The sequence below is a fragment of the Lathyrus oleraceus genome, chromosome 3, assembly GCF_024323335.1.
Source record: "Lathyrus oleraceus cultivar Zhongwan6 chromosome 3, CAAS_Psat_ZW6_1.0, whole genome shotgun sequence".
Lineage (NCBI taxonomy): Eukaryota > Viridiplantae > Streptophyta > Magnoliopsida > Fabales > Fabaceae > Lathyrus > Lathyrus oleraceus.
The window spans coordinates 207,724,621-207,796,709 of record NC_066581.1 but is presented as its reverse complement, the minus strand read 5'-3'; the positions used below and the strand labels follow the sequence as shown (position 1 = coordinate 207,796,709).

At 36.3% G+C, this 72,089-nt stretch overlaps 2 protein-coding genes across 2 annotated transcripts; both read left to right on the top strand.

Annotated features, from left to right (window-relative positions):
• Nucleotides 1-18,684: 18,684 nt before the first annotated feature.
• On the top strand, nt 18,685-22,237 carry LOC127126341 (ABC transporter G family member 15). The gene is made up of 9 exons (XM_051055252.1): nt 18,685-18,961; nt 19,259-19,338; nt 19,464-19,925; nt 20,004-20,117; nt 20,238-20,369; nt 20,451-20,744; nt 20,826-21,098; nt 21,276-21,383; nt 21,684-22,237. The coding sequence occupies exons 1-9, from the start codon at nt 18,805-18,807 to the stop codon at nt 22,041-22,043; spliced, it is 1,980 nt and encodes a 659-aa protein (XP_050911209.1). The 5' UTR covers nt 18,685-18,804; the 3' UTR covers nt 22,044-22,237.
• Nucleotides 22,238-60,792: 38,555 nt separating this feature from the next.
• Nucleotides 60,793-63,362, top strand: LOC127129074 (zinc finger BED domain-containing protein DAYSLEEPER). Its single transcript, XM_051058388.1, has 4 exons — nt 60,793-61,070; nt 61,468-61,523; nt 61,615-62,575; nt 62,659-63,362. Exons 2-4 carry the CDS (start codon nt 61,470-61,472, stop codon nt 62,712-62,714), a joined length of 1,071 nt encoding a protein of 356 aa, XP_050914345.1. The 5' UTR covers nt 60,793-61,070; nt 61,468-61,469; the 3' UTR covers nt 62,715-63,362.
• Nucleotides 63,363-72,089: the final 8,727 nt, after the last annotated feature.

Here is a 72,089-nt window from a genome sequence, read left to right as displayed (position 1 = left end):
TGAAGTACTGGAGGTGATGAAAGCATATCAGAAGCCATAGCCATGCTTGGGAGACAGTTCAACAAGTTCGTAAAGAAGATTGATAAAAAAGGTAGACCAAATGTCAAGAACATATCGTCTGACATCAGGAAAAGATCAACTTCTGAAGAAAAGTTCAACCAAGGCAAGGGAATCCAGTGTCATGGATGTGAAGGTTTTGGACACGTTAGAGCTGAATGTCCTACTTACCTAAAGATGCAAAAGAAGGGGCTATCTGTCACATGGCCTGAAGGAGATTCTGAGAGTGAATCTGAAGGAGAATCTGCTAAACATGTCACTGCACTAACTAGTGTTTGTGCCACTGATGATGACTCAAGTGGAGATGAACTGACCTTTGATGAACTTGCTGCATCATATAAAGAGCTATGTGTCGAAAGTGCAGAAGTGCGTGTATAATTAGAAAAGCAGAAGAAACTCATCAAGGAGCTGGAGGATGAGAAACAGAAGCATCTGACAGTCATAGATGGTCTAAATGGTGAGATAACCTTGCTGACCTCCAAGCTAGATCAAATGACAAAATCCATCAGAATGCTAAATAAAGGAACAGACACTTTGGAGGAGATCCTAAAGGTGGGACAGAAGTCAGGAACCATGTCTGGTTTAGGCTTTGTGAAGAAATCCTCAGCTGAACTCAAACGCTCAAAGGCTGAAGTTCAGAAATTCAAGCAGAAGTCACACCCAATATCTCAACATCAGGGAACCAGGATGAGTAACCATCAGAAGAAGAAATTTCAGAGATGGAGATGTCACTACTGTGGTAGGTTTGGTCATATAAAAGCCTTCTGCTACATGCTGCATGGTTATCCTAACCAAACCCCTTATGTCAGACCTAAGCATAAGGCATACAAGCATAATGCCCCCATCAAGAAACGACAATGGTTTGCTAGGTTAGCTCACACGGCTCTAAGGGCATCTACCAGAGAAGATTGGTACTTTGATAGTGGCTGCTCAAGATATATGACTGGTATGGAGAATTTATTGGTGGATATACAACCTCACACTACCAGTTATGTGACCTTTGGTGATGGTGCTAAAGGAAAAATCAAAGGTGTGGGTAAGCTGGACAGCTCTGGAGTTCCAGAACTGAATAATGTGCTGTTAGTAAAAGGACTAACTGCTAATCTCATCAGCATAAGCTAGATGTCTGATCAAGGGTTCTATGTTCAGTTCACTAAGGAGCTATATGTTGTGACGAATGGAGATAATCAGGAAGTTATGAGAGGATCCAGATCCAAAGATAACTGTTATCTGTGGGAACCTAGAGTCTCAAACTACTCCATAATTTGCTCCTCAGCCAGGGAAGAACATGAGGTGAAGCTGTGGCATAGGCGTCTTGGTCATCTCCATTTAAGGGGAATGAAAAAGATCATATCCAAGGAAGCAGTTAGAGGAATCCCAAAGCTGCTTATTGATGAAGGAAGAGTCTGTGGAGAATGTCAGGTTGGCAAGCAAACCAAGATGTCACATCCTAAGCTGGGACATCCTACAACATCCAAAACTCTAGAGCTTTTGCACATGGACTTAATGGGACCTATGCAGGTTGAAAGTCTGGGTGGAAAGAGGTATGCCTATGTGGTTGTTGATGACCATTCTAGATACACTTGGATAAACTTCATCAGAGAAAAGTCAGATGCATTTGATGTCTTCAAAGAACTGTGCATCAGACTTCAAAGGGAAAAGGACAGTTGTGTTGTCCGAATTAGGAGTGACCATGGGATGGAGTTTAAGAATTCCAAGTTTGATGAGTTTTGCTCATCTGAAGGGATAAGTCATGAGTTTTCATCTCCTATAACTCCTCAGCAAAATGGGATAGTTGAAAGGAAAAACAGAACTATTCAAGAATCTGCCAGGGCAATGATTCATGCAAAGAAGCTTCCTATGCACTTTTGGGCCGAAGCTATGAATACAGCTTGCTATGTTCACAATAGAGTTACCTTGAGAAAAGGAACCTCTTCCACTCTGTATGAAATATGGAAAGGCAGAAAACCCACTGTGAAGTACTTTCATATCTTTGGAAGCAAGTGTTACATTCTTACAGATCGTGAACAGATAAGGAAAATGGATCCCAAAAGTGATGAGGGTATATTCCTAGGATACTCAACTAACAACAGAGCCTACAGAGTGTTCAACTACAGGACCAATGTCCTGATGGAATCCATAAATGTTATTATGGATGATAAAGGAAGGAATCAATGTCATAGAGGATGTTGGAACATTCCTTGATACGTCAACAGACATTCCAGTCAAGTCCGAAGAGGTACATGAGACTCCTCCTGAATGTGAGGTAGATGCATCCAACAAAGTGCCTTCTATCAGAATTAAGAAGGACCACCCCAAGGATCTTATCATAGGGGATCCCAATAGTGGTGTGACTACCAGATCAAGGGAGAATAACTCAAATTCCTGTTTTGTATCCAAGGTTGAACCAAAAAATGTGAAAGAAGCCCTGACTGATGAATATTGGATCAATGCCATGCAAGATGAACTGGAGCAGTTTAAATGGAATGAAGTATGGGAGTTAGTTCCACGACCTGAAGGGACTAACATCATTGGTACCAAGTGGATTTACAAGAACAAGTCTGATGAGAAAGGAGTAATCACTAGGAATAAAGCAAGACTAGTGGCACAAGGATATACTCAAGTTGAAGGGGTTGATTTTGATGAGACGTTTGCACCTGTTGCTAGACTTGAGTCAATCAGATTGCTGTTAGGTGTGGCCTGCATTCTGAAGTTCAAATTGTTCCAAATGGATGTGAAGAGTGCCTTTTTAAATGGCTACTTGAATGAGGAAGTCTATGTGGAACAACCTAAAGGGTTCTGTGATCCTAACCTGCCTAAACATGTGTACAAGTTGAGGAAAGCTTTGTATGGGTTGAAGCAAGCTCCTAGAGCTTGGTATGAAAGGTTGACTGAATTTCTGACCTCTCATGGGTACAGGAAAGGAGAGATAGATAAGACCATGTTTGTGAAGGATGAAGATGGCAAAATCATGATTGCCCAAATTTATGTGGATGATATTGTCTTTGGTGGAATGTCAGAGCAAATGGTGAAACATTTTGTTCACCAAATGCAATCTGAGTTTGAAATGAGTCTGGTTGGGGAATTGACTTATTTTCATGGAATGCAAGTTAACCAAATGGAGGATTCTATGTTTCTCTCCCAAAGCAAATATGCCAAAAACATAGTGAAGAAGTTTGGTATGGATAATGCTAGACACAAAAGAACTTCTGCACCTACTCACTTAAAATTAACCAAAGATGAAGGAGGTCCCAGTGTTGATCAATGCTTGTATAGAAGCATGATAGGTAGTCTACTATATCTAACTGCAAGTAGACCTGATATTTCCTATGCAGTTGGAGTGTGTGCTAGATACCAAGCAGAACCCAAAGTGAGCCACTTAAATCAAGTCAAGAGGATTCTCAAGTATGTCAATGGGACTTGTGACTATGGTATGCTATACTCTCATGGCTCTGAGCCTGTCTTATCTGGGTATTGTGATGCTGATTGGGCTGGGAGTGCTGATGACAGAAAAAGCACATCAGGAGGATGTTTCTTCTTGGGAAACAATCTCATATCATGGTTCAGCAAGAAACAGAACTGTGTATCACTGTCCACTGAAGAGGCTGAGTACATAGCAGCTGGAAGCAGTTGTTCCCAACTGGTGTGGATGAAACAGATGCTTACTGAGTACAATGTCTCTCAAAATGTCATGACGTTGTTCTGTGACAATCTCAGTGCCATCAATATTTCCAAGAATCCCATCCAACACAGCAGGACCAAACATATTGACATTAGACATCACTTCATCAGAGATCTGGTGGAAGACAAAGTGATTACCTTGGAACATGTAGCCACGGAACTACAACTTGCTGACATATTCACAAAGGCTCTGGATGCTACTCAGTTTGAAAACTTAAGGGGCAAATTGGGAATATGCCTTTCTGAGGACTTATAGCAACCAATGATGTTTGGGATGTATTGTTTAATATCTCAACCTATTAAACAATTGGAAGTGTGTTATGACTGGACAACAGATCACAACTATGTTACTTGCTGCAAGTGTGGTAACAAGATGTTAAGGGGATATCCTAACATGAGACAACCTATGTGCCTGCTGGACTTCAAGATAGTGTTCATGCAGGAGTGGTTCAAGATGTCAGACTCAAAGTCATGGCATCTGATATGGGTGTACCTGCTGTAAAGCAAGAGTGTGTGACTACTTGATCAAAGCTGTGAAGCAAGATCAAGTGGGTGGTGTCTTGATCAAAGCTGTAAAGCAAGATCAAGAGGGGGTATTCTTGATTGAAACTGTGAAGTAAAATCAAGATTGTGTTTCTGACAAGATTGATGTATTAGTAACAATGTTGCTTTGGCAACATTTTTGACAAAAAGGGGGAGTAACACCTGTGATGCCCCAGGACAACAGATTAATTAGACAGATATTGAAGATCCTCTAATCCAGAGGTTGTGCTGCTGGTAGAAGTTTTTATTTAACTTCTGTATGTGTGCTGATATGTGAAGTTTTTATTTAACATCTATGTGTGTTGAGTGTGCTGCTGCTCTGAGTGTATTAGCTAGGTTAATTTCCCTGCTAGATGTGTGTTTTCCGTTGCTGTGAACTCTGTTGTGATGCCAAGTTGTTTTAGCCAAAAATTTGCCAAAGGGGGAGTTTGTAGATGTTTGATTGGCTGCATTTTATGTTAAAACACCAGCATAACACTAATGTCTTGACTGATTCATGACATGCTTTGGAGATGTTTCATTGGCTGCATTTTGTGTTAGAACATCTAACTGTACTCTGATGTCTTGACTGATGTCATGACATATTTGAGTAGTATGCTGCAGGTTTAGCTAATACAGGATTTACTGAATGTCAAACTAGATGTAATGACATTCATCCCTAACAGCAGATACTGAGGTGTAGAACAATTGGTTGTCTGCTATAACTCAGTATGTATCTCAGTCTGTTCTTCAGGAGGATAACAAACCTGGCATAAGGCCTACTGTCTGAATGTCAAACTTGATGTTATGACATTCATCATTGACAGCATATACTGAATAATAGGCAGGTTGGTTTGCTGCTACAGTTCAGTATGTATCTCAGTCTGTTCTTCAGGAGGATAACAGACCTGGCATAAGGCCCATTCTGTAAATGTCAAATTGGATGTTTTGACATTTGTTACTGTAAGCTGATACTGAAGTATAGACTGGTTGGTCTTTTATAGTACAGCATTTTGTACAGTCTGTTTTCAGAAAAATAACAGAATTAGCATATGGTCTATGTTCTGGACGTCAAACTGAATGTTGTGACATTCATTCCTGACAGCATATGCTAAATTGTAGGATGGTTAGTTTTTTTGTTTCAGTATTTTTCTCAGGCTATTTTTCAGGAATCCAACAACTGAGCTAAAATCCAGGAAACTAACAACTAAGCTACAATTAATGAACCTAACAAATAGCCTATTTGTTAGTACCCTAATATGTGGAAATTAGGTTAACTTGCTTAACCTTAATTTTAGGAAATACAAGTACAAGGCCCAAGTGCTGCAATATAAAAGGATGGCAATCCTTCATTCAGAACTAGGGGATTTGAGGCGTGAAGATTTTATTGTTCCATCATACTTCACTGCTGTATTTTTGTGTGTCTTGTATTAGGTGTATCTTGTGAGCCAAGCAATTATCACCTAGATGATTGCATTGGACTAGGGTGTTCATTGAGTTGTAAGTGTTGTGTCACTCTAAGCTTTTTAAGCGTGAGTGCTGTGTATCTTGATTAAAGTTGTTAAGCACAATCAAGAGTTGTTTGAAGTGTGACTTCACTATAAACTTTAATATAATTAAAGGTTGTAATCACTGAGGTGATTGAGGGGGAGTGAGTAGGAACTCTGATCTTAGTGTAAGATTGAAATTGCATTGGGTAGGTATTAAGTGATAGGATTAAACAGTTGGTTTAAGGTTTGAATTAATACTACTAATAGTGGATTTCCTCCCTGACTTGGTAGCCCCTAGACGTAGGTGTGTGTGACACCGAACTGGGTAAACAGTTCCTTGTGTTGTTTACTGCACTTTATTTTTAAGTTCTGCATAATTCTTGTCTGCGCGGAATTGGATGTCATAGCATCCCGTGTGACATCAAAAGTCTGTTAACTAGAATTTCATGTTTGCCGGCAAGAGATGGTGGTTTCGTCGTCGGCGGAAGGGCGCGCCGGCGAAGGAAGAAGAAGATGTTGTATGGCGACGAAAGGACTCTGTTTTGAGGAGGAAGACGAAGAAAGTCACTTTTTCTCTTTTTGTTTTGTTTTTTCTTACTGAGTGGAGAGAGGCTCAGAGGTGTGGGAAGCGCTTCTTTTCAAGAAGAAGAAGAGTGTTTTTTTTGTTTCCTCTTTTTGTTTCTTTCTTTTCTCTTTTTTGTAAGCCATTGGTGAGAGAAGAGAGAGGGGTCATTTTTTGTGGGTGGGTTATGTGTGTAACTTGGCGTGTAGAGTGAGGGAAGATTCAAAAATGAGGGTAGTGAATGGAGAGAGGTGATGATGTGTCCGTGATGTGAGGTGAGTGAGACGTTGGAGAGTGTATGTAGGTGGCGTGTAGAGTGAGAGAGAAAAGACATAGTGGGCAGTCTGAATACCAGCTGTAAAAAAAGGAGTCCAATGCTAATTTCATTTTTTTTTAAAACAACTACCATTATTTAAAATTTCCTATTAAAAATTTCTAATAAGTATTTTGAATAAATTTTAATTACTTTAGTTGAATAATTAACCTAAAAAATGATTGATTATAAATAAAAGTCGGATATAAATTTGCTCAAAAAATTAAATCGGGCACACTAAAATGATCAGTACAAAATATACTTATTGAAAAAATACAGCGTTTCTTTAAATTTTGAAATAAATTTTCACCTGTTAAAAGGCTCAGGCGGGTCAAAACGCAACTGAAACAGCTGCTGAAAAATACAACGAGCACACCAGGTTAAACTACATGAACCGTAGATTAATGATACTGGCGTCTGCAATTTTAATTTTGAAACTTCTTACCCGCTGATTTGTGCATGTTCTTGAGAAATGATTCAACCGATTTGTCTGTATTTTTAATAAATTTATTCTGACTGATATTTTAGTTATTATTCATGATGGAATGCATGTCATGCTGTGCATATGATGCAAATTAAAGATGAAATCGATTTTTCAAAAATTTAAATATGCCCAGAGAAAATTGGGGTATGACAGCGGTAAATTCATGACCATCAAGCTATGGATAAGCTTAACGTCAATAAAACCAGAGTCGTCACCGCACTTTTATTGTTTCCAAAGGAAAAGGGAAAAGTACGAACAAAACCCAAAGATAATAAGTTTTCAAATCAAAACTAATAAAATGTCAGAGATTACAGGTAAGGGGGTTGGTTACACAGAGGGAAGGTGTTAGCACCCAAAGTGTCCTAGGTACTCCTAGGGAGCCCTTTTTTGTGTGCATGCGTGTTTTTGTACAAAATGATGTTTGCAATAAATAGAGTGGAGGGATGAGGAAATAATTCATTAATTATTTTTGTGTTTGACAAGACCTTCGGACTTGTGCCTACATACCAACATAAAAATGAGGGATCAAAACCTCGTAGTTCGTGGTATCAATTTCAAAATGAGTGGATTGGTTTTAATCAAAATTTAAGTTAAAAGAGGCATAAATGGCCCCAAAGTTTGAATGAGTGTTAATTCTTTTTGTCTTTTGAAATTTTAAGTCAATATGATTAGATTTATTTACAAGTTTGATTTAAGAAAAAGCTTTGAAAATTCATTGACATAAGGCCAAAACTTCTAATCATTTAAATAGAGTATAAGTTTAAAATCACAAGTAAAAAAGATCTTTGAAAAGGGAGAGAGATTTTGAAATTAAGAAGTGGGAGGAGATGAAGATACTAATCCTAAGCATAAATTTAAAAGTTAAAAGTTGAAAAGATCTGACCAATGGGATGCAATCCAACAGACAAGAATGTCATATAGTAAACCCACTTTCCCTTTGGACTTTGAATCAAGCAATTACCAACAAGTAATTAGCAATATCAAGCATCATGAAGATCAAGACATCAAATAAAGATGGCCACATCCAAGCAAGCAAATCCCATAACTAGCAGTCTTTTTTGTCTCAGATGAAATACTTTTTGATCAACTCAGAAGAAAGCCCCAGACACAGGATCAAAGTAACAGTTGCATCAAGACCATGTAGCAGATAAGTTCAAATAAATCACAATACTTGCATCAGATGAAGGTTCAATTCACAATAACTTGGTCTCAAAATGTTGGCATTGGCCAAGTCCTTTTGCATATGGAATGTTGCCTAATCCTAAGTCCAAGAGTTCAGATCAGGCTCAACAGTTCACTCAAACATTTTTTTAGGGTTTTTGTTGTTTATTAGGTATTTTAAGGTCTAAGACCACAAGCACAATTAAAATACACAAACAAATATGTACAATCACAATATATGGCTCAAATGAGCAAAGTGGAAATGGCATAAACATAGACAAGTTTAATGAAATGTAAATGACAATGAATGATAAATGACTAGAAATTAAATTGCATAAAATAAATGACTTGAAAGTAAAACAAGATTAATAAGAGTTAGTCAAATGTTAGTCAAAGTTAATTGGATGTTAGTAGTATTTTGCTTTTCAATTGATTAAGTCATTCTTTGGAGAACACTCAACCATCTATTCACAAGCATGGATCCTTGAACCAAGACATCTTCCATAGGAAGTAAAAAAGGCCAGGTTTCCACACAATACCATGAAAGATAGGAGACTTACAATCTCACTTACTAGAATGCTATGGCTTTAGGGTCAAATTTAGCTCTATGTTAAGCAATCATAATTGGACTTATGTAGAAGTCACAACTATCTGAGGTCAGGCAATGAAAATTTAGGTATTAATGCACGTTAGATATTTGGTATAGTGAACCAAACACCTAAAACATACCACACACTAAAAGAAAAGATAAAAAAGGATTGACATATCCCATCCATACTTGTATTGATTCATCTGACACAAGGTCATTGATGAACCAATTAGCCTTAGGATATTGAGATTTTATTGGTCAATGAAAGGAATGGGAAAGAATAGGGATGAAGATGAAAGGGGAGGGGAAATGAGAGAAACACAAATTGGTCATGGGAGGAATTTTATCAAATTAAAATCATTCATTCATTTTGGGAGATGAAATATATATTTCATCAATCCCCTAAATCCAATGATTTTAATCCAACAAAAGTAAAATCAACCTTGACCAAGGCCCAAACAAATAGTCAAACATCACAAGACCACAAAAATGGCTCAACATAATTTTTACACAATTAATCAATTAAAAATAAAATTAAAAATGCATTAAAATACAATTTAAATTGGTCAAAACCTAAAATCTTTTCAAAACCCTAAATAAATAGCCAAGAGATTTATCCTAGGTCAAACAAGGTCAAAGGATCTTAGACAAAAAATTTCATGATTTTTAAAAAGTCAGAAGTATTTTTAAACAATTAAAAATATACATAAAAACATTTAATTCATGAAAAATATCAAAATTAATCCAAAAAAAAAATTTAATTCAGAAAATGTAAGAGATAAATATTTGAAGATTTTTTGTGAAAGTCCCATATTTTTTGGATTAAAAATGAAATTATTATGAATTAAACAAAATAAAGGAATTAAATGAAAAATCAGAAAATAAAAAGAAATTCAAAAAAACAAAGGCCATCAGATCTCCCTCATTAATTGAGGTGGTAAATCCGATGGTCAAACACGCGCTTCCATCCAACACCTTAGTCAACGCGTGTACACGCGTGGTATGCAAAAGCAAGGGCTAAGATTAAAACGTTGGACCAAGATCAGATGGTTGGAACCTTGCCAACATACCACCGGAGCCCTAGCTTCGGTCATCTTCTCCGGTGAGGACCACCAGACTGGTCCAACCTAAACTTCATGAAATATGGAAAACAAGGACACTAATTTGAAGAGAAAATGCTCAGGATCACGAATCTGACCTCAATTTTCTCCAATTCCAAGTATCTAAAAAGATACAAGGATTTGAATTTTGAGGAACATGAACTGAGTTGCTTCGATTTGACCTCAAAGCAACCCAGTCTTGTTGCCTACATTGGTAGAACTTCAGCAAACCGAAAATTACAAAGAATAGTGAAGAATTGAGATAGAATCGAAGAGATTAAGTTTCTGAATTTTCACCTTCGAGTAGCTTCAAATTTGCTTGATTCCTCTTCCTCTTGCTTGTAGTGATCAATTAAAATGGAAAGGGAAATGAATTCTTGGAGTTTGAACTTCAAAATAGAAGGTGAAATTCAAACTCAATTTCAATGAAATCCTCAAGAAATTCTATGGAGTGAGGGGTCTAAGTTGTCTTGGCAAAACTTGGGCAAGGTATCCTTTCATTTCTAAGCTCATATCACTTGTATTTATAGGGTTATTACATGTTTTCCACACACTTCCATTTGAAATCAAAAAATAGAAATTACCTAATGCAAGCTTGCTTGGGTGTGTACAAAGCCCAAAGAGTGATTGGAATAGGTCTAAAAATATGCACATGTGGTGCTGAAAGTAATTCATGAAGCCATGCAATGTGGAATGGGAAATGGTTGTGAAAATCTTCCAAATGGGACCATGCATTACACCCATGCACAAGTCCTTCAATTTTGATCCAAACTATATGACCTTGGACGTTTTGGAAAGGTGAGATCAACGGGAACAAATTTCATGTTGAACACTTTTCCATTTGAATCTTGGATCATGATGAATGTTGAGGTGAAAGTTTGGAAAATCAAACATATTTGAAAATTTTCTAAGTACCAAGTCAAATGTTTACTTCTTCCACCTTGAATAACTTTTGCTATGGAATTCAAATGGAAACAGTTCCTTCATCAATGTTGTAGCTATTTCCAACCTATTCAATTTGGTCATAAATTTGACCTCATTTGTATTTGGCATGAAGGAGTTATGCATTTTAGAAGTTGAGGAAAATCACTTGTTCAATGATAATGACCCAAAATGACCTATCATGTTTCCTCTTGGCACATGCATTTGAAAGTTGAATTTGAACTCCCTACAAACACAAAAGTTGAATAGGACATCTTGATTTTGATTATGGACTTTGAATGGATTTCATCTCATAAAAATTGAGCAAGTTATGGTCTTGGGAAATTGACCTCCTAACTAGGGTTCAAACAAAATGACCTATAATCTTTCACCATAAAAAATGACTTTCCAAGCAAAAATAGCTCTTTACTTCAACATTAAAGTTGTTTGGAATGTCATTATGAGTAACTTTTATCTTGGAATAATTTTCATATGACAAAAATTGTAGGAGATAAGGTCTAGGGAACCCCAGTTTTGACCAGTTGACTTTCTTTGGTCAACCACCATGAACCAACTTGCTAGCTTGACACTCTCTTAATCTTTGGGACTAATGGAGGATCATATATATGTAATATGAAGTATCCCTTGAAATATTGGATCAAATGTTGAAGAAACTTGTTGAGGAAGTCACATAAGATACCCAGATGAATTAGGGCTTCCAAGTCAAACAAGCTTCAAACTCTTGATGAATTCTTGATCAAAATGATATGTGAAGACCATGGGGATCCATATATGATGTCTAGAGTCAATGTGAACCATCTTTTGATTAGTCTCCTTGCATTGAGGGTCTTAAACCCTAGATATGAGCTTGATGAGGCATTGGTGGATGCCCACACTACCTACAAAAGCAACAAACTATACATTGATATATTTTTGGTATTTTGGTTAGTAAATAATGAAAAACAAAGTATGATACAATCAGATATGCTTGATGATCTCTCCTAATGCAAACTCAATGAATTAGGGGTGATGAGGATGCCAAGGTGTGATCCCCAAAGCCAATGCATATGATGAAACAACATAAGGGATCTTAGGGTCAAATTTGGGGTCTTACACTATGTCGATCAATAATGTTGACTCAAGATTAAAGCTTACTATTCAAGAAACATCGTGATCGCAACATTCGATACACGGTGTCACATCGTAAAGTCACCGACGAAAATCTGTTCCGCCGTGATTTCTGCAATCTCATCCATTTCTGGTTCCGAAACAGAACAATTTTACTATTTATCTATTTTTATTTTTGAAAAATTATTAACAAAATTATGAAATGCATTAACCAACCTTATACGTTAGGGGTGGCAAAATGGGCCGCTCACCCCACCCTCGCCTTAAGCCCGCCAAAAAAGAGGGTGGGGAGGGCAAGCCCGCCAAGTGAAATTGAACTTAAAAATCTAGTCCCGTCCCGTTGAGGTGGCGTATTGGCGGACGGCGGGCTTCCCTGCTTATTTTTCTTTTAATTTTTTTTAATAGATTAATATGCTTATTTTTACATTTAAAATATATTTTTCACTTTTTTTTAGAACAAATTAACCAAATTTGTTTTAAAAAAATAAAAATAAAAAAATAAAAATGTCAAAATTTAAACATCATTGTTCATTTTATTTATAAAAAGACATACTGTATAGGTTAAGGTTTTGATTTTAAAATAGGATATATATATATATATATATATATATATATATATTATATATAATATATTATATATATATATATATATATATAATATATATATATATATATATATATATATATGACTTAGATGCACTTTTGGCCCCCCTAGTTTGGGCGTTTTAAACAATTAGTCCCCCTATTATAAAACCTACGATTTTGGTCCCTTAAATTTGATTGTGTTTGGATTTGCATGATCCCCTATGCAATTTTGATTATGTGTCAATTCATTAATGACGCGGCAGGTACTATTTGGATACATGTAAGCATTTTCAAATATTTTAATTCCCACCTGGATATTTTAATTTAGAAAATATTTTTAAAAAAAATTGGAAATTTAAAATACAAATTATAAATTGCTGAAATAGGAAATAAATGCTTCCTCTCGTGTGCCCAGATTTCTGCAACCTCAGTTTTCCTTCATCGTTTTTCTGCAACCTCAGATTTCCATCATCTCCTTCATCGTTTTCCTGCAAAAATGTTTCTCTTCATCGTGTGCTCAGTTCTCCGTTTTTGTTGATGGTGTCGCAATAATCCGGTTTCAACCATGGAAGTAGATCTTTAAATCATTATACGTATGTACGCAATTGTGGTTTGGATGCTCCATTGATGACAATATGTACATATGCTAACCCAGGTCATCGTTTCTATGGATGTGAGATGTATAAGGTATGTATAAGGATCTCCATTGATGTTTACAAATTAAATGTTAATGGTCTGATATGTTGATGTTTACAACTTCATCTCCAATGATGCTTACAGGTTCAAGGTTTCAAGAAATGCAGTCACTTTATTTGGTTGGATGAGGAGATGAATCCTAGGGCAAAAGAGTTAATCTCTGCATTATTAAAGAACATAAATGAAGAGAAGGTGACAGTTAAATCTTACAAAGAAAAAGAGGAAGAATTGAAGATGAAAGTGAAAATGTTGAAGAAATAGTTGAAGATTAATCGGATGTTATTGTTTGTTATGTTGGTTGCATTTGTTGGGGCAACATTGATGAAATAGGTTGTAGGTTAATTAGGTTTTAGGTTATATTCTTATGTTGTCTGATATAATATTGTAATAGAATTTGAATGAAAGTACTGATTATGTTCTAATGTGGTCTGATACAATGGTTATGTTGTTATGAGGATATGCATGTTATAAAGTACTGATAATGTTGTCTGATATAATGTTATGTCATGTTATAATGTTATAAAGTACTGATAATGTTGTAATGTTATGAGGATAAGTTATAAAGTACTAATTATGTTGTCTGATATATTGAAAATACTCTCAAAATGAACATTAATATAACCAATATACATAACTGATACAATTTGAACTCAAAATACTGTCAAAATGAACATTAATATACAACCAATATACTTAATATTGACCTTGTTTGAACATTAATATATGAACATCCAAAATTAAATCCAAGACAGTACTTGAGTCAAAATGAAACTACTTAAGTCATAAACTACTTAAGTCATAAACAAATTAAGTCATACAATACAACCAAAATAAGTCATAAACTACTTAAGTCTTAATGAAACTATTCTTGAGTAGGTTGAGGGGCTTGTGAACTTTGTGCAATTTCTATTTGCTTTTCTTTGGACTTTTTTGTTCCCTTTCCACCTTTCACTTTCTTAGTCTTCTTTGACTTATTACCACCTTTTGGAATTGCTCTGTCAGCTGCCCTTTTGTCTTTACAACTCCTCTTATTATGTCCCATAACACCATATTTTGCACATGTGACAGTTGAAAATATCATTGGTAGTATATGAGGACTTTTAGGTTCATCATTCATCTTGTTCCTCTAGTTTTTCGGCCTGTCTATGGCTCTCCTCATCACTGGTGGTGCCATTGTATTCAGATCATCTACATGCCACAATTGTGGTCCATTGGTTGGATACACAATGTTTGAGTAAGTGTTCATAAATGTATATTTCCTAAACAAAACAAAACAAATGTCCATAAACAAAACATACCAAGTATACAAAAACAAAACATAACAAGTATACATAAACAAAACAGACCTATAACATGCAGTAACATAATCCTCAGGCTGTTTCTTGATGTTCCACATGCAGGCGATTACATGACAACAAGGTATACCAGATAAGTCTCACTTTCTGCATGAGCAAGCTTCCTTTTTCAAGTCAACACAGTAAGTTTCAATGCCATTGGTGACACCAAATATTGATAGGCCATAATCACCATGCCATGCGGGACTTCATCCTTGTGCTTGCTTCGTATTCTTCTCAATAACCTACTGAATTCTAAGACATGTGGATCTAGTGTAGCCATGTAGCAACTCCTTCTGACTTGTCATCCTCTTGGTGATGTAATGCTTGATGCCTTCCAATAGAGTGATAATAGGCTTCTCCCTATGCTCCAATATTGCCCTATTGAATGCTTCACACATATTGTTTACTTGTAAGTCACACTTTGAATATGTTCTGAAGTGTGATCTTCTCCAATGGAAAGCAGGGACATCTGACATATCTTTCTATGCACCCTCTTTCATTGCCTTCATCCTAAGCATTACCCTTTCCCATGCTGGAACGGTTGTTGCCCTAGCAGCTGCCCATAACACTTCATTTAATTCCAATCCTGGGCATTTCTTCTTCCAATTTCCATATAAACGCTTCACACATAATCTGGACTCCACATTGACACTGATGCCTTGAACAACTGGAACTAGTCCCTGTCACATGTAGAATATGGATAATATGTAAACATCTACATGTATAATATGTAAACAAGTAAATGCATAAGTATAAGTATAAGTGCTTTACCTTTTACTGATCTAATATAAATGCATAAGACCTCTGACTGTATCCTTCCAAATCATGCATAAGAAGGTCTAAAAACCATTGCCATGAACCTTTGTTTCAGCTTCAACTACAACATATGCAATTGGAATTTTTTTGGTTATTGCCATCCCTCCCTACTACTGCCATTAATTGTCCACCATAATCCCCTTTCAAGAAACATGCATCCAACCCAATAAGAGGTCTGCATGTCTTTGCAAACCCTGCCTTGCAAGCCTCTAAGCAGACATAAATTCTTTCAAACACATGGTTCCCATTACTATCAAGCACTTTATATTTAAGAGATAACCCTCACTCTTAATCATATCCTCTAACTCCATGTAAGACATATAATTGACATCCCAACTCCAGTTCATCTCAGTAACTTCCCCATTTACATACCACTTTATAGGTGTCTCAACTAATTTACTCCTATGATGTATTCTCAACCTAATCTTATTACTCATAGCAAGCGTGAAAAAAATTGAATCAAACAAAACATAAACTAGCACCAGGGACCACAATAATACTTTAGCAATACTAAACTAAGGGGACCACAAGGACAACAATACATACCTTACATAATATTTGACATTCTCCTTTTGACTTCCGGAGTTCTTCATCTTCGTAACAAAGTGCACGAATTTCACGATTTATACAAAACACACACAAGAAACGATGGAAATGATTGGGAGATTATGGGTTGCCAAAAGGGGATTAGGGTTTCAATTTCTGAAGAACAAATAAAGTGCATTGAAGGCAATGAACGAGGATGCATTATTTCCTATTTCAGCAATTTATAATTTGTTTTTTCAATTTCCAAAATGTTTTTAAATATCTTCTACATTAAAATATCTAGGTGGGAATTAAAATATTTGAAAATGCTGACATGAATCCAAATAGTACCTGCCACGTCATTAATAAATTGACACATAATAAAAATTGGATATAGGACCATGCAAATCTAAACGCAATAAAGTTTAAGGGACTAAAATCACAAATTTTGTAATAGAAAGATCAATTATTTATAACGCTCAAATTAGAGAACCAATATATATATTATATTATATATATATATATATTATATATATATATATATATATATATATATATATATTATATATATATATATTATATATATATAGATATATATATTATATATATATATATATATATATAATATATATATATATATATATATATATATATTTCAAGTGCTTGTATGCAGAACAACACTTGATGTAAGAAACTCTTACATAAACATAACATAGTTTTACAAACATGAAATTACAATTTTTTTATTAATTAAAAAATATAAATAAAAGTTTTTCTTTCCTTTATTATCACAACCACTCCATGATTCTAATTTAAAAAAAAATATTTTTTTAAATAAATTTAATTATTTTTATCAAATATTTCTAAAAATATAAATTTATGTGCATTTGCATGCACGTATTTTTCCCCGACCTGCCCTTGTCATTCCTGCTGATTCCCATAAGTAATTAACCGCTATATAATATTTTTTATATAATTAATGAAAAATAAGTGTTACCCATGCATATAGATAAGGGGGATGGACCTGAAGTTGCAAAAAGTCATTTGAAAAAGAAAGGAAGATTAATTAAATAGCATGGTCCAACTATAGAACAAAGAATTAAAGAGACGTATCACGGTAAATGTGACCATAAAAAAAAATGGGGCCAACTTCATTACCCATCAATAAAAAGTGGGTAATTTTATCCATCTGATTTGGTTCAATCATATTAGTGTAAAATTAGGTTACTTGACATATCATTAAGAATATTATTATTTTTATTGTTGCAGTATAATTTTTTATAATTATAAATTCATCCATAATGTTTCCTTGCCTCCATAAAAAAATTGAAGCTTAAAAATTACAATTAGCATATTGGTATACAAAATAGATACTTTCTATGTGATTGTTATTTTCTTAATAATAAATCTTTATGCTACTATTGGATAATACTTAAAAAATGAAATATGTTAAATAATTTGTTTTGCAGCGTGTTGATATAACTAATCTAATAGTAACAAATTTATAATAAATTGAAGGAGCACTTCACATAGTAGTTTTAAGAAAATTAAAGGTAAAAATAAATGAAAGGAATAAGAAGTAACGTTATCGAAAAGCAAAATTGTAGATACATATATGAATAGTTAAATATATCATTAATGAATTTGGGATAAATTTAAAATTATTTATAAGTTAGCCTATTAATAATAAGAGAAATGGTATTTTTACATCAAATATATACATATATACCGTATTTCACCGGTGAAAATTGAAATATTATAATAATATATTAAAAATTATATTTTTTATTATTATTTTATTTATTTTTATTTTCATATTAAATAATATTGATATAAAATTGTGTACTTAATCAACTTCATAATTTTGTTAACCGACATTTTATATTATATTAACCAATTTTAATTACTGCTAAAAACTATATTTGATACATGGACGTTTATTAACTAATTTCATAATTTTTATTAATCAATTTTAGTATATCAGTAAAAATTATTTTTAATATTTCAACATGTATTAACCAATTTTATCATTTTATTAATCAAATTTTTATATTTCATTAACCAATTTTATTTTACTATATTAAAGTTGTATTTTATGATCATTGTTCATCGGTACTGTGTACGAATATTGTTCATGCACTGTTCATATATTTTCACACACTCTTCATACAAAATATTTTTTTATTTAAGAAAATATTGTCCACCATATAAATACAATGGATAGTATATAAGTACTCCCTCCGTTCCTTTTTAAGTGTCTCTTTTTTGAAAAAAATTTGTTTCTTTTTAATTGTCACTTACAAACTTCAATGTAATATTACTTGTATTTTGTCAAAATTATCCCTAGATAATTATTACATAGAGAGAGAGAAAAAGTAAAATGAATGTAATAAATAGTTAAAGGTATTATAAGTAAAAGAAGAATTGTTGTTGAAAAAGTAATAATAATAATTAACTTTTTTAATATGTGTAAAATGTCAAAAAATAACATTTAAAAATGAACGGAGAGAGTATAACAAATGGTACCTTAGTGTAAATGACCGACAACTCATATGGGTAGAATTCCTACCTTTTTCGGGAAAGGTAGATAATAACTCACCAAAATAAAATAGGTCAGAGAAATGTAAAAGTCACGTGGAACATTAATTATATGTAACATGCATGATAGTATAAAGTACTAGCAGCACTTGTTATTACGAGTACGTGATAATGATGAATATATATATAAATGGGAGAGCAGTGCACAGCAAATTGTAGCAGAGTTTTATGTGGCCACTCATAAAGGAGAAAGCAACAACAATATTGATATTTTTAGTCTATATATACAAACCAAGGTCATGGTGATGATATGGGAAGATCTAACCGTGACAATTGGTATAGACAAGAAAAAGAAGTTGCTTCATGGTGTCACTGCTTTTGCTCAACCTGCTAGGATTATGGCTGTTATGGGTCCTTCTGGCTGCGGCAAAACCACCTTACTCACCTCTTTGGCAGGTCTCTCTCTCTCTCTCTCTACTCTGCTCTCTCGCTCTGTGCGGCCTCGTCTCTCTCTCTCTCTCTCTCTCCTCGATCTCTCGTCTCGCGGTCTCTCTCTCTCTCATCTCTCTCTCTCTCTCTCTCTCTCTCTCTCTCTCTCTCTCTCTCTCTCTCTCTCTCTCTCTCTCTCTCTCTCTCTCTCTCTCTCTCTCTCTCTCTCTCTCTCTCTCTCTCTCTCTCTCTCTCTCTCTCTCTCTCTCTCTCTCTCTCTCTCTCTCTCTCTCTCTCTCATAAGTGTTCTCTCTCTTATTTCAGGAACACTTGCTGCAAATGTTACACTGTCTGGAAACATTGAAATCAACGGGAAGAAAAGAAGTTTGTACTCTAAAGAAGTGGTAAGATAATATCATGCCCTAATAAACAAATTGCAATCATAAGTAATAATTTTATTTATATAAAAAATAGTAATAATTATTTGTGTCACTTTAATAAATAATTACGTAATCTTTTCAATTTTCAGTCTTATGTTGGTCAAGAGGAACTTTTCTTGGGAACTTTGAGTGTAAGAGAAACCCTCACATACTCAGCAAACATGAGACTACCTTCTAAAATGACCAAACAAGAGATAAACAAATTGGTGGAAGAAACAATAATAGAAATGGGACTTGAAGACTGTGCTAACACTAAGATTGGAAATTGGCATTTAAGAGGTATTAGCAATGGTGAAAAGAAAAGACTTAGCATTGGTCTTGAGATTTTAACACAACCCTATGTGTTACTTCTTGATGAACCAACTAGTGGACTTGATAGTGCCTCAGCATTCTATGTCATTCAAGCCCTAAGCAACATAGCTTTTAAAGGAAAGATAGTTATTTGTTCAATTCATCAGCCAGGGTGTGAAACTTTTAACATTTTTGATGATTTGCTTTTGCTATCAAATGGAGAAACTGTTTATTTTGGACAAGCAAACATGGCTTTAAAGGTAATTAATCACTTTGACTCCACAATCCATTTTAGTACTTGAAAATTGTGTCTCTAAATAAATATGTTTTGGGATTAGTTTTTTGGTGACGCAGGTTTTCCTTGTCCCACCAAAAGAAATCCTTCAGATCATTTCATTATGAGCATTAATTTGGACTTTGATTTGATTAATGAAGCTCTTGCAAGATGCCATGTAAGTCTACACATTTTAATTGATTTTAATATTTTATATAATACTAGTAGGAACTGATTAATCATTTTTAATATGATATTTGTTGATCATGTTTTTGAATGTGAATATTCTCCCTGACAGACAACATCAAATTCAACAGTGGGAATTATAAGAACTGCAGACATTAGAAGAAAACTCATAGGGAGTTACAAAAGTTCAGATCTAACCATCAATACAAAAACAACAATTCAACAACTAAAAACCAAAACCAATGTAAGCATTTATTACATAATATTTATCTATCATCATTTTAACCAAGAATATTCCATTGATTGATTTCAAATGCAAATTAAGGTGAAACAAGAGGAAGCAATAAATTCCAATAATGTAACAAACAGTGCCAACTGGATGAAGCAACTTTCCACACTCACCAAACGTTCTTTCCTTAACATGAGTAGAGACTTAGGCTACTATTGGCTCAGGATATTATTCTACACACTTACAGGAATTACTATTGGCACCCTCTTTTTCCACATTGGCACAGGCAACTCCTCCATCTTAGCTAGAGGAAAATGTGTATCATTCATTTATGGTTTCATGATATGTTTGTCATGTGGAGGATTACCATTTTTCATTGAAGAATTAAAGGTAATCTTAAAGATTTTTTTTCTAGATAAAGTATATATTTATATATAGCTAATGAATGTTGTTTGTTGTAATAAAAATCAGGTTTTCTATGGCGAAAGATCAAAAGGACATTGTGGAGAAGCTGCATTTGTAATATCAAATATAATATCATCATTCCCTTTCATCTTTCTAATATCAATCTCTTCAGGAATAATAATTTACTTCATGGTGCAATTTCATCCTGGTTTAAGTAATTGCGCATTTTTCTGTATCAACTTGTTCTGCTGCCTATCTGTTGTTGAGAGCTGCATCATGGTTGTAGCAGCAGTGGTCCCTAATGTCATGATGGGTCTAGGAACAGGAACCGGTTTTATAGTAAGCAAATAATTCCTTCCTTCTTTTAATCATCGCTAACACACACATTCAGTATCTGACACTGATACGATATTATTTATTATGATTAATTGTAATCATTCTTTTTTAAATTATTATCAGTATCAATGTAGTGTTATAGCATCGTGTATGATTAATTTATTCAATGGTTTGGTGTAGATTTTCATGATGCTGCCCTCCCAAATATTTAGACCACTAAATGACATTCCGAAGTTCTTTTGGCGCTATCCTATGTCCTACCTCAGTTTTGCAGCTTGGGCAGTTCAGGTACTACATTACAAATATTAGACTATTTTAGGAAACAATTATTGCCATCAAACCCTAGTAATTGTCTTATAAATACTTATCACCTACCTTTTTTGAAGTACATATCATCCAAAAATTTGATCACATACTCAGAGACTATTGTGATCCTTCCCGACTCGAAGGATTATTCTCTGTAGTTGAACGTCATATCCGATTTATAAAAAAAACACGTCCAAAACACAAAATCAAAATATGGACCATCTAAATTATTGTATGATATGATATAATAATTAATTGTTGCTATTTATTTTTCAACTATAGGGACAGTACAAGAATGACATGTTAGGGGTTGAGTTTGATCCTCTACTACCTGGAGACCCAAAAGTTACTGGAGAACAAGTTTTACCAATACTATTTGGTGTTCCACTAAATCATGGAAAATGGTTGGACCTAGTAATGTTGATTATCTTATTATTTGTCCATAGATTTCTTCTTTTCTTGGTGATTCGGTTTAACAAAAGAGGTATATCACATGTGCTATGGTTTTATGTCATGGAAAATCTACAATTTGCAAAACAACGTTTGTTGAAGAACAAACCATCTAAGAAACAAGAACTGCCACGTCCACTGTCATCTCTAGAGAATGCTATGTCACCAGACTATGCTATAGTAAGGCTTTGATATAATAATATTGTAAACTATGTGTCACTTTTGTAATTTTTATGTACACTTATAGTTTTGAATTTTCTTGATTAATATGTGATGGATCAGTCTATCACAGCAAGAATAAAATTATACATTGCTAAGGTAGGGGAAAAGATTCAATAGGAAAGTAAACTATCGTTTTTAGGAATGGCTTGTTTTAATGTCTTAGTTTGGTTGATTATGTGTAATAGTTATGAATATTTCTTATACTCTATATCAATAATATTTTGCTTGTAAAATGGATTGCTTTGTTTTTCCTAAAGACATTACGTGAGATTTTGGATCAAATTCTAGTTTTGACAAAGATAGTTTCTTAGTTCGACAAATATTTAGCATGTAGTCGAAGTCAGATCACATGCTGATCCTGCATGGTGTAGTTGAAGTCTGCTTAAGCATGTACTAGTCAAAATTGCTAGGTTTGTTAGCATGTCGAATATGGCATTTTACTTAAGCTCAATTGTTTAAGTTAGTTTGTAGCTTAAATTAGCTTAATAGTATGTAAACAGACTAGTTCTCTCAGGTTATTGAGAAGAGTTTTGATTATTGTTATTCACTTTTAATCTTTGAACCCTAATTGAGTAAGTGGTTAGTAAAACAATTATAATCAATTTTTATTCTTCTTCTTCCTTCTTCTCTCTCATTCGTAAAATCTAATAGGATTTCTTGTGTTTGTTCAAGAAACTCAATCTTTCTCATATTTTAATTTGTTCTCGATGACATCAATTCATAATAAACTGGCGCAGTGAGCGTGGATGAGAAGATGTTGTCAACAAAGTATGAGATTGAGAAATTCACGGTGTGAATGATTTTGGTTTGTGGTGCATGAAGATGCAAGCTCTTCTTTTCCAACAGGGTTTGTTAGAAGCGTTGAAAGGATTAGAGAAGATGGATGTTTCCCTATCGGAGAAGGAGAAGACGATGGTGATCGAGAAAACTCGCAATGCATTGTATTGAGCTTTGGTGATAAGGTTCTCCAACAGGTTTCGAAGGAGAAAACGTGTGGACGAAACTCTAAGGCATGTACATGACGAAATCGTTCGTAAATCATCTCTACTTTAAGCAAACTTTGTGTTCATTCAAGATGAGTGAAGACAAAGTCTTGACTGAGCAACTGGATACATTCAACAACTTGATTCTTGATCTTGAGAATAACGAGGTCAAGATTGGTGATGAAGATCAAGCGTTGTTGTTGTTGTTGTGTGTTTTACCTAATTCTCATGCTCATTTTAAAGAAACTCTCTTGTATGGAAGAGAATCGTTGATCTTTGAAGATGTTCAATCAACCTTATATTCTAAGGATTTGAACGAAAGAAAGGAGCACAAGCCTTCGGCAGTTGGTGAAAGATTATTCGTAAAAGGAAAATTCACAAAGAAAGATGTTAGGTTTGAGAATAAGAATGGTAAAATTCCACATAATCCTTATAGTGGTAATGCTTATTCTATCAAGTGTTATCACTGTAAGAAGGAAGGTGATACAAGAAAGATGTGCATTGATCGACTGAATAATCATGGTGAAAAGGATAATGGTAATGCAACCATTGTGCAAGATGGTTATAAATCATCTGATGTCCTGGTGATTTCAAGACGCGACTCTAGCAAAGAGTGAATTATGGAATCAAGTTGTACTTGGCACATGACTCTAAACAAGGATATGTTTGAGGAATTATATGATCAAGATAGTGGATCAATGCTGTTGGAAAACAACAAAGCATGCAAAATTATAGGTATTGGATATGTAAGATTCAAGCTCCATGATGAGTCAATAAGGCTATTGACTGAGATTAGGTATGTACATGAACTTAAGAGGAATTTGATTTCTCTTGGTAAATTTGACAAGAAAGGATATGTTTTCAAAGGAGAGAAAAGTATTCTAAGGGTAATGAAGGGGTAGAAGGAAGTCTTAAGAGTCGTGAAGAAACAAGGTTTGTATACCCTTGAGACTGAGGTTGTAAGTGGTTCAACAAACGTGGCATCCACAAAACCTATGTCGAAGATTGAGCTATATTACAAGAGACTTGACCATGTCAGTGAAAGAGGCCTGGTCGAATTTTGGAAACAAAGTCTGTTTTGTGGAGACAAGGTCGAAAAATTGGAGTTTTGCGAACATTTTGTATTTGGTAAACCTTGCAGGGTGAAGTTTAACAAAGGTAAATAAAGAACACATAGATCCCTTGATTACATTCACGTTCATCTTCGGGGGGCTGCAAGGAATCCTTCACACTCAGGTGCAAAGTATTTTATATTAATAGTTGATGGTTATTCCAGAAAGTTATGAGTATTCATTCTAAAAGCTAAGGATGAAACTTTTGAAAAATTTCAAGAGTTGGAAGATCTTGGTCAAAAATCAAATTGGCAGGAAGTTCAAGAGGTTAATGATCGATAGTGGTCTTGAATTTTGCAATGAGGCTTTCGACAACTATTGTGATGTGCCTGGTATTGCAAGTCACATAACTACTGTAGGTACTCCCTAACAAAACATTTTAGATGAAAGGTTTAATCGAACCATTCTGAAAAGGATAATATGCATGCTGGTTAGTGATGGATTGAAGAAGGTGTTCTGGGCCGAGGCTATTGCGACTATAACATACCTGATAAATAGGTATCCTTCGACTGCCTTAGGGATGAAGACACCCGAAAAAGTCTGTTTGAAACGTCCATCTAATCTTGACAGACTTAGAGTATGTTCCTTGGATGCAAAATTATAGGTATTGGATCTGTAAGATTCAAGCTCCATGATGAGTCAATAAGGCTATTGACTGAGATTAGGTATGTACATGAACTTAAGAGGAATTTGATTTCTCTTGGTAAATTTGACAAGAAAGGATATGTTTTCAAAGGAGAGAAAAGTATTCTAAGGGTAATGAAGGGGTAGAAGGAAGTCTTAAGAGTCGTGAAGAAACAAGGTTTGTATACCCTTGAGACTGAGGTTTTAAGTGGTTTAACAGACGTGGCATCCACAAAACCTATGTCGAAGATTGAGCTATATTACAAGAGACTTGACCATGTCAGTGAAAGAGGCCTGGTCGAATTTTGGAAACAAAGTTTGTTTTGTGGAGACAAGGTCGAAAAACTGGAGTTTTGCGAACATTTTGTATTTGGTAAACCTTGCAGGGTGAAGTTTAACAAAGGTAAATAAAGAACACATAGATCCCTTGATTACATTCACGTTCATCTTCGGGGGGCTGCAAGGAATCCTTCACACTCAGGTGCAAAGTATTTTCTATTAATAGTTGATGGTTATTCCAGAAAGTTATGAGTATTCATTCTAAAAGTTAAGGATGAAACTTTTTAAAATTTCAAGAGTTGGAAGATCCTGGTCAAAAATCAAATTGGCAGGAAGTTCAAGAGGTTAATGATCGACAGTGGTCTTGAATTTTGCAATGAGGCTTTCGACAACTATTGTGATGTGCCTGGTATTGCAAGTCACATAACTACTGTAGGTACTCCCTAACAAAACATTTTAGATGAAAGGTTTAATCGAACCATTCTGAAAAGGATAATATGCATGCTGGTTAGTGATGGATTGAAGAAGGTGTTCTGGGCCGAGGCTATTGCGACTATAACATACCTGATAAATAGGTATCCTTCGACTGCCTTAGGGATGAAGACACCCGAAAAAGTCTGTTTGAAACGTCCATCTAATCTTGACAGACTTAGAGTATGTTCCTTGGATACCCTGAAGGACAAGATAAGATCGAACCTAGAGCACTGAGATGTATGTTTCTTGGATACCCTGAAAGAGTCAAAGCTTATATGTTGTGGAGCCTAGAGCCAGGTGTCGCATCCGCGAAAAAACAACCGGCGAGACTCAAATAAAAACACAACACAGAGCCGCCACTGCGCGTTATTTATCCCAAAATAGGGAAAGGAAACGCTCAGAGAAACCTGGAAAGGAAATGGTCTTGCGACCAAAGAGAAAGGGTAAGGGAGTCGGTTACGCAAGGGGAAGGTATTAGCACCCCTCACGTCCGTCGTACTCGACGGGATCCACGTTCTAAAATAAAGAATAGGTTGCTAAACATCACACACACACACGGGGACGCAGGTGGGGTTAGGAGAAGGGAGCTCGATAGGACGTCGCATCCTATGCCTACATATCTTGTCTGGAACAAGAATCAGAGCCACTGTAGTTCGGCTTACGCACGACAAACAACACAAAACACACTAACAGATGGCAAACAGGGAGCCTGACAACCACTCGATGGAATTACGTCAGCATCCGAACCAAAACACACTCGAAAGGGCAAACGTGGAGCCCGACAGCCAATCACTGGACTTACGTCGGCATCCGAACCAAAACACAATCAGATAACAAGTAAACACACGCAAAAAAGGAAAAAAAGGTGCCCGGAGAGGTCTCGCACGACCTCCTGCCTACATACCTCGTCTGGAACGAGGATCAGGGCGATGTAGTTCCCCCTCAAGGGAAAGAAAATCTAGCCAGAAACCGAGGGAAGACACACTACCAGGGAGCTGGACTTGAGCCTAGTGTTGTCATGCATCGTTACCCTACATTCAGGTTTCTACCTACTTGCACCAATGCAATCTAATCCTATCCAGGAAAGAAGCAAGCATACAAGCATACAAACAAAACAAGCATCTCAATCCAACATGTCAGACAAATATTCACAAAGCACACACTATAACCAATCAAGTGAGGCTCAAACAACGGGTTTGACTGCCGAAGCAAGTCATCTGTACATGGCTGTGTTTGCTCTTAACCTTGCCATTACGAGGCTAAGGTGAAGCAAATGAAAAGGTGAAGTGAGGATGAGACCTCACAGCTCTTATCCCTAACCAGGGAGAGCTTTTAGACAAAGGAGCGTGGGTCCAGAATGGAGGGACCCTTCTACGCTCAAAGACTCTGACTCGATTGTGCAACAGCACGAGATCTTGGGTTTGTGCCCCAATGCATCAACACACGGCCGTGTGAGCAGAGGGACGACTCACAGAATAGTGGGGGATAGATTGCATATCCCTACCTTCCACCAATTGCCTCCTAGAGGTCTTTCACCTGCTTGGCACAAATGTAAACAACCACAAGCATCGCCTCTTAAGGAGGACTTCAGACAGTTTGCCCGGCCAAATAACAGACCGGGTCTCCAGACTACATGAAGAATAGAAGTCCTACCTCAAGCGGTTTAGAAACCAAGCAGCAGCAAGCAAGTTCTTAAAGAACTGTAAGCGACTAAATTTACCTGAAAACAATCAAGTATCATCAGTGCTCGGACAGACAACAATAAACAGCAAATGTTAATCAGTCAGCCTATACAGATAACACACAACAAGGCAAGCTATGAGCTCAAGCTCAAGCTTCACAACCTACAAAACAAATTCATGTTAGTTCTCAACATCAAACACATCCAATTTAATCAACTTGATTCAATATCCTTGAGCACTGTGCTTTTCCTCCTGAAAAATCAAGCAAATGTGAGAAACAGGACCACTAGGCCAAGCCTAGGGTCCAAAAGTGACAAAAATGTCTAAACAGCAAATAATCTCCAACCAAACTCAAATTAACACAAATAGAAAGCAAATGCAATTGATCCCATACTCATATCATTCACCATATTCATTTTATGCATAAAACAATTCAATTTAGGTCAAATGGAACATCAAACATCCAAACAGAACTATTGCATTCAATTCCATATCAAAATAATTCCAAAAATCCTCAAATAATTTACACCTAAACAGGACATATTCAAGGTCTAGCATGTAAAATTTTAGCTCAATTGGACAAAAGGAACTATGTCAATGAAAATCAAGAAAAACAGACACAATTATATGAGCCAAATCACAACATCAACACATGCATTCACTTCAAAAATCCATAAGTCAATGAAAACAATAAAGAAATGAATGGGACCAAAAGCATCATGTCCTATCATGTGTCTATAACCAGCATACCAAATTTCATGTTCATTCAATACCATATGGGCATTTCACAAAGATAATACCAACATATGTCACACAAGCTTGCATATTTGACCAACAGAGAAGAAAAATACCAATCAAATTGAAAATGCCACATAAAAATCCAGAAAAATATACATAGCATCTCAACATGTTAATGATCCCACATATAAAATTTCAAATCATTTCAACAAGCCTAGGTCATGAAAATAAATCCAGAAAGTTGACCTAGCTAGGTGTGACACAAATTGTCACACCTAGATTCAAAAATTCATAACTCAATCATCAGGTATCCAAAATTCACAAAATTTACATGTAAATCACCATTGGCATGTCTACAATCACCACAAAAATTTTCAAGAATTTCTTTTAGAGCATGAGGATTTCACAATAGGAATGGAAAAATGTGTCAAAAATACATACATGTCAAACAACCCTAGGTCAAACCTAATTTTCACCAAGCACAACTTCTAAAAATAGGTCAATAAAATCCTACAGGGAATTATGAAGTCAACAAAAAAATCCTTATATTTTTCTGATCATTAAAATATTTTTTATGATTTTTCTAATATTTATGTGATTTTTTAATAATTATTTGAATTATTATAATTAATTAAAGTGAACGAATGGCATTATTGTAATTCTTCAAGCAAGGGCGCGGGAAACACATTTCGAATTTGGAATTGCAACAAAATGGATCAAACAGTAAAAAGCCAGAAAACTCCATCGTCTTCCTCGCAGCACACTCTTCACCATCTCAAAAGTGGTTTTGCTCATTTCATCACCAAAATGCACAAACTAATACTCGTTGGAAAGGTCTCACTCTCAGGATCTCAAATATCATCATAATTCAACCTAATTGTTCCTATATCTCATGGATCGATCGACTTAGGGTTTGCATTCGAAACTTTGAATCCAGATTTCCTGAGCTACACTAATCCATTCCTAAAACTAAAAGCATCATTGAAATCCACATGAAACACACTATACAACGCATATAACAATTCATAAAAACATGACATTCGAATTTTGGAGCACCTGGAAATGGCAGTGTTGAAGCTGATGTTCTTCGCGCGATTTCTCCTCAAACAGATGGAGTAGAAGCTCCAGGAAGCTGAATCCAATGCTTAGGTTTGATGGAAGTTGCTTCTAATGCACCAAATCTCGATTCACCATTAATGGAGCAAGCTTGGACAGTTGCGAATTAGTGTGTATTTGATGATGAAATCCAAAAACAGATGTAGAAGATGATGAATAGAGATTGGATCAACAAGAATTTTCGAATTCCATGGAGAATTGGCAAAGATTTCTTGATTTTTGTGTGATGTGTTCTTGAGAGAAGTTGGAGAATTTGGAGAGTTTTGATTGTGATTTGTGAATTGTGATTTTTTCTCTTATGATTTAGTGGTGATTAAGATTATATACTCTTGATTAAACCATGCTTAATCACACTAATTAACCAATTGGAATGTGTTTAGCATAAGTGTTAATTTCAAGCTAGGGGCAAAAATGTAACTTCCCATGCCAGCTCATTGCCAACTCATGGACAGCTCACACACTCTCAAAATGACATGTGTGAGCTGTTGCAACTTGTTTCACCTTCATTGGATACATATTTCTCATTTTCCACATGGCATGGCTAATTGTCCAATTTTCAAGTCCATTTTAAAAGCCAATTTCCAAACCATGAAGCCTTGGCATGTTATGAATATTCCAACAAGTTTCAAATGCCATTTGTGAAGTGTTGCAAAAATCCCCATCCAAAAATTCCAATTATTTCACAAGTTGGACAATTTTGCCCTTGGTTCATTTAACTGTCCAGTTGAAATTTGACTTTTTGCATTGACCATTTTTGAGAAAATCCAATTATGCACCATGAAAGTACATGTCAAATGGAGTTTGTGCATATAAAGAACAACCAATTTGGACAATCCATGTGGAAGTTATGGCCTCCTGATTATGGGTCATTTCTGAAATTCACTGAGCCATAATTTGACAACCATACATGGGATTTTCAAGTTCTTGGACTTTTTGGAAAGGTGAGAACAAGATCTACAACTTTCATGTTGAACAAATTTTCATTTGAAGCTTCCTTGGACATGTAATTTTGAGGTCAAAAACTTTCCATTTTTGGAAACTTCAATTACAAGTCACTTTCTATTTTTGGCAGTTTTTGTCCTGACTTGATTTTCTTCATTCTTAAGCTTTGAAATGTCAAATAACACTTGTTCCAACATAAATGAAGTGTATCCAACTCATTTCCACCTCCAAATCCATTAAATCATGCACAGTTGACCACAGTTGACCTTTCAGCTGATAGATGAATCTGGCAATGCACTGATCCCACTGAGCTCCAATCCTCAGATGAAATGGCTCAAGGGTGAAACCCTGGCCTCAATAATCTCAATATAACCATATAATGAACCCCACATCCATCATAGACCCCATCTCCTGATTATGCCCTGAGTGGCCCAATGCAACTGATTAGGGTTGACCAGTGGTCAAAACCCTAATCTCAAGGAATGTGCTCCAACACTTGATGATGACAAGACCATGATGATGATGATGTATCATTTCAATCAAGATGAAGGCCAATCTCCATTGAGAATCATAAAACCCTAATTCACAGCCCAATCCTCAGATGGCCAATGATCAGTCAAATAAAACCCTAGCTTGCACTTTGACTTCCTCATCTTCTGACCAAGACTTGGGAGGATGACTTGCACAATGTAACCACATGATATGCAATATGCAATGCCTAATGACCTAAAAAATGATATGCAATATGTTAATGCTAGTCCCAAGAGAGGAGGGCAAATTTTGAGGTGTTACAGCTGCCCCTATTCAATCCACTGTGAACCTGTCGATACGAAATAGCCTCGGCTTTCGGATGATCAGGGTGAAGAGTGATTGAATACCAAGAACAGACGAACAATTTGCACTCTGATGGGAAAAATAATTAACAACGCCTGTCAGCATCGGCGAAGAAACAAACTCGAAAAACGTCGACCTGGATACCAAAATAAATGGTAACGCAGGGATAACCATGGCCTGAACACCACACATCCGCTGGGGATTGTTATTCTCTTCTTTTTATGCTTTTCTTGAACCCCGAAATTTTTCTGCTTTTCATTTTCTTTTATTTTCTTGAACCCCGAAATTTTCTCTGCGCAAACGATCCTCGGATCTTCGCATTTGAACCCCATAAAATGCCTCAGCACTCCTTTTTGCCAAAATAATGAACCCCAATCTCCAGTTTGAACCCCAGTCGCCTGACGATAACTCGCGATCGCCAATATGAACCCCGTTCTCCAGAAAATGCCGCAACATCTCCCTTTCTCCATTTGAACCCCAGAACATGCCTCAGCATTTCTTTTCTCCATTTGAACCCCGTCTCCAGAAAATGCCTCAACATTTCCTTTTCTCCGTGATAATTCCGCTGGCAACGCCGGAAATAACACCAAACCACTCTGAAGGCGACATGTCAGAGGGTACACCTTCATAATAGAAGGTATCATGTGTATCCCTTCCTCAGAAGACACCTATAGCGACCTCCATTGGCCTCAGCCAGAGTCTAAGGTGACACATGAACAGAAGATAATCCTAAGGACCTCATCCCGGATACAATCTTCAACTCCATCTCCATTTGAACCCCAGAAAATGCCGCAACATTTCCTTTTCTCCATTTGAACCCCAGAAAATACATCAGCATTTCCTTTTCTCCATTTGAACCCCAGAAAATACCTCAGCATTTCCTTTTCTCCATTTGAACCCCAGAAAATACCTCAGCATTTCCTTTTCTCCATTTGAACCCCAGAAAATACCTCAGCATTTCCTTTTCTCCATTTGAACCCCAGAAAATACCTCAGCATTTCCTTTTCTCCATTTGAACCCCAGAAAATACCTCAGCATTTCCTTTTCTCCATTTGAACCCCAGAATCGCGCTGATCGCGTAACGTCCTTTGATTTTATTTCCATCTCCGCCCGACGGAAACATTTCCTCCAATATCGCACTACTGGGGAACATTGCTGATCTGACGTTTTGCTGCTAAACTCCTCAGAGTAACACTTCCAACCAGGCACTGACTGATGACTGGGAAGAAACTCGACATTTACTGGACATCAAACAATGATGTTTACCTGACACCAAAGAAAGCTCGACCAGACACTGACTGATGACTGGGAAATACTGCTGCTCCAAAATCACGATGTTGAACTCCTCAGAGAAACATCTTCCAACTTCCATCTCGCACGACAGAAATCTCCTCCAGTATCGCACTACTGAGGAATACCTTTGATCAAATCAAGATCCTGAACTCCTCGGAGTAACACCTTGCTCGGCAGATGAAACCACTTCTCAAACAGTAACCGCAGCTTGAGACTAGCCTATGCTTGCAATGATGAATGATTGATTTTTCTGCGTAATGCTCCATAATTATGGAAATGCTACGCGCTTTATTATTTTTCTATGCAACATGCTATGCTATCCTACATGATGAATGCATAAAAAGGTATCCCCCTCAAAGGGACTTTTCTGAGGAATACGAGACACTCTGCTGAGGAACTCGTCACTGCTCCGATTCCACCTTGCTGGGGAATAGCACTGCTGCTGGGAATAAGGTAACCCTTGCTGGGGAAGAACCTCCTTTGCACCCAATCCGCTCGGGAAATTGCTGGGGATAAGCACCACCAACACTCTGTGGGGATACAACAGTCTTTGACTTGCCAGGGATATCAATCCCGACTCTGCTTTGGGAAACCCTCACAGATACCTGACGACCTCACTGGGGAAATTCTCACAGATACTCTGCTGGGAAACAGCCACCTCCAGGCCTGTCGACTGGGGAAGCATCAATCTATCACCTGCTGGGGATAACCATCCTGACCCTGCTAGGGAAACGAATGCTACTCCGCTAGGGACAACCCATGCAATCCATAGGTAGAATCAACTCGGCTGGGGATGCAAAAATCCGTCCACTACGGGAACTTGTCCAATCCACTGGTAGGATGCACACTGCTGGAGATATATTTCATTGAAACCCGCTCCACTCGGGGAGTAGCAACCTTCTAACCTGGCTGCTGAGGAAACATCATTACCTACCGAGGATGACCATCACGACTCGGCTGGGAACCACAGACCTCGGATCTGCAGGGGATTTGGTCCTCTACTCCTGCTTGGGGACCTAGCTGGGAAATGAGAAAAGTAGGTACAGAACTGATAACACGAAATTATATCACATTTTAAGACTTAATTCAATTAGATTATACTATCATTTACTTTAGTATATCTCATTTTATCAGATATTATGCAGTATTTCCTTGCTATTTATGTCAGGTATCCATTTTGAAGCAAAAGTGAAAAAGGGAAGAAAAGGAGGTGTAAAAAGCAATAAAAAGGAAACAAATAACCAAGACCAAGCCCAGCCCAAAGAAAGTGCACGTTATGCCTGTGACGGGCGTCACAAGGAGTGTGACGAGCGTCACACTAAAAGCACTCCTGTGACGAGCGTCACACGTGGTGTGACGAACGTCACACCAGTCCTCTATATTTTTGGCGCAAGGAACTCAACTGACCACGTTGAAAGCTACTTCCACGCACGCTTAACCCTCGGAACGAGACCACGCACACGGAAACCCTTGAAATGCAGTTACACCAGCAGCTGTATAAATAGGAACTAATTGGGAAGTTTCAAAGGACGGTTTTTTTTCCACGCTCACATTGCCGAAGCTCTGCCAAATTTTCTTTTCACGCCTTTTGCTTATTTTTTCCTTTCCAGCACTTAGCACTGTTTATTTTACTTATTCCTTTTGCAAGCTTTACATTCTTTTCCCTTGCAAATTTACCTTTCCAATTTTAGCTTTTAGATATTTTTCGCATAATAGTTTCTACACCGGAAACTATTGTGCATCTTTATACCGGATTTAACCTTACGTTATATTCCAGTTTTATTTCCTTGATTTAATTTACTGTTTAATTGAAGAATCCAAGAACAAATCCTACCGGCTTGTGGTGGAGTGTTCAAGACCATTGTATTACGCATTCAGGTTCTTTAATCATTATTTAATATTTTGTTTTATTATTTACCTATATTACCTGCCTGGAATGAGTCTGTTTATGCATGATATAAATTCTTATTCATTTAGCATGTCTGGCTAATTTGCCTAGGTATCGGTATGTAAAGTAAGCAGAATAAGGGATCAAGACTGAGTCGGTCTATCTAAACTTAAAATCAAAATCAATCTTTTTACGGTTTCAACTTACAGGTTAATAACAAGATTTTTTTACAAAAGTAAAAGACATAAAGAAGTTAAAATCAATAGAGCGAGAGTTTGAGATTTTAACTGGACAGTGTAAGTTAGGCATTAATTCTAGATCAGTGCGAGAGCAAGTTTTAGAGTTAATTAAATTCTGACCTTTTCCAAAAAGTATTTTAAAGATTGAATGTGAGGACGAGAGTTAAGCATTTGGATTTAATTATAAACCTAAGTCAACAGAGCGAGAGTTTGAGATAAGGGTGTTTAAAACGGTCAGTATTTTCTTAAAAAGAGTTTCTGCAACTTTATTGTTTTCAAAATATGGTTTTTGACTTAATTATAAGTGACAGCAACATTAATATAAAATCATGGTTTATTCAACAGAGCGAGAGTTTGAGATAGAACCTTTAACCAATAAAGTTAACCGAAACGATTCATTTTAAAACTAAGAAACCGACAAAGACTTGATTCCCTAGTTTTGACGAACTACATACCGATATCCGTCTTATTAATATTTAATCTAGATATTAGTTTAGCTCTTAGTTTTTCCCAAACAATCAAACATTTTCACCTTAGATTTACGTAGTAACCTTAGATAACGGTATATCGATTCATAAGTCCCTGTGGGATCGATATCTTTTAAAACTACGCGATAGAACTGTGCACTTGCAGTTTGTATCCCATTCTCGACTCACCCAGTCGAGCGATCAAGAACACCCATCGACTCATCGAACCATGGTATCCACCTCCCAATCTCGTATCATCCTTCCACTTTTGAGAACTCCCAGACTCGTCTGGACCTTTTCTGCTCCATCATCTTGTATTCCAAATCGCCCCGCGCTCGACGAGAAACGTACTCCTGGATTACACAGAAATTTCAATTTTCCGACTTTGAAGAGTCTTCTTGATTTATTTCAAGGGTCGTCGGACGTCTCGACGTCTCTCCGTCCTTTCTTCATGCACTCGTCCCTGATCGGACTCTGCGGGGAATTACATACTTTCAAGTCTTCCGACTTTGAAGAGTCTTCTTGATTATCATCAAGGATCGTCGTACGTCTCAACGTCTTAGTCATCTTTCATTCAATCGTTCCTGAGCGAACTCTCTGGGGATCTGTTACAAAGCTTCCGCGTCACAACCTACAAGCGAGTGAAAAATATCTAACAGTTCCTGCAAAACAGATCGTTAGACAAAACCGTGCCCCAGGCGTGTCAAGATTTCAACACTTGGGTCACTCAACCTTCCGAATAAGATTTCAAGCTTTCAATCTTATAAACATGCATTGGAAGGGACCTGTATGTCTTAAAAATGCAAGATTCTTCATCAAAAATATCTGGATGTTTTTGCAATCAAAGCGGTAATGAAAAACAAAAACAAAATTATTTGACTGAATATGCATTTTATTGATTGGAAAAGTGTGGCTCAAATTGAGCGATACAAAGGAAGCAATTCCTGAAAAGAGGTAATTGCGCACAAAAGTAAAAATCTATCCTAATGGCAATGTGAAACCCGTGATCTCATCGAGTTCCAACTCGGTTACACCCCATATGTCCTCAGACCCTCCGTGCTTCCGCCTTCTGAACAAGACGATTCCAATTGATCCCTACCGGGTATTATCCATGATGCCTTAACCAAAGCGCAAACGATCATACCAGACGCAGTTGTTCGTTTCAATCCCTCTTTTGCTTGGACCGCCCTTTCGGGTTTTCAGTCCACCGGGATACCCTTTTTTGCCCAAGTCGCCTTTTCAGGTTTTCGACTTGCCGGGTGTACATTTTTTTATTTTATATCCCTAATTTTTGCCCGAACCTTTCTTTCTGTTTTTGGTTCGCCGGGATGCCCATTTTTGCTTGGACTATTTTGTTCTTTTCGTCCAGCGGGTCAATTATACGAAGTATTTTTTAACTGCGTCCGCATTCACAGGGGATGTAAAATCCTCGCCATCCATGGTCGTTAACAACAAGGCTCCACCAGAGAAAACCTTCTTGACCACGAATGGACCTTCATAATTCGGCGTCCATTTTCCCCTTCGATCGTTTTGAGGAGGAAGGATCCTTTTCAGCACCATATCACCCACGTGATATACCCGAGGTCGTACTTTCTTGTCAAAAGCACGCTTCATCCTTTGCTGGTATAACTGCCCATGACAGATGGCTGCTAGCCTCTTTTCCTCAATCAGGCTCAACTCTTCGTACCGGGTCCTTACCCATTCAGCCTCTTGCAACTTCACGTCCATCAGGACTCTCAAAGAGGGAATCTGAACCTCAATAGGTAATACAGCCTCCATCCCATATACCAACGAGAAAGGAGTTGCCCCAGTAAATGTGCGCACTGAAATTCGATACCCAGGATACCAGTTTCCTACTCGACCACACCATCGGTGCATTCAAACGTTATCCGGGCAACAAAAGCTTATTCACCTTAACCTCCCCATCAGACATCAGAATCCGTTCGGATTCGGGGTCATGCCCCTCCTCCGGGATCGGTTACTCTCAATCTTTCGATTGGAACACCTCGAGATGTCCTCATCAGGGAACTCAAACTTCATCGGCTGACCATCCTCAATGGGTTGCGGGACTATGTAATCAGACAATACCCCTTCAATTGCTTTCTGAGAGCATCACAAATCAGTCAACATTCTTTTGCACTCTCACAACCTGTCCGGTCAATGTTGGCTTCTCAAACCCATACTTGATCGGATCCATCTTGGAAATCCACAAAGTGGTATGAACCAGCATATACTGTCTCAGTCGGCGAGCAGCCTATGCCAAAGTACATCAAGTTTTTTCGAATAGTGAATGTACTGTTTCACAGTCGATAAACTTTTTGCTAAGGTAAATTGCATGCTCTTTTCGACAAGACGCGTCATGCTGACCCAATACACCTCGTAGACCCCTCGAAGGCCGTCAAGTGCAGAATTGATGGTCACTCCTTCCTAGGAGGTACCAGAATCAGAGGTTCCTGCAACTTTTCCTTTTATTTTTTCAATGCCCCTTGGCAATCATTATTTCACCTGACCGTTTGATCCTTTTTTTTTCAACATCTTGAATATGGGTTCACACGTGGCTGTTAGATAAGATGTGAACCATGACATGTAGTTCAATCTACCCAGGAGACCACGAACCTCTCTTTTTCCGTTCTCGGTTCAGGCGTTTTTTTTTTTTTCCAGGATGAACCTCGATTCCTCTCTTACAATGAACCCCAACATCTTACCGGACCGCACTCTGATAGTGCACTTATTTGAATTCAACCTCAGTTAGAATTGTCTCAACCGGTCAAACGACTTGCCCCGGTCTACCAGATGCCCCTCTTCTGTTTGGGACTTTGCTATCATGTCATCGACATAGCATTTGATTCCATGATGAATCATATCATGAAACAAAGTCACTCTGATACGTGGCATCGGCGTTCTGCTTCTCTAGAGGACAGTCTTCTCTCTATGGTAGCTTATGCACAACGACACCGGTATCCGACCCTGGCATATCCTGACACGACCAGGTGAAGCATCCACATGCTCTTTCAACAAGACTACCATCTTGTTTTCGACTCGCCTCTGAAACGGCCCCAGTTTTTTTCTTTCCTGACCTCGGCGGTGCTTGGAATAACAATCTCAATCCGCTCTTTATGCGGCTGAATCACCTTCTCCTCTTGTTTCAACAACCTGGCTAATTCCAGCAGATCACAATCTTCTTCGCCTTCTTCTTCAGCATGATAGATCAGTTTGTCGAAGTCATATGAGGTGTAACCAAATTGTTATCAACGAGATCCGGAGAATTATTTTTGAATTCGGAACGAGACAAATCAAAAAAGGAAAAATGAAAATAAACATTGCCATTTTTATTTGTTTTAAAACTGCAAAAATAAATGAAAAACAGGGAACACCGCTTTTTGACTGAAAAACATCCATTTATTAATGATGCAGAAAATGCAAATTTAAACATGAGGTGGCCTTTACAATGGACCATTACGTTTCGGGCAAAACGCATGGCTTTCATGCATATAAGACTAAAACAAGAAAAATATTACTCTTCCAGCAGAGTGACCCGGATGATCTTTTCAGCCTTCCAGCTTCCTGGTACGCACGGCTTTATCCAACCACTGAACTTGCAGTCACTGTCAGTTTCTTCACCTACCGCATAGGTATGACCCGAATCTTCAGCAATTGCACTTACCATCGCCTGACCATGCGCCGACATGGGATTGGCATTAACATTCGGTGATGGCGCAAAATTGATAGCCTTGGAGTCTACCAGATCCTGGACAACATTCTTGAATGCTCTACAGCCCTCAATGTTATGCCCCGGTGTTCCAGAATGAAATTCACACTGGGCGTTCTCATCATAGTTAGGCGGCCTCTGATCTGATCTCATCGGAACCATCGCCCTCGGCTGAACCAACCCAAGATCCATCAACTTTTTGAACAGAACAGCGTATGTCACGGGCGGCTTGTCAAAATGGCGATCAACCCCTTTTCCTCTCACCTGGTACCCGGTTCTCTGTTGAGGTGGCTGACGTTGCTGTCGTACCGAATGATTACCAACAGGGATGGTTACAGCAGCAGTGTGCTGGTAGTAACGATCCCCACCGTGTCTTCTTTGAGCATACACAGCACTCGATTCACCCTCATTCTTGCGCTGACCGTTCCCGAATGGCTTCTTCGACGCTGATGACGAAGCATTACCTTGGATTTTCCCCATTTTTAGCCAACTTTCAATTCTCTCTCCGGCCACCACAATGTCTACAAAGTTGGTTACCGGACAACCCACCATCCTTTCAGCAAAAACCCCTTGCAGGGTACCCATGAACAGATCAGACATCTCCCGATCCACCAAAGGAGGTTGAACTCTGGCAGCCAACTCCCTCCATCTCTGAGCGTATTCTTTAAACCCTTCACTTGACTTCTGAGACATACCTTGCAGCTAGGTACGACTCGGAGCCATGTCAGCATTGAACTGGTACTGTTTAAAGAATGCATCTCCCAGATCCTGCCAGCTCTTGATGTCAGCAGATTTCAACTTGGTATACCACTCCAGGGATCCTCCGGACAGACTGTCCTGGAAGAAGTACATCAAAAGCTTTTGATCTGTAGTGTATGCAGAGATCTTGCGGACAAATGCTTGAAGGTGAGTCTCTGGGCAGGAACTTCCATTGTATTTGTCAAATGCAGGCGCTTTGAATTTCTGTGGGATCACAACCCCCTCAACCAGCCCCATGTTGGACATGTTGACAAATCCCGGAGTGGCGTGGCTTTCCAGAGCCTTTACCTTTTCAGCCAGCAACTGAATCTCTTTACTCTGTGGCTGGGCACCATATTGACCGAATGGCTCATTGTGCATGGAGAATTGATCGGCCTCCCTGTCTTCCTCCTGGTCTTCATCAAATCCATAGAATGGAGGCACAAAATTGTCTTTCTGATTCTGCCTCGGCCCCGGTTGACCAGCAGCACCACCGAAACCACCAGCATTGTTTACAACACCCACAGTTGTTCTCTTGCCGCCATCTCTAGATCCACCCAGCCCCTGGTTGGAGACTCCATCCAGGTTAACCCCGCTGTTTGCTGCAGAAGCTCGCTCGAGCTTTCCAACTTTGTCAGCCAACGCCTTCTGACCAACTGCAAAGCCTTGCATGATGTTGATCAGCTCGTTCATTTTGTCTTTCAGCTCTAGGAGATCAATGCTCGGGAGATCCATTAGCCTGGGAGTATTGCGTCTGGTGAAGTATCTGTGAGGACGGGTTGAGTGCAAAGGTACAGTTTTACGAGCACGAGCAATGATTCCTGCAAAACAGCAAACACGTTAATATGCATGAATGCAACGTCTATCCATATGAGGAAGATTCCGTCCTTTGAGTCTGGTTTCATCGAGACAGATAACATTTTGACATCCACATTCTGAAATTCATGATGTCTCTCAACCAGAATCTCAATCTATAATACTCCCCATATGGCTAGACGTGAGTTTGGTGCAGATGAATGCAAAATGAGAATGATGCAGATGTATGCAATGCATTGTGCCATCCTCCAAGTCATCTGATCACTTGTTGCTCTGAGTCACAGCCCTGACCTCTGAACCGATCACAACCATCTGAGGAATATGTAACCACAAATCCGACCCACGGGTTCCGAAATAAACGGAACTGCAAGACACATCACCATCATCATCATCATCATCTCTGATCAGATACCATAACCTCTGAATCGGCCCGGGGAATCCCGAAATAAACGGATCCCCACTGATAAATATCTCGGCCCGGGGAATCCTAAAATAAACGGATCCCCACTGATAAATCACGGACAGCAATCCGGCGTCACCACAATAAATGACCATAAATCCGACTTATAAATAGGACTCTGATCAACTGAACCATTAGTCACCATCTGAATCACCATCTGAACATGCATCTGAAAGAATCACCCTCCCCTCACAGGTAAATTCTAAACAGGTCATCCTAAGGCGGATAATAGTCTCGACAATCGGGCAGAGATACTCAATGGGCTTGCCCTTTCGGGTGTGCCATTGTAGCTCTCCTGAGATCGTCTAAACCAAAGATCCGGGAAATGATCGGTCACCAGAGTCAACAGCTCAGATGAAGTAACTAAGCCAAAGTGGAATATCCACAGAGGCAAGCACTATCAAATGAACCTCGTCCGGCTTGTGGTACATCACGCCGCCAGGCACATGTTGACTTAACATGAAAGAGGCGACATGAGACCACACTAGTCCTAGGTGTATACTCGGGCCTGGGTTTTAGCCCCACTCAGAACACCCACCCCAAAACAGAGGAACCACCTGCACAGAGGACGGCAACAACATGATAGTATGATGCATGCAAATATTTATGCAAATATATACACTGGTTAGAATAATAAATGCAATAAATAACACAAAACAAGCAACCTAAGCTATTCTAGCACGCTAGGAAGGACTCGCTTAAGGAAGATGGACCAGCACAGGTCAACATCAATGATTCCCCAGCAGAGTCGCCAGCTGTCGCATCCGCGAAAAAACAACCGGCGAGACTCAAATAAAAACACAACACAGAGCCGCCACTGCGCGTTATTTATCCCAAAATAGGGAAAGGAAACGCTCAGAGAAACCTGGAAAGGAAATGGTCTTGCGACCAAAGAGAAAGGGTAAGGGAGTCGGTTACGCAAGGGGAAGGTATTAGCACCCCTCACGTCCGTCGTACTCGACGGGATCCACGTTCTAAAATAAAGAATAGGTTGCTAAACATCACACACACACACGGGGACGCAGGTGGGGTTAGGAGAAGGGAGCTCGATAGGACGTCGCATCCTATGCCTACATATCTTGTCTGGAACAAGAATCAGAGCCACTGTAGTTCGGCTTACGCACGACAAACAACACAAAACACACTAACAGATGGCAAACAGGGAGCCTGACAACCACTCGATGGAATTACGTCAGCATCCGAACCAAAACACACTCGAAAGGGCAAACGTGGAGCCCGACAGCCAATCACTGGACTTACGTCGGCATCCGAACCAAAACACAATCAGATAACAAGTAAACACACGCAAAAAAGGAAAAAAAGGTGCCCGGAGAGGTCTCGCACGACCTCCTGCCTACATACCTCGTCTGGAACGAGGATCAGGGCGATGTAGTTCCCCCTCAAGGGAAAGAAAATCTAGCCAGAAACCGAGGGAAGACACACTACCAGGGAGCTGGACTTGAGCCTAGTGTTGTCATGCATCGTTACCCTACATTCAGGTTTCTACCTACTTGCACCAATGCAATCTAATCCTATCCAGGAAAGAAGCAAGCATACAAGCATACAAACAAAACAAGCATCTCAATCCAACATGTCAGACAAATATTCACAAAGCACACACTATAACCAATCAAGTGAGGCTCAAACAACGGGTTTGACTGCCGAAGCAAGTCATCTGTACATGGCTGTGTTTGCTCTTAACCTTGCCATTACGAGGCTAAGGTGAAGCAAATGAAAAGGTGAAGTGAGGATGAGACCTCACAGCTCTTATCCCTAACCAGGGAGAGCTTTTAGACAAAGGAGCGTGGGTCCAGAATGGAGGGACCCTTCTACGCTCAAAGACTCTGACTCGATTGTGCAACAGCACGAGATCTTGGGTTTGTGCCCCAATGCATCAACACACGGCCGTGTGAGCAGAGGGACGACTCACAGAATAGTGGGGGATAGATTGCATATCCCTACCTTCCACCAATTGCCTCCTAGAGGTCTTTCACCTGCTTGGCACAAATGTAAACAACCACAAGCATCGCCTCTTAAGGAGGACTTCAGACAGTTTGCCCGGCCAAATAACAGACCGGGTCTCCAGACTACATGAAGAATAGAAGTCCTACCTCAAGCGGTTTAGAAACCAAGCAGCAGCAAGCAAGTTCTTAAAGAACTGTAAGCGACTAAATTTACCTGAAAACAATCAAGTATCATCAGTGCTCGGACAGACAACAATAAACAGCAAATGTTAATCAGTCAGCCTATACAGATAACACACAACAAGGCAAGCTATGAGCTCAAGCTCAAGCTTCACAACCTACAAAACAAATTCATGTTAGTTCTCAACATCAAACACATCCAATTTAATCAACTTGATTCAATATCCTTGAGCACTGTGCTTTTCCTCCTGAAAAATCAAGCAAATGTGAGAAACAGGACCACTAGGCCAAGCCTAGGGTCCAAAAGTGACAAAAATGTCTAAACAGCAAATAATCTCCAACCAAACTCAAATTAACACAAATAGAAAGCAAATGCAATTGATCCCATACTCATATCATTCACCATATTCATTTTATGCATAAAACAATTCAATTTAGGTCAAATGGAACATCAAACATCCAAACAGAACTATTGCATTCAATTCCATATCAAAATAATTCCAAAAATCCTCAAATAATTTACACCTAAACAGGACATATTCAAGGTCTAGCATGTAAAATTTTAGCTCAATTGGACAAAAGGAACTATGTCAATGAAAATCAAGAAAAACAGACACAATTATATGAGCCAAATCACAACATCAACACATGCATTCACTTCAAAAATCCATAAGTCAATGAAAACAATAAAGAAATGAATGGGACCAAAAGCATCATGTCCTATCATGTGTCTATAACCAGCATACCAAATTTCATGTTCATTCAATACCATATGGGCATTTCACAAAGATAATACCAACATATGTCACACAAGCTTGCATATTTGACCAACAGAGAAGAAAAATACCAATCAAATTGAAAATGCCACATAAAAATCCAGAAAAATATACATAGCATCTCAACATGTTAATGATCCCACATATAAAATTTCAAATCATTTCAACAAGCCTAGGTCATGAAAATAAATCCAGAAAGTTGACCTAGCTAGGTGTGACACAAATTGTCACACCTAGATTCAAAAATTCATAACTCAATCATCAGGTATCCAAAATTCACAAAATTTACATGTAAATCACCATTGGCATGTCTACAATCACCACAAAAATTTTCAAGAATTTCTTTTAGAGCATGAGGATTTCACAATAGGAATGGAAAAATGTGTCAAAAATACATACATGTCAAACAACCCTAGGTCAAACCTAATTTTCACCAAGCACAACTTCTAAAAATAGGTCAATAAAATCCTACAGGGAATTATGAAGTCAACAAAAAAATCCTTATATTTTTCTGATCATTAAAATATTTTTTATGATTTTTCTAATATTTATGTGATTTTTTAATAATTATTTGAATTATTATAATTAATTAAAGTGAACGAATGGCATTATTGTAATTCTTCAAGCAAGGGCGCGGGAAACACATTTCGAATTTGGAATTGCAACAAAATGGATCAAACAGTAAAAAGCCAGAAAACTCCATCGTCTTCCTCGCAGCACACTCTTCACCATCTCAAAAGTGGTTTTGCTCATTTCATCACCAAAATGCACAAACTAATACTCGTTGGAAAGGTCTCACTCTCAGGATCTCAAATATCATCATAATTCAACCTAATTGTTCCTATATCTCATGGATCGATCGACTTAGGGTTTGCATTCGAAACTTTGAATCCAGATTTCCTGAGCTACACTAATCCATTCCTAAAACTAAAAGCATCATTGAAATCCACATGAAACACACTATACAACGCATATAACAATTCATAAAAACATGACATTCGAATTTTGGAGCACCTGGAAATGGCAGTGTTGAAGCTGATGTTCTTCGCGCGATTTCTCCTCAAACAGATGGAGTAGAAGCTCCAGGAAGCTGAATCCAATGCTTAGGTTTGATGGAAGTTGCTTCTAATGCACCAAATCTCGATTCACCATTAATGGAGCAAGCTTGGACAGTTGCGAATTAGTGTGTATTTGATGATGAAATCCAAAAACAGATGTAGAAGATGATGAATAGAGATTGGATCAACAAGAATTTTCGAATTCCATGGAGAATTGGCAAAGATTTCTTGATTTTTGTGTGATGTGTTCTTGAGAGAAGTTGGAGAATTTGGAGAGTTTTGATTGTGATTTGTGAATTGTGATTTTTTCTCTTATGATTTAGTGGTGATTAAGATTATATACTCTTGATTAAACCATGCTTAATCACACTAATTAACCAATTGGAATGTGTTTAGCATAAGTGTTAATTTCAAGCTAGGGGCAAAAATGTAACTTCCCATGCCAGCTCATTGCCAACTCATGGACAGCTCACACACTCTCAAAATGACATGTGTGAGCTGTTGCAACTTGTTTCACCTTCATTGGATACATATTTCTCATTTTCCACATGGCATGGCTAATTGTCCAATTTTCAAGTCCATTTTAAAAGCCAATTTCCAAACCATGAAGCCTTGGCATGTTATGAATATTCCAACAAGTTTCAAATGCCATTTGTGAAGTGTTGCAAAAATCCCCATCCAAAAATTCCAATTATTTCACAAGTTGGACAATTTTGCCCTTGGTTCATTTAACTGTCCAGTTGAAATTTGACTTTTTGCATTGACCATTTTTGAGAAAATCCAATTATGCACCATGAAAGTACATGTCAAATGGAGTTTGTGCATATAAAGAACAACCAATTTGGACAATCCATGTGGAAGTTATGGCCTCCTGATTATGGGTCATTTCTGAAATTCACTGAGCCATAATTTGACAGCCATACATGGGATTTTCAAGTTCTTGGACTTTTTGGAAAGGTGAGAACAAGATCTACAACTTTCATGTTGAACAAATTTTCATTTGAAGCTTCCTTGGACATGTAATTTTGAGGTCAAAAACTTTCCATTTTTGGAAACTTCAATTACAAGTCACTTTCTATTTTTGGCAGTTTTTGTCCTGACTTGATTTTCTTCATTCTTAAGCTTTGAAATGTCAAATAACACTTGTTCCAACATAAATGAAGTGTATCCAACTCATTTCCACCTCCAAATCCATTAAATCATGCACAGTTGACCACAGTTGACCTTTCAGCTGATAGATGAATCTGGCAATGCACTGATCCCACTGAGCTCCAATCCTCAGATGAAATGGCTCAAGGGTGAAACCCTGGCCTCAATAATCTCAATATAACCATATAATGAACCCCACATCCATCATAGACCCCATCTCCTGATTATGCCCTGAGTGGCCCAATGCAACTGATTAGGGTTGACCAGTGGTCAAAACCCTAATCTCAAGGAATGTGCTCCAACACTTGATGATGACAAGACCATGATGATGATGATGTATCATTTCAATCAAGATGAAGGCCAATCTCCATTGAGAATCATAAAACCCTAATTCACAGCCCAATCCTCAGATGGCCAATGATCAGTCAAATAAAACCCTAGCTTGCACTTTGACTTCCTCATCTTCTGACCAAGACTTGGGAGGATGACTTGCACAATGTAACCACATGATATGCAATATGCAATGCCTAATGACCTAAAAAATGATATGCAATATGTTAATGCTAGTCCCAAGAGAGGAGGGCAAATTTTGAGGTGTTACAGCTGCCCCTATTCAATCCACTGTGAACCTGTCGATACGAAATAGCCTCGGCTTTCGGATGATCAGGGTGAAGAGTGATTGAATACCAAGAACAGACGAACAATTTGCACTCTGATGGGAAAAATAATTAACAACGCCTGTCAGCATCGGCGAAGAAACAAACTCGAAAAACGTCGACCTGGATACCAAAATAAATGGTAACGCAGGGATAACCATGGCCTGAACACCACACATCCGCTGGGGATTGTTATTCTCTTCTTTTTATGCTTTTCTTGAACCCCGAAATTTTTCTGCTTTTCATTTTCTTTTATTTTCTTGAACCCCGAAATTTTCTCTGCGCAAACGATCCTCGGATCTTCGCATTTGAACCCCATAAAATGCCTCAGCACTCCTTTTTGCCAAAATAATGAACCCCAATCTCCAGTTTGAACCCCAGTCGCCTGACGATAACTCGCGATCGCCAATATGAACCCCGTTCTCCAGAAAATGCCGCAACATCTCCCTTTCTCCATTTGAACCCCAGAACATGCCTCAGCATTTCTTTTCTCCATTTGAACCCGTCTCCAGAAAATGCCTCAACATTTCCTTTTCTCCGTGATAATTCCGCTGGCAACGCCGGAAATAACACCAAACCACTCTGAAGGCGACATGTCAGAGGGTACACCTTCATAACAGAAGGTAGCATGTGTATCCCTTCCTCAGAAGACACCTATAGCGACCTCCATTGGCCTCAGCCAGAGTCTAAGGTGACACATGAACAGAAGATAATCCTAAGGACCTCATCCCGGATACAATCTTCAACTCCATCTCCATTTGAACCCCAGAAAATGCCGCAACATTTCCTTTTCTCCATTTGAACCCCAGAAAATACATCAGCATTTCCTTTTCTCCATTTGAACCCCAGAAAATACCTCAGCATTTCCTTTTCTCCATTTGAACCCCAGAAAATACCTCAGCATTTCCTTTTCTCCATTTGAACCCCAGAAAATACCTCAGCATTTCCTTTTCTCCATTTGAACCCCAGAAAATACCTCAGCATTTCCTTTTCTCCATTTGAACCCCAGAAAATACCTCAGCATTTCCTTTTCTCCATTTGAACCCCAGAATCGCGCTGATCGCGTAACGTCCTTTGATTTTATTTCCATCTCCGCCCGACGGAAACATTTCCTCCAATATCGCACTACTGGGGAACATTGCTGATCTGACGTTTTGCTGCTAAACTCCTCAGAGTAACACTTCCAACCAGGCACTGACTGATGACTGGGAAGAAACTCGACATTTACTGGACATCAAACAATGATGTTTACCTGACACCAAAGAAAGCTCGACCAGACACTGACTGATGACTGGGAAATACTGCTGCTCCAAAATCACGATGTTGAACTCCTCAGAGAAACATCTTCCAACTTCCATCTCGCACGACAGAAATCTCCTCCAGTATCGCACTACTGAGGAATACCTTTGATCAAATCAAGATCCTGAACTCCTCGGAGTAACACCTTGCTCGGCAGATGAAACCACTTCTCAAACAGTAACCGCAGCTTGAGACTAGCCTATGCTTGCAATGATGAATGATTGATTTTTCTGCGTAATGCTCCATAATTATGGAAATGCTACGCGCTTTATTATTTTTCTATGCAACATGCTATGCTATCCTACATGATGAATGCATAAAAAGGTATCCCCCTCAAAGGGACTTTTCTGAGGAATACGAGACACTCTGCTGAGGAACTCGTCACTGCTCCGATTCCACCTTGCTGGGGAATAGCACTGCTGCTGGGAATAAGGTAACCCTTGCTGGGGAAGAACCTCCTTTGCACCCAATCCGCTCGGGAAATTGCTGGGGATAAGCACCACCAACACTCTGTGGGGATACAACAGTCTTTGACTTGCCAGGGATATCAATCCCGACTCTGCTTTGGGAAACCCTCACAGATACCTGACGACCTCACTGGGGAAATTCTCACAGATACTCTGCTGGGAAACAGCCACCTCCAGGCCTGTCGACTGGGGAAGCATCAATCTATCACCTGCTGGGGATAACCATCCTGACCCTGCTAGGGAAACGAATGCTACTCCGCTAGGGACAACCCATGCAATCCATAGGTAGAATCAACTCGGCTGGGGATGCAAAAATCCGTCCACTACGGGAACTTGTCCAATCCACTGGTAGGATGCACACTGCTGGAGATATATTTCATTGAAACCCGCTCCACTCGGGGAGTAGCAACCTTCTGACCTGGCTGCTGAGGAAACATCATTACCTACCGAGGATGACCATCACGACTCGGCTGGGAACCACAGACCTCGGATCTGAAGGGGATTTGGTCCTCTACTCCTGCTTGGGGACCTAGCTGGGAAATGAGAAAAGTAGGTACAGAACACCCATCGACTCATCGAACCATGGTATCCACCTCCCAATCTCGTATCATCCTTCCACTTTTGAGAACTCCCAGACTCGTCTAGACCTTTTCTGCTCCATCATCTTGTATTCCAAATCGCCCCGCGCTCGACGAGAAACGTACTCCTGGATTACACAGAAATTTCAATTTTCCGACTTTGAAGAGTCTTCTTGATTTATTTCAAGGGTCGTCGGACGTCTCGACGTCTCTCCGTCCTTTCTTCATGCACTCGTCCCTGATCGGACTCTGCGGGGAATTACATACTTTCAAGTCTTCCGACTTTGAAGAGTCTTCTTGATTATCATCAAGGATCGTCGTACGTCTCAACGTCTTAGTCATCTTTCATTCAATCGTTCCTGAGCGAACTCTCTGGGGATCTGTTACAAAGCTTCCGCGTCACAACCTACAAGCGAGTGAAAAATATCTAACAGTTCCTGCAAAACAGATCGTTAGACAAAACCGTGCCCTAGGCGTGTCAAGATTTCAACACTTGGGTCACTCAACCTTCCGAATAAGATTTCAAGCTTTCAATCTTATAAACATGCATTGGAAGGGACCTGTATGTCTTAAAAATGCAAGATTCTTCATCAAAAATATCTGGATGTTTTTGCAATCAAAGCGGTAATGAAAAACAAAAACAAAATTATTTGACTGAATATGCATTTTATTGATTGGAAAAGTGTGGCTCAAATTGAGCGATACAAAGGAAGCAATTCCTGAAAAGAGGTAATTGCGCACAAAAGGAAAAATCTATCCTAATGGCAATGTGAAACCCGTGATCTCATCGAGTTCCAACTCGGTTACACCCCATATGTCCTCAGACCCTCCGTGCTTCCGCCTTCTGAACAAGACGATTCCAATTGATCCCTACCGGGTATTATCCATGATGCCTTAACCAAAGCGCAAACGATCATACCAGACGCAGTTGTTCGTTTCAATCCCTCTTTTGCTTGGACCGCCCTTTCGGGTTTTCAGTCCACCGGGATACCCTTTTTTGCCCAAGTCGCCTTTTCAGGTTTTCGACTTGCCGGGTGTACATTTTTTTATTTTATATCCCTAATTTTTGCCCGAACCTTTCTTTCTGTTTTTGGTTCGCCGGGATGCCCATTTTTGCCTGGACTATTTTGTTCTTTTCGTCCAGCGGGTCAATTATACGAAGTATTTTTTAAAGGGGATGTAAAATCCTCGCCATCCATGGTCGTTAACAACAAGGCTCCACCAGAGAAAACCTTCTTGACCACGAATGGACCTTCATAATTCGGCGTCCATTTGCCCCTTCGATCGTTTTGAGGAGGAAGGATCCTTTTCAGCACCATATCACCCACGTGATATACCCGAGGTCGTACTTTCTTGTCAAAAGCACGCTTCATCCTTTGCTGGTATAACTGCCCATGACAGATGGCTGCTAGCCTCTTTTCCTCAATCAGGCTCAACTCTTCGTACCGGGTCCTTACCCATTCAGCCTCTTGCAACTTCACGTCCATCAGGACTCTCAAAGAGGGAATCTGAACCTCAACAGGTAATACAGCCTCCATCCCATATACCAACGAGAAAGGAGTTGCCCCAGTAAATGTGCGCACTGAAATTTGATGATGAAATCCAAAAACAGATGTAGAAGATGATGAATAGAGATTGGATCAACAAGAATTTTCGAATTCCATGGAGAATTGGCAAAGATTTCTTGATTTTTGTGTGATGTGTTCTTGAGAGAAGTTGGAGAATTTGGAGAGTTTTGATTGTGATTTGTGAATTGTGATTTTTTCTCTTATGATTTAGTGGTGATTAAGATTATATACTCTTGATTAAACCATGCTTAATCACACTAATTAACCAATTGGAATGTGTTTAGCATAAGTGTTAATTTCAAGCTAGGGGCAAAAATGTAACTTCCCATGCCAGCTCATTGCCAACTCATGGACAGCTCACACACTCTCAAAATGACATGTGTGAGCTGTTGCAACTTGTTTCACCTTCATTGGATACATATTTCTCATTTTCCACATGGCATGGCTAATTGTCCAATTTTCAAGTCCATTTTAAAAGCCAATTTCCAAACCATGAAGCCTTGGCATGTTATGAATATTCCAACAAGTTTCAAATGCCATTTGTGAAGTGTTGCAAAAATCCCCATCCAAAAATTCCAATTATTTCACAAGTTGGACAATTTTGCCCTTGGTTCATTTAACTGTCCAGTTGAAATTTGACTTTTTGCATTGACCATTTTTGAGAAAATCCAATTATGCACCATGAAAGTACATGTCAAATGGAGTTTGTGCATATAAAGAACAACCAATTTGGACAATCCATGTGGAAGTTATGGCCTCCTGATTATGGGTCATTTCTGAAATTCACTGAGCCATAATTTGACAGCCATACATGGGATTTTCAAGTTCTTGGACTTTTTGGAAAGGTGAGAACAAGATCTACAACTTTCATGTTGAACAAATTTTCATTTGAAGCTTCCTTGGACATGTAATTTTGAGGTCAAAAACTTTCCATTTTTGGAAACTTCAATTACAAGTCACTTTCTATTTTTGGCAGTTTTTGTCCTGACTTGATTTTCTTCATTCTTAAGCTTTGAAATGTCAAATAACACTTGTTCCAACATAAATGAAGTGTATCCAACTCATTTCCACCTCCAAATCCATTAAATCATGCACAGTTGACCACAGTTGACCTTTCAGCTGATAGATGAATCTGGCAATGCACTGATCCCACTGAGCTCCAATCCTCAGATGAAATGGCTCAAGGGTGAAACCCTGGCCTCAATAATCTCAATATAACCATATAATGAACCCCACATCCATCATAGACCCCATCTCCTGATTATGCCCTGAGTGGCCCAATGCAACTGATTAGGGTTGACCAGTGGTCAAAACCCTAATCTCAAGGAATGTGCTCCAACACTTGATGATGACAAGACCATGATGATGATGATGTATCATTTCAATCAAGATGAAGGCCAATCTCCATTGAGAATCATAAAACCCTAATTCACAGCCCAATCCTCAGATGGCCAATGATCAGTCAAATAAAACCCTAGCTTGCACTTTGACTTCCTCATCTTCTGACCAAGACTTGGGAGGATGACTTGCACAATGTAACCACATGATATGCAATATGCAATGCCTAATGACCTAAAAAATGATATGCAATATTTTAATGCTAGTCCCAAGAGAGGAGGGCAAATTTTGAGGTGTTACACCAGGTCACATGAGGTGTATCACAAGTGAGATGTAGTTTTAGTGAAGTTGAAATGACTTTCAAGAATACTGTTGATGTTGGTCGAAGTACCAAGATCTCTGGAGAAAAGTTGGAACAGGAAGAGATTCTTGTTGAGGTGGAGCATAGTGATACTAAATTGCATAACCCATATGAATTCGAAGAAGAAACACAAGTTGCTAATGAATATAAGGAGACTGATAATGACTACCTACTGACAAGATACATATCGAGAAGAGTCATCAAGCCACCTCAGAGACTTGGTTATGCAAATCTCATAGAATTTTCCTTAATCTCTACAAGTGAGGTCCTTGATGAAGAACCTAGAGATTACAAGGAAATTGCGAGGATTCGAAACAAGATTGAATGACTGAAAGCCATGGATGATGAGATGAAATCTCTTCATGATAGCAACACTTGGGAGCTGACCGAGAAACATGCAGGGGCTTGGTTAGTCAGTTGTAAGTGAATCTTCAAGGTTAAGGAAGGAATCAAATGAGTGATGTTGAAGAGAGGAGGTGAATTAGGTTTTTAAAAATTCTAGAGAAAAGTAACAAACTATTACCTTGCAATTTTACTAATTTTATTTTTACTAGTTTATGAAAATAAAGTGATGAGTTATTTTTCTGGTTTAAGAGATTTAAGTGATATGTGTTGGGAAAATAACAAAATTTTTTTATGCACGCGGAAGCATACCCACAAAAAGAAAGATAGAAAAAAAATTCAAAAACAAAACTCACGAATTGATTATTCAACTTCAAATCTTTACAAAACAAAATTACAAACTCTCTCATTAAATTGTAATTTTTAAGGAGAAAATCGCAAATCCTCCAAACTGCAATTTTTGAATGCAAAAATTGCAAACCCTCTCTCAATTGCAATTTTTGAACGGAAAAATTACAAACGCTCTCTCAACTACAATTTTCGAACAGAAAAATTGCAAACTCTCTCAACTACAATTTTTGGACGGAAAAATTGCAAACGCTCTCTCAATTACAATTTTCGAACGGAAAAGTTGCAAACTCTCCCTCAACTATAATTTTTGGATGAAAAAATTAGAAACTCTCTTAAGAAACTATTTTTGAACGGAAAAATAGAAAACTCTCTCAACAAAATATTTTTAACGAAAAAATAGAAAACCTTCTCTAGACACACAACTACCCAAATTCCCAATACACCCGAAACACTACATTTTGTTGTTATGTAGAAAAGTAAAAATAATGATCTCTATTTATAATAATATTCAAATTTTATTCTCTTCCTACTACCTGATGTGGGATTAGATGAATATACTATTTGACGCAACAATATGCAGAAAAATAAATTCAGTAAAGTAGATGAACACAATGAATTATACTACTTCCGCTTATCAACCAATGGTACATCTAGTTCCCTCATACTCTGTGAGAGATTTTCACTATTGTTAGATATTTGTACAAACCTCACACCACTTCCTCGATTTCCAATCTAAGAGAAAGAACCCTAGTTCATCTTTGACACACTTGTTATCACAATCAGATAAACAAGTTTACAACAAACAAATAGATGAAATAATTTTTTAGTACAAATATGTTTGACACTTTTCAAACACTTGAAATAATATTCTTCCCTTTCCTGAAACAATATGATCAAATGATATATATACTTAAGTGCTCAAGGAAGAACATGAAACTTTTTATTTGATATGAAAATTATGCAGCAAAAAAGTTTCCATGAAAGTTTTGAACACTTGTAAAATATGTCAGGAAAGAGGTGACTTTTGAATTTGAAAATTCCACTATTAATAATGATCATGCATCTCTTAATTTTCATAAATAATTGTTGGAGAAAATCTTATGAACAATTGTCATAGTTAAGAAAAAGTTTGGAGATGAAAAGAGGTGACAGACAAATGCAACGTTACAATATTTTTCAAAAAGAAACAAAGGTTAATCGATTACCATTAAGGGGTTAGTTGATTACCCTTAGTTCAACGTTCAAAAATTATGAAGAAATTGGAATGGATAATCGATTATCCTTCGTTTACTTTCAAAGTTTAATCGATTATGCTCTTGAAAAATGCAAGTTTTCTTCAAACAGTGGAATATCTAGTTGATTATCTTGGTTTCCCCTGGAATGTGTTAATCTATTATCCTTTTTGTGGACTTATATAAATTTAAAGTTTACCGGTGCCACTTTTTGCTATTTTTAAAAAATTTATAGAATGCGTTTTGAATTATTTTATTTGAGAAACTAAGATTTATATCATCAAAACATAGTGTACCTAGCTTATCTTGATTAATTTCAAAATGTCATAGTTTGATCAAATTAATTCTGTTATTCCACATCTTTGAATCATCCTTGCTAAGATATTTGAAACATGTCTTAAAACTTTTATTCCATTGTTGAATCTTTTCCTTCTTTTATATATATATATATATATATATATATATATATATATATATATATATAATCAAAAGTCAAAACATCTTTATAAGAGACTTGTCTTGACATCTTGAATCCTGGTCGACAAGGAGAAACTTAGGTGACATTATGTACGTCACTATATTTGAGAGGTTAGGACCGGAAAAAGGAATATTATCATCCTACATAGGCGCCCATATACCTACGTTCAATGACTTAGTAAGACACTCGTATAGAAACATAGAGTTGATGGTCACTCTTACTGAAGGAAGAGATATGAGGATGATAGACATGCAATTTTTGGTGATTCTCTATAGAAGTGTTTATATTTCTATAAAGGGAAAAAAATTAAGAGAATTTTTATAACAACAGGTTCAAAGTATCACATTTTAACTTTCACATTATAATTAAATATTATGTAATTAAATTATTGTTATAAAAATAAAATGTGAAAAATTATTTTTCATTTCTTTTTTATTTTTGAAATTACATCATAAACATTTTAGTAAAACTTAGGTAACAAAATATATGATTCCATAAAAAACTCAGTGTCACTATTAGAGCGACCTTCTTCCAAACTTGAAGTACAAAATTCATTAACCTATATTTAATGTGATTTCCTATATTGATGGCCAAGTCATACACACACAAACATGAAAGGGTGAGTTTGAAAAACATGTATTGATATAAAAATATTAAGAATAACACACAAATTATCAAGTAAGCATTGTATCGCATAAAATCACATTTAACATAAATTATCAACATCAATCATCAATATAATTTTCAACATCACAACATAAATTGTCTCCCATCATACTAACTTGAGCAAGAATTATCGAGATAGAACATATATACAATTCACTCGTTTAAGTTATTCAATAGAAAATGTACTTAATGTTACACATGCTTATATACTATAAACTTCTCAACTCCCTTTAGTATCATTCTACTTCGCAGAGGACCATGCTTCTCTTCTGGACCATGCTTCTCTTCTATGATACATCACTATGTAGTACTTTTCTCTATGATACTGCACTACAATTATAATGCAAATACAAACATATTTATCTTTATTTATATTGCACTTGTGTAATACCTCTATCAAGATAAATTGTATTACACCACATGGTTTAATTTTGGGTATGCTTTTATCAAGCGGTACTGCATCATGTAATCATTTCTCTATAATGATATTGTATCACATCCAAAATAATACTTCTTTCATTGATATTGTATTATACTAACGATATGAGTCAATTACTTCTCTAACACCAATTAGGCTTATAAGACCCTACCTATATGGTGACAAAACAATTTCCACGTTAAAACCCCTGCACCTAATCCCTCCATTCGTTGGTCTAAGTTACTCCTTAGGAGTGTCGTCTTCGACACATGTCAGAAACCACCATTACTTCATCATCTATGGAGAACTATCAAATACTTTTACAACATCTTATTCATTATTTATACATCATTATATATTTTATACGTTCAAACATCACTCAATACATATACATCAGAATTTGATATATCAATTCATCTTAATACATCGAAAGAAAAAGTAATCATAATAATAACAACTCAATTATAATCACAACATCTTTGTGCATAATCAAATTTACCAATAATAATATTCAAATCAAGTAGCCATAACATCTCCATTTTATCGCATAAAAAAATCATCAATTTATCATCATTATGTAACTTATACTGTCACGTATCACTTAGTATATATATATATATATATATATATATATATATATATATATATATATAAATCAATTCATAATATAGTTTGCCATAGATTCGTACAAAGTCAATCATATTCTTAATATCATCACTAGTACATCATTATGATAAATTATCACATCAACTCAGTCGTCAAATATAATCAACTCACGATTATATAAATTATCATTTAATTATGACAATTAGATAACTACGATATTTTACACATGAACAAAATAATACACAACTTTTTTACAATAACAACAATTATCCCTTCTTTTCTTCTCATGGTTGTTGTGGTTGTGTTTTGGAAGAGATTATAAGTATCCGCTAGAGTAACTCTATTAGGTGTTTAGAGATTTTGACTAATTTTGACTTTATCTCCCAAATGGACTTATACACATTTACTATTTTATCTTTCTTACCTCCCTCTTAACTAAAATATATCATTTCAACAATATAAATACACATACTCACTTTTATTTGACAACTAAAATACCATCTTAAAATATTTATATTAAAATATAATTAATTTTAGATAATAATCAAGTTAATACATTATGGTTTTCGTCCCCTAATTTTATTTCATTCATGAAATCAATCTCTCTATTTTATTTTTAAACAATTTTGATTACTCTTTCTTATTTTTGGTCAAAAAAGTGCCAATATATATGTATATTTTTTTAAACAGTTGACATCTTTTAGCTGACCTAAACACTATCAGATGTCATATCTCATTTTACATGTCATTTATATTTTCTTATATTTATTCATTTAACCTAATAATTATTTAAAAGGCTAATGAAAATGAAATATTCAAATTTAAAAAAAAACTAGTAAAACTTTTATGATCTTTTTAGTATTTATAATTATATATAAATGAGATATGAGATTTTGGACTGATCTATTTTGTTAACTTTTTCTATCAAAATTATCCCATAAATGAATAACCTCTCAACATTTCAAATAAAAGACTGAAATAAAAATAACTTCTCAACATAAAAAAAAACATCTTTTAGTCATGTTTTTCTGATTATATTTGTTTGTTTGTGATTTAATTTCATTAATTTTTTATTTTGTTTGGTTATTTGTGAAATTAAATGATTTTTTATTTTTTATTTTGTTTGATTGTTTGTAAAATTAAATGATTTTGTTAAAAAAAATCATTAACTAATTGACCTGAACATGTATTTATAAATGAGGGCAGCCCTCAATCTATCAATCAATTTTGTAGGGTTGAGTTATATTCAACCACATTTTTTAATATGCTATCAAAATCTGGTTTAAGATCCAATAGGTCACCTACTTTGATTTCCGCTATCAGGACATCCACCATTTATTTTCATGCTCTAGTTGTCTAGTTCTGAATGTGAGGAGATATTTTAAGAGTCTCACATCGGATAATATATGACATAAACATGTGTTTTTAAGTGGAGACAATCTTCACTCTACCTATTGATTTTATATGATTCTGTTAGTTCCAACCACATTTTTTAACGTTATCAACAACCATATAAGGAATAGGGATGAAAGGCAAAAGAAGGGATATCGACGAGGTAGCATTTTCCAGCAAAAGATTGATAGAGAAAACAATTCATCTATAGTGGCGATAGAAGATGTGACTACAAATGCTCTACAAATGATAATTGGTAACACTTTTTCTCTTCTTCTATTATTAAACTAATTGAGACAATGTTATTCATTTTCATTTTCTATAAAATTTTCATTTTCTATTTTGATGCAAATCCTGGAGGTATAATTTAGTACGATTTCTCTACTTTTGTGAAATGTTATATGTCAAATTTATGTATTATGTTTCTTTCATTCTTTTCATTTCCATTCTATTTTTCTGTTGTAATTTAGATCTCATTTAAAATTTAATTTAACAATTATTGGAAAGGATGGAATAGATAAAAGGAAATAAACCATTTTCAAAATTAAAATAATTGTATTCTCTTATTTTAATTATGAAATAATTCTATTTTTTCTATTTGATGTCCTACTTTAAAATTTGATAATATTTGTTGTTAAATTAATCTCGAGAATTTGTGTGTGTGTTGGTTATTTAGAATTCTATAGTATGTTACTAAAATATATTAAAAGTGAAAATTTGTGATCTTACTTCTATTTCTTAACTATCAAACATAATCAGAAAAACATAAAATTAAAAATAAAATTAATAATATATGTTAAAATAGATTTGTCATTACATATAATATATAATCTATAACAACATATAAAATTTAATATATTATTCTGGGATAGTTTTTTTTTTCTTTCAATTTTGCCAAAATTAACTCACGTTATTATCCCACTTTACACCCTTCATAATAAACAACTACATAGGGTTAAAAATCTTCTCCCATCTCACATTTTAATTTTTTTTATATCAAAATCACTCTCAAAAAATTTGCAATAACAAAAGGTCATAGAAAATGCATCAACGAGTAAAAATCATTTTACGGTTATATCAAAATAATTAACTTCTCATTCCAATTTAATCCATTTATTTAAGAAAAAGGAGAATGAAAGAGAGAAAAAAAAGAAGAGAATTAAGATAAAGAAAAGAAAAATACTTAACTTCTATACTATTTAATTTAATTGTAGAAAACATTCATCAAGATTAAAAGAGGAAAGAGAGAATGAAATCAAGACAAATGGTGGACAGGATGACACCGAACACTACTATTGATATTTGATATGATTGTAACAATTTCTCTAATTTTCCCTAAAATTTAACTTTAATAATTTTAATTTCTCTTATTTAAGGGTCATATTTTCCCTAATTTAACTTTAATTTTGATTTCTCTTATTTAAGGGTTATCTCATATAACATGACAAAATTGAAAAAAATACATGGAGATGTTCAATTGTGTGAAGTAAAAAAATTTGATAATTTACAATAATTTGATGTGTTCAACATCTCTGAGTTAACAAAATGAAAGAGTTTCTGACTTATGTCATATTATTATTTGCTTAATTATCAAAAGAAAGATCGTGGATATAAAAGGTTGGAAAATTGTGATCATCATGGAATAAGGAACAAAGGAGAAAGAATACATCATTTATTATTATTCTTTTTATTTTCTCACTCTCTCATTTTCTTTTTATTTCTTCTGTCTCACAGATCATTTCTTTTAATGTTTTCGTTGACACAACATTAGGTGAAGGCATTTGCATTTAACTATTTTAGTTATATTTATGTTATTTTCTTTTATTTAAAAATAGTTACATTGTAATTTTCACATTCATTTCGAATAAAATCTCTTTTTAAATGAAGATTTGCTGTCTTTAAAGTAAAAAATAGAAGAGGAAGAGATCTACTTAATATTTGTGAATTAATTATTATTACTTTATTTTTATTGAGATGGATTGCAATATAAACGTAAAAATTGTAAATGTGACTCAATTTTTCAACAAGTGTTATTGGTAATGTATTTCATTGTACCATTCAACACTATATCAAGGCTTTAAGTTGGGATTAACCGTCGCTACAATTATGACAAGGTGGGATTTAGTAGGGAAAATTCCTAATGGTAACATAATTGTTGTATAAGTATTTTGAGGAATGTGTCGGGGAAAACCTACTAGAAATAAGTTTTTTCTAGTTTTTGGACACTACATGTTTTCTGTTTTAAACCATGGTTGGATTGAAGCTCTATTGTATGTTTGACGAATCTATCATTATTTAGACATAATAAGGTTAAATTTTGTTTCATATATCTTCTAGACTTTTATATTTTTTATTTATTTAAATGAGAGAGATCTTCGTATAAATAAATACATGTATTAATGTTTTACTTTATTTCTTTGATATTTATTTATCATATTAAATATAAAATTAAATTATTATACATATATCACACAATTTATTACATAAAAAATTTATTTTAGATCAAAATTAAATAAAATAGTTCGTTTGAACTTTGACGCCGGTTTATACTAAAAAATAGATAAGTAGATACGAGGGTGCCCAATTAAAAACTAATTATAACTAAAGAGGATACAAGTGTTTAGGTCGGTCTTATTTTGTTCCATAATTACCCTTAACTTTTTATATTTTGTTCCATAATTACTCTTAATTTCAATTAATGAAAAACCATTTTTTTTTATAAAATCAGTAATTACTTTAACTCCTAAATCTTACTATTTGCAACCAAAAAAAACTTTCTCTCACTTATTCAACAAACCTCTAAAATGAAATTCAGAAGTAAATTCAAGAAATGAAGAAAAAAAAAGTATTCATAAGCAAATGTCATTACCAATTCTATTGGATAAACCTCTCTCTTATTTCTTTTTTGTTTTCATCTCTTTCTCTATCATGTTTACTTTTTTTTTCTTTCTCTTTTTCATTCTATAATTATTTATTTATTTATTTTAGGGATTAATTACTATACATTATCGTATAAATAGATTTATACCGTCGATTCATCACTATCACTCGTTTGTATTATTTTATATGTTTTTAAAATAAAAATTAAATTTATTTCAATATTCAACGTCTAGGATTAATTGACGGTGTAAAATCATTTTACACTGTCAGTGTATTTCAATTAAATCATTTATTCTATTTGATTTTTATTTTGATTAATGAGATTAATTACTATACACTGTAGGGGTGTTCAGATCCAATCCAATCCAAAAAAAAAACCAAAAACCGAACCGAAAAAACCGAAATCCAAAAAAACCGATTTTTTTTGGATATATTTGGATCACCATGTTGCATAACCGATCGGTTCGGTTCGGTTTACGGTTGGCTTCATGAAAACCGAACCGGTCCAAACCGAACTGGTATTACTTCCATTTACTCATCCTATTAAATTAATTATGTTAGCCACCACTAATTTCTCTAGAGAATCTCAATCACTTCTGTAGTTTCCCTATTCAGATTTTGAATTATACGCAAAATTAAATACAATGAATGCTATTCATTGTTATTATAACCGCAAGAAATTCAATTTCGGCTCAACGTTAAAGTTGAATCATGGCCTTTCTTCTTCTTCAGTTCTCTATTTAAGGTCTGTATCTCCTCTTTCAATTTCAATCACTTTTCATCAAAAGAAAAAAAAAGTCTAAATCAACATTCATCTCAATTAGTTTTCTGAATTATACTATCAGTAAGCAAGTTTCTTAATTTTTTTGATTTTGTCTTTTTTGTACTTTATACTTTTGTTCGATCAGATTTTCTAAAGTTGTACTAATTTTTATCCTTTTGTAAAGTTGTTCTAATTTGTGTTGTTGAAATCTTATTTAAAATTAACTTACTTATGTTCTAAATTTTATAACACTAGTTTACTAAAAATTATTTTCATTAGTTTTCTGATGTGAAATCGTTTCATGTTGGTTATAACAGTAACAAATTTTATTTAGTTTTTCATAATTTCTTCAAGGTCTATTCTTTGTTAGTTTTTCATATTTTGTTTCATAACTTTTTCATAATATATTCTTATTAGCTTTTTTTACAACTAGCTGTTTATACTTTGTTCTAATTTTAAGTTTGATCTATTTTTACAGGAATGAGCCAAACTGATCCTGTAACTCAATCTGATATTGTCAACAACCTTATTCAGGTATCAAAAATTAATTTTAAGTGGATTATTTTACCTTTGAAAATGTTGGTTAATGTTACAATGGTGTAATATTGTGTTTCCTATTTTATAGGCTGAAACAACTGAAGCTCCACCTCCATCAGTACAAAGTAGTGAAACAAACAATGATGAAGAAAATGCTAACAAGAAAAGAAAGGTTGGAGAAGCTTCCAATGATTCTAATGTTATAGCTGGAGATTCAGGTAACAGAAAACCTATTAAATCTAGATCTTGGACTTGGGAACATTTTACAAAAATAGGATCAAGAGCTAAGTGTAATTGGTGTGATGTAACATATGCTGCTGATTCACAAAGAAATGGCACTAGTAATTTAAAACACCATTTGCTGCATCAGTGTAAGAAGTTTTCAAAAGAGTCTCTTGATCCCACTCAACAGACTCTTGTTCTTCAACAATTGAAAAAAGAAGATGGGAATGGATCTGGTAGTGTTTTCACTGGTGTTCATTTTGATGCCGAGGCATGTAGGAAAGCTTTAGCTAGGATGATTATTGTTGATGAGTTGCCTTTTAAGTTTGTTGAGGGAGAGGGGTTTCTTCATTTTATGAGTGTTGTGCAACCTAAACTCTCAATTCCTAAAAGGATTACAATTGCTAGAGATTGTTGGGATTTGTACACGAGTGAGAAACATAAGTTAAAAAGTGTGCTAAATAAATCAAATCAATGTGTCTGTCTTACAACTGATTGTTGGACATCTGTTCAAAATTTGAGTTATCTTTGTCTCACTGCACATTTCATTGATCATGATTGGAAAATCCATAAAAGGATTCTGAATTTTTGTCCAATTGTGAATCACAAAGGAGTAACCATCGGCAAAAAAATTGAAAAATGTTTGGAGGAATGGCTAATAGGTAATGTTTTCACCATTACGGGAGGTAGAGTGCTTACTTGCTATAGAAGTTCTCTTACGCCAAAAACAGTTGAAGCTTTAATTTGTACACAAAATTGGTGTAAATCTTCCCCGGTGTCGGTGGATATTGAAGAGCTTGTGGATGAGTTAGAAAATCTGGAATTAGGTAATTTACTTATAACTTATATTATTTTTTGTTGAGCATTGTTTATCTTTTATATTGAGTAATATTTATCTTTATTTTTGTAGAACTTGCTCCAATCCCACAATTGAATGAAGGTGTATCTGATATAGACTCTGATTAGCTTTTGATATCTGAAAGAATTGGGTAGATTGTGAAGCTGGAGCAATTGCAGGATAATTATTGTGAAGCTGGAGCAATTTCAGGATAATTAGAAAATTTTAGATTTGTCTATCAATGTTGCAGGCTGTGATTTTGAAACTATCAATTATGCTGTCATTGATATTTTTCTTGAAGTTTTATTATTATATTCACTTTAATGCAGCTTTGGTATGTTACTGTCATATATATTTGTCATATATTTAATTTATATTACAAGTCTCCCTATAAGCACTAAGTAAGCAGGTCTCCATATAAAATATTTATTACAGCAATGTCTATTTCGTTGGGATAGATATTGTCCATATATTATAATGAATCTTTGCAACAATGACATCAAATAGCCATATAATATGAAAATTAGATATTGTCTTAGTAGACGTTGGTGGCATAATTGTAACTGGTATTGAAATATATTCGTTTTAAATTTCACAGTGTTGATTTAAAAACCGAATAAAACCGATTCAACCGAACCGAAGTAAACCGTATAAATTGGATTGGATTGGATTGGATTTTTCTTGTTGTCATCCAAAAACCGAACCAAACCGTATGCTTTATATATTTTGGATCGGATGATATTTTGTCTCAAAACCGATCCAAACCGGACCGTGAACACCCCTAATACACTGTCAATGTAAAAAGTTTTACAGCGTCGGTTCATCACCATCACCCGTTTGTATTACTTTATAGATTTTTAAAATAAAAGTCAAACTTCTTTTAATATCCAACGTCTATAATTAAGTGATGGTGTAAAACCCTTTTATACTGACAGTGTATTTCAATTAATCTCTTAATTAATACCCTTATGTTTTTATTAAATTTTAATGAAATATTTTCAATTTTTGTTTTTAATGTTTGATAATAGCTGGACTTTATAAAAGAAGACATATTTACTAGAGACAAAGAGAGATAAAGAAAGAGCATCATTCTTCACTGATTTATAGATAGATAAAGAAGAACTATTTATGAATTTGTGTGACCCAGGATTGAAAACAACAAGTGATGATATCTTTGGTTTTGTGTTTTTTTTTTCTTTCCAAGTTGAAAAAGACGTAAGTGGAAAATTAATTTAGACAATAAGAAGAACATATACGGCACATAGTTTTCTACATGATCCAACATGCCTTCTTACATGCTTTTATCGGTAACACTTAAGAAAATAAATTATTATTCCATATCTTAGCAAAATGGACAAAACTGTGCTTCTTCTAATTTTTAAGGTGTAATAATAATTTTTTTTAATCATGAAAAACAAGAGTATCATGCTTCTCTAATCTTCTACGAAATTAGTTGATTAATAAAATTGTTAATAATCTAAGAAAGTAGAAATCATCATCTCTGCAAAATTTATTGCTTAGCTGTGTCTGTGATAAGATTGACTTTTACATACAATCTCAAAACAACCACTAGTTAATGATGAACATCATCCCTCAAAAGTATCTGATTATTTATGATATACTAGAAACCAACAAAAGTATAGGTCATGTATTGTTCTCAGCGATGAAGCTTACGCTTAAGAAGCTTATCCCATATGCCAACAACACTAGATCTATTTATCTTGTTTCATATATAAGGATTTTTCATAGAATCCATATGGCTATTGGAGAGGTTTCTCTATTCACATATTGTATTACTCTCCAGAAAATACATGGCAATTCGTTAATGGCTTAGAATATATTCAATAATTAAAATTGAAATTGGTAATATGAGATGTATAAGAAGAAAACCTAATTCCCAATGACACTAATCAATTCCTTTTTTTCTTTCTACCCATCTGCGATATATATCAAATATGTTCTACAAAGTTCAACATCATAGATAAATAACAAAAGTCTTTCAGACAGATTAAGGTCGTTTTACAGGTCAGGAAGAATGTGTTGTTGATCAAATCTAAGGTGAATATAGATTTACAAATGACGGGGAAGTCGGGGTGTTAAAGAAAGACGCTTATTCGTAACCCTTGACATGATAATTTCCACCATCCACCTAAAAATGAAGTATCATAATGTTCTTGACGAATTAGTTATCGTCCATGTTGACCTAGTAAAAGCCCGTCATATACACAAACCACACTACTAAGAGACCTGACTATGACAACTCTATGACAGAAGGGAAGGATGAAAAGAGCCTGTCATTCCAAGAGGCACTGTTTTTGACGTCAATACCCACGATGGATGACAAATGCGGCCTCCCGATGGAAGTTAGAATGAAGATTCCAAAATCAATCCCAAACAATGAATTCATAGTTTTTCAACTTGACAAAAATCCATCTAGAATGGTAAAGATAGAAGCCAACATCCCATACTCTTTGAAAAGAAGCCTCATCAAGTGCCTCAAGACCAGCATTGATCTCTTCATCATCTCCTCAAATGAGATGCCTGACATCAACCTTGTAGTAGCATGTCATTAGTTGAAATTTGATCCCTCTACTTTCGTAGCAAGCTTATTTATCTTTGAAAACAGAAATTGAAAAGTCTTTACATCATTCTAGTTATAATTATTATTCAAACGAATCGCATGAAGTCCGTTGATATGACGATCCTCATGTCTCGCACTCAATCAAAAAATGACCCTGACATACTTAATAAAACACATAAACATATATGGAATTCATGATAAAAATAAATAAATAAAACCTAAAAATAAGGTAAGAAGCATTCAAATTAATTGTGCTCAGAAGGGAGATTAAGGATGACAATTTGACTCATCCCCGATGGACACCCATAAATTCATCCATAATGGGTAGGGTAAAAACCCGCAAAAATGGATACGGACATGGACTCGGGTAATTATCCATAAAAATAAGTGGGTATGAGCACCTTGATACCCATCCGCCCCATACCCACACACTATATATTTATGTATTTATATTTATATTTGTATATTTAAATTTATATTATTATATAAAAATATATGTCTATCAATTATAAAACGTATATCAATGTTAAACAATTATGTATTTAATATAAGTGTTCGTTTATTTCAACAATAAATTGTTTGAATTTTTTTTTAATATTTTTAAAAATTTAAAATGATATGACATTTTATAATTGATCTATTTATTTTTAATAGGAATACAGGTTACGGGTATGGGTATGGGTACTTACATACCCATAGGGCACGGGTACGGGTGCTAACTTTGGCACTCAAGCGGGTATGGACTTGGGCACGGGAATTTAGTCAAATCGCGGGTATGGGGATGAGTACTATAGTACCATGCCCAAACCCTGCCCATTATTATCCCTAGGAGATAATGATATGAATACATGAGTAGTAATATAGTAGCAACAGAAAAAATACAGCATCATAAAATAATTAACAAACTTAAATAAAAACATAACTTTTAAGTGCAATTTTACTGTAATAATGAAGTGACTCTTTACAACGTGTTACAACTTGAAATATAAAATCTAAAGATCCTCAATAGGCCGTTAGGAGTCTCTAGAATCGTGGAAAACACCCCTTAGATCAGTAAGAAAATTGTTAGAGACTGCCCATACGTGAGCTTTTCTGGACATCATGGCAGTCATTATTAGAGTACTATAGTATCCATCCCTATACCCGCAATTGGAAGAAAAAAATTATACCCAAGTTCATACTCGTTTGGATACCAATATTGACGCTCTTGCTTGTACTCTATGGGTATGTAAATATCCGTACTCGCATCCGTTATCCGCATTTCTAATAAAAATAAATATATCAAGTATAAAATATCATATTATGTGAAGTTTTTAACAATATTAAAAGGTTTTTCGCATCAACACTTGATACTTTAAAGCACAACTCTTACGCAGTCACAACCCTAATCGCATAACTCTTTGACAGCATAACCCTTGTATCGTCATGAACCCTAATGCAGAAATTTCATACCGTCAAACACACCTCGATTGTTAATTCAATATGATTGATCAACACGTCATTTCTTCACCATACTAATGTCAGATCAAGAAGCAAATGACCATTGATCGCTCAAAGGAAAACAACCATTAAGTGTTTGAATGAACGAAACAGAAACAGTATATCATATATACCGTATTTTGTATCAGAATTACTTATATCATATATATAACTTGATTGATCTCAATTGTATAACCTATGGGCGATCAATGTATCGTTGCTTCACCATACTAACGTCGGATTTCGAAGCATAATCAACATTAATCATTCAAATCGTACACACATGATGCCAAATTTAATTACTCGTTTATTCTTTAATTCATTTTGTCTTTTAATCGTATTAATACAGAAAATACAAAAAATAAACAGCTATCAGATGCATGGTTTCGTAAGTGGCTCTGATACCACTAAAGGAGAATAGCGATCCAAAATGCAGCGGAATTTAATATTTCTCCTTTAGTGATCCTTACGAATGGGCATGATCAGTGATAGAATCGTTACCTCTTGTGGCGATTGAAACCCTTGATGCAAATCGAAGGAGTGACAACGCCTCTACTCAGTCTACACGAACGGAATCATTCAGTCTCAGTGCTAGCTGCTACAAATGAAGGCTTTGAGTGAGAGTGAGAGAGAGAGAGAGAGAGAGAGAGAGAGAGAGAGAGAGAGAGAAACGAAATTTCATATGCGCAAATGCTTCTGCACAAGGGTTCTATTTATAGAACCACTTGTGTGGGATGTAAGCTAAAAATCCCACTTAAGTGTATGTGGCTCATATATTATGATATACCAAACTCACTTAAGCACGTGGTACCTTACCATATTTCGTATTCTACTTAAGTGCACCGTACCTTACGATGTTCTACAATTCACTTAAGTGCATCGTACCTTACGGTGTTTCTTATTTACTCTATCTCTCATCAATCCTTCCTTTTGTGTGTGACCCTATAGGTTCTCGCGACATTGGTAATTATATTAAATCATGTATTTAACATAAAAAACAGTGAGTGGTATCTAGCAACACATCACTGCTACCCAAGACACGAAAATGTCAAGTGATCTGACAAATCCTTTTGTGATAATACTTATGTGTACAATTATCCTTTTGCCCTTATATCTATATTGAACACAAGGCATAAACTGTGTCATCCTTGTCCAGTTCAATATTGGGCCCTTAGACATTTATCTTGTTATGCATGATGGGCAAATTCCATCTAGGTCACTTATGTCCCTCAGCATGCTTCGTGGAATACCCATCAATTGTCTTTATGGTCATCCAGTTACGAACAACGTTTAATCAGCAATAAGGCACTCGACTCTACATCTAGGATCCATAGTCGTTTCAGGTCGAAGGATGGTATACACCACTATTACCATGAGAATAACTTATGACACTTTGCATAACATTTTATATAGTATTCTCATAGCGGGTCAATCCAGTATAAATATTACTCTTAATATTCATACCTATGTTTAAGACTTGATAACTCCTTATCCGTGATCCATGAGATGTGATCATGAGTCTATATACATAATAGTCTTAATACTTTAATGTTATCCCACTTTACAACAAAACTCGACTATGGATACTTTAAGAATAATGTCCTTATGTTTAATGGGATCTCATGATTAAGTCACACTTGATACATTAAACGAACTAGCTATTCTAGGGACTTTATTAAACAAACATAATAAAGAAAAAGCCTTTTATTATTAATAAATAATTCGATACAAGTACCAAAAGTATTGGCCTCTGGGGCATACACCAACACTTTCGTGGATGATCCTAAGGGTTTCAGAGACCGTTTTGGAAGGCTTTTACCTATACTATCTATTGATGATGAGGATGGTCTTCTTTGCACTTTGGTTCAGTTCTATGACCCTGTTTATCGGTGTTTCACTTTCCCTGATTATCAGTTGTTGCCTACCATGGAGGAGTACGCTCATACTTTGGGTATATATTTGTTTCCGATAGAGTTCCTTTTAGTGGGGTGGAAGGAATTATTGAATCTCGGGTTATTGCCAAAGCCATTCATTTGAGGAAGTCTGACATAGATGTCAATCTCACCATCAAAGGAGGTATCAGAGGGTTGACTTCTAAGTTTATATTTGAAAAGGCCTTTTATTTTGCTAATGTTGGTAGCATGGTGGCATTTGAAACTATTCTTTCCTTACTCATTTATGGTTTGGTCATGTTTACTAACATTGACAACTTTGTTGATGTTAATTCTATAAGGATCTTCTTGATTGGGAATCTGATTCCAACTCTGCTCGGTGATACTTATTTCTCCATTCATCATAGGACTTCTAAAGGGGGTGGAACTCTAGTTTGTTGTGCGCCTTTATTGTACAAGTGGTTTATTTCGCACTTGCCTCCATCTCCTATCTTCCAAGAAAACAAGGATTGCTTGAGGTGATCTCAAAGACTTATGTCTCTCACCAATAACGACATTACTTGGTACTCTTCTGTTTACAACAACCATTTGCTACAAAAACAGCCTGATTTACACCATTGTCGAGTTACCGACATTAAACAAAGCGCTGCGTGGGAGGTAACCCACGGTTTCATTGTCATTTATTTTTATATTTTTTCACTTTTCTTTTCTTTGAATAATGGTGATTTATTTTACTCCTACTAACAAGACTGGCTTTTAATTGATTACGTTATAGGCCTAATTTAGACTAATTTTTCCTACTAATCATTTAGAGATGGAAGGTACTGATAACATGCGAGTTATTTTCAGAAACGAAACTCAAAGAAGATGCTATGAATTCTTAGCTACAAGAACCATTTCACTAACCCGATACCCTGACTTCCCTAGATTAATAGCTTTAAGTCTCTACGACAGAGTGAAGTACATGTTTAACCAGCTCAGTTGGGATCATTTATCTGTGCACAAATACCCAACCTATAAGAACCTAACATTGGAATTTCTAAGCTCCTACCGATATAACCCTAGTGCAGGAATAGACCATGTCCAGGGTTTCACTACCTTCCGACTCTTTGGAAAGGAATACCGACTCACACATAATGAGTTAGCCAGACTTTTAGCTTTCCAGTGGGTGATGATATGCAATGGAGACTCGATTTTTTATGGGTAGAATTAATGAAGATTATCCGCCTGATTATGAAAGAATGACCCCCCCCCCCCTCTAATCCATAACCTTACCATCAGGTATTTCCAGATGGTTGCGTCCCAAACCTTTTTTGGAAAAGCTGGAAATATTGGACCTGTCAGTAAAGAGGAAGTATTTCTCATATTCAGTATTTTTCAATCCCGCTCTGTACACTCTGTTGCTTTCTTGATGGCAGGTTTAGCAAAAATAGACGCCCAGGTTGTCGAGAACATTTATGTCGGCGGTATGGTCACCCATATTGCCATAACTTTAGGCCTTCGTAACCAAGTCGTGCATCTAGAACCTTTCATGGTTATAACCTGATCAATATTGAAAATTGCCTAAATGGAGGATTAGTGCGGCGAGAAGGAACCAGTACCTATAAGATTCTAGTTCTTCGAGAACCAGTACACCAATTCACTATCCCGAATCCGGACAGAACCAACGTACATAATCGTGACAACTGAAGACACCTTTTGGGAAATCAAGTAGAGTACCATTCATCTGATACTGAAGAAGCCCCCATATCACCTCTGGCTGAACCTATTAATCATGACCCACTTACCGCTAAACTTACCGCCATAAAAACTGATATCTCAACTCTCAGTGAAGTTCTACATCACTTCGTGGATTCTATGCAGGAACAGATGGACCACATTTATCAAGAACTCTACTCCATCCGTGGATCTTTAGGCATTGAGGACAATGCTTAGTTCTTGTCTGGGGGATGAACTTATTTTCACTGTCATTAGATTTACTTTACTTTTATTTTGCATCTATTTTACTCATTTCCATTATGCACCTTTGGGCTTTTGCTCATTTTTCTAATCTTTAATGCATGTTTTGATTATTTCCCCTACTTTCTTTTCCCTATTTTCTAGATAAATTTTTTTTTTTTTTTAGTCTTTATGTGTGGTTTTTGTTGTTTATTAATTCTTCCATTTCATGAGCCATACAAAAAAAAATCTTTTTAAGAAAACAGTGTTATTTGAAATTTCATGGCTATTAGACAAGTTACTAAGAGGTTATAGAGACTTGGGAAAACCCCAAAAAAATCAGTATCGTCTTAACACCATAAGTCTCCTAATTATGGAGATCAATTTGGATACATGTTATGTCACGGCCTTAAAACCCCGTCCCTAAATAAGTCTTTGAGTAGTTTATCCTAACAGTCAACACCATCTGAATTATCATCGAGTAAGCGGACCAATGCAAATAGGTGAATGAACCCATGGTAAAAAGAAGAAAAGAGAAGAAAAAATATGGAAAAATAAGAAAAAGAAAGAAAGGAATCTACCTTCTAAGTCAGGTGACCCTCACCTGGTTATTTAGCCTAACAGTTGTGAAACTTCTAAGAATATTGCATATTCATCAGAATTTTTGACATAATATGGATCATGGTCACTAACATGTTCGGTTTCCATGTGTGAACAGATAACGGGTTTAATGTGATTGTGCCTTGTCATACCCCAAAATTTGCCCATTTATATTTCAAGACATTTTTCAAGGCATTCCGACTCATTTTCATGACACTGATCTTACGGGAACGAAGGCCCAGCTCGCGAATGACCCAAACTGACCTATTCGCTACACGCTCGCCTAGTGATAACATGAAAGTGGTTTATTTGGAAGCACAAGTAAAATGGAGGAAAAGAGGTGCAAAAAGGAGAGAAAACGAACCAAATAGCAAAGCCCAGCCCAAAGCGCAAGCCACAAATGCTGTGCTTGTGACGGACGTCACGGAGGGCGTGACGAGCGTCACGCAAAGCAGCCTTGTGACGGACGTCACACATGGTGTGACGAGCGTCACACCACTACCCTACTTTTTGGGCGCACGTAACGCCTCAGAGACTTGAAGAGACGTTGAGGAGTATTGGGCCCTATATCCACGCCATGAAATTAGCCACGTTGAAGAGCTCTTGGCAGCAAGTAGTTACTTAATGGTACCAATATAAATAGCCACGAAGAAAACCTAGAACGGGGGGGCTTTTCCACATTTTTCCTTTGCCGTTTTCACTTCTGCATATTTTCTTTTCCAGCAGCTTAGGCATTGTTTTTCCTACGAGTTCTACACTATTTTCCTTGCAATTTCCTATTTCTTTTTCAGCATTTAGTTAGTTCTATTCACACAATAGTTTCTACAAAGGAAACTATTGTGTACCTTTTTACCGGATCCAACCTTACGTTAGGATCTAGTTTATTTTCTTCGCTTTAATTTGTTGTTTATTTGACGAATCCAAGGACAAATCCTGCCGGCTTGTGGCGGAGTGTTCAGGACTACTGTTTAACTTATTCCGAGTAACCCTAAAGGAAACCCGGAAGGAAAAGC

What these genes read in the sequence shown, in the direction of transcription:
- LOC127126341 (XM_051055252.1), top strand. Translation starts at nt 18,805, where the DNA reads ATGGTGATGATATGGGAAGATCTAACCGTGACAATTGGTATAGACAAG. An exon ending in AAGCTCTTGCAAGATGCCAT is followed by an intron (nt 20,118 to 20,237) that starts GTAAGTCTACAC and finishes TCTCCCTGACAG; the next exon opens with ACAACATCAAATTCAACAGT. An exon ending in TTGCAGCTTGGGCAGTTCAG is followed by an intron (nt 21,384 to 21,683) that starts GTACTACATTAC and finishes TTTCAACTATAG; the next exon opens with GGACAGTACAAGAATGACAT.
- LOC127129074 (XM_051058388.1), top strand. Translation starts at nt 61,470, where the DNA reads ATGAGCCAAACTGATCCTGTAACTCAATCTGATATTGTCAACAACCTT. An exon ending in TTGTCAACAACCTTATTCAG is followed by an intron (nt 61,524 to 61,614) that starts GTATCAAAAATT and finishes CCTATTTTATAG; the next exon opens with GCTGAAACAACTGAAGCTCC. An exon ending in GTTAGAAAATCTGGAATTAG is followed by an intron (nt 62,576 to 62,658) that starts GTAATTTACTTA and finishes TTATTTTTGTAG; the next exon opens with AACTTGCTCCAATCCCACAA.